The following is a 66,928-nucleotide window of genomic DNA, read 5'->3' on the forward strand; positions in this document are numbered from 1 at the left end:
TATGTTTTAAAAGGTGGGATGGAATAACTTGGAGACTACTAATTCATCAGTCTGACCCTAATAGTATATGAGTCTTTGGAAAACACTTTGAAGGATTTTATTTAATTAAAAATAAACAAACACAACAACAACAAAAAAACAAACAAAACTGCACACTACCAAAATAGCTTTTGCCATGCTTGTACACCACCTCAAGAGAGAAAATAGAAAAGGAAAAAAAAGAAAACCAGAACAAGACTCTGCACCTATTTGTAGGCAAATGAGCATATGCAAGGCAGACATGGAGCCATCACATTTTCTGTAATATTCCATGTGCAGCTGTGAATGCTTGCATTAATGCCAGTTAATCTTCAGAGCTATGAAGTGAGGGAAGGGAGTGTTGGCCACGGTACTGGAGTTATGTACTACTCTTCAAACACTGTAACTGAATCCCTCACATCCTCCTGGACTCTACCATAACTGCGCAGATGGAGCCTCACTAAGCTGCTTGCTCAAACACAAATGCATAATAAAGCAATAAACATTAAGGGTTTGACATGATATCAAAGCAGAGGAACAGGAATAGTTTTACTTAAAGTGCTTTTCGTTTAAATCTTCTAAAATTCTAGGAAATTCTAGCTTCTAGGAGAGTGAAGAGTTCATCACTTAAACCAAGACTAGCAGCTTGCAATTAAACCTAAGTAGATCTGGTTTACATTAAAAAACAATAAAATGAAAGGCAAAGCAAAGACCCTTTGCAACAGCACAGTTTGATTCTGCTTTTATGTGATGCATCAACTTCAAGCAGCTCTGTAGTTTTCTGGGGTTTTGCATCCTTGCAATTAGGCCAGGACTTCTCTCTTACACCCTGCACCAAGTGGATGCCTTTCACCTTGCTTTGGGTTTGGGTTTGGGTTTTGTTTTGTTTGTTGTTTTGTTTGTTTGTTTGTTTGTTTGTTTTGAAAGGCCTGACACTTTTCTCTTTCATTCCTACTGCAACTGAAATTAGGGTTTCCCCCCCCCCTTTTCAGCTGTCAAAGCTTTAGAGAACAAATAAAATGAGGAGGAAAAATTCTCCTTGCTCAGCTTTTTGAGAATTTTGTGCTCTTTTTTCCTTTTTTTTTCTTTTTCTTTTTTTTTTTTAATTCCTTGAAATCTTAGTATCAGTAGAAGATGTGCCATTGAGAGCATCTCTTTTTTCCCGAAACCATAGCAGAAACCATCTATCCCTTTGGGATAAACAAGCTGAGAGAGGACCTTCTTATGTTCTCTTTGCCATGACTGAAATGGAATTGCTTGAACCACCAGATTATAACTTCATTTTAAAGAGGTTTTCTTAATAAATGGAAAGTAGGAGTGAGACTATATAGAAAGACAGATGGGACAGAAAAGTTAGAGATCCACAAGAAGAATAAATTTCAAAAGACTTTTCTACTTCTTTGTGGGTATCATACTCTAATTCTGACATATATTTCCTCCTCATAAAGTAATTCTGACTGCAAACTTCTTCATATCAGCTCTTTTGAGTTTAAGAACATTTTCACATAATTTTTGACTTGTGCATTCCAGCCCCTTAAGTGTGGCTCTACTGTTTTGCCAGGGTCCATTCCTGTTTCATTTTATTAAATACCCCTAGGACAGTATTAGTTGCAACACAGTTAGGCAAGGAAGAGAATATGAAATGGAGTCTTAATTCTGAATTCCCTGACCAATCTTCTTGTTCAAATAGAAATAAAGAGCATGGAAGAAATCCAAACATGAAAATGAGAACACAGTTTTCTGTGCTTATTCAAAGGATAATGATGTCCTAAGGGAACCAATAAAAGAAAATGAAATTGTACAAAGGACACCTCCAGTGCATCTAGCAAATCTTGTAGGCAAACACAACAACAAAAATGAGTAGTGAGAAACTATTTGCAAGGATGCTAAATAAAGCAAGCCAGGAACTATGCAAGCCTTTGAAATGCATATACTGTAAGTTGAGTTCTAAGTCTCCAAAATAATTATTCATAATCCAGGTTGAAATTCAATGAAGATATTTACTCAGTGTTTAACTCTTCCTTTATGCAACCTGAGTTTATATAAATTACCAGGGAAAGAGAAAACATAGCAAACCTCTTAGCATAGTACGCACCATGTACAGTTTCTGCTGAAAACAATGTTTGCGTTTGCCCAAAAGATGCATGGATGTTTAAGGAAGATAGTCCATGTGCTATTGTGTCCCATTTGCATAGATGGTTACTTCTTTTAAAGGTTGCTGATTTTTATGTAAGAGGAGCAGCAAAACCAAAGCATAAGTTCAGACCAACATGGCAGCATGCTGCACCACTTCACAAATACACCAACTACATATGTGCAAGAGTATTCCAAAATCAGCCTATTCTATGTAGCAAACATAACAGTGTATTTTTCAAATACTACTGATCAGATGTTTGTCAAATTATTGTCACAGTTATCTGTTTCTATTGAAACTAAGCATAACAAAAATAGTCTAAATGGGCTTTGCATAAGTTTGGAAAGAGCTGGGCAGGGAAGTCACTGAGTGAACTGAAATGATGTTTGATGAATGTCAGGAATGGATCTTCAGATGTACTATAAAATGCACGTATTAAACAAAACTAGAGAACACACATACTAGCACAATACTTAACACGCATAAACCAACTTCTATTCACTAATGATCAGAACACACCTATTTCCAGAGAAAAATTCCTATATTCTTACACAGTGCTTTGCACTTTGCAAAGTTGAATTGCTTTATGAGACCTGCATACTTCAGCTGTACTTAATTTTTAGGTAATCCAAAATTAATCTCAAAGAGTATCCATACACAAAGTATTGGCATTCCAAGAGGCCGACTCTTAATCTGTCAAAGGATGTATCTTAAAACTCACAGCAAAAGCCTGGTTTTAGAATATCTTAAGGTCTGGTCATGCAATCCAGTTTATCAATACCAATAAAGCTTGGCAAACAGAGGCTGTGGTTGAAGTTCATGTTAATATAGCACAAGGTACCAGGGAAGCCTTTCTGTCTCACTAAAAGTTTTTTTAAAGGTTTAACAAGAAAAATGTTAATGACTCTGCACTGGACCCACATTTACCCTGGAAGAGTTTCCTGCACACTGTCACAGTTATTAAAAATGCATGCAAATACAGAATACACAACAAAAAGTCCTTTTTCAGTACTACAATAAGCATGACATTTACATTTCAGGAACTGCTGAATGATGACAATGGTAACTACAGAATTATTTACTGCAATCAAACTCTGTGCCGCTAAAATAACCCTTACTCTAAAAAATGCAACACTGAAGTAAAGTACAGGACAGGTTGAAGGAAAAAGCCCTCAGTACTTACTATTATTACATCATATTTTATAGCTTAAAGAGTAGCTCTACCCAAGTCTTAAAACATTTAATACTTAGATTTCCACCTTCTACTCTTCCCTTGAGGTGTGCTTTATCACATGGGCGCACAACTGAGTAGGGATGGTTTGACTGACCTCTCCCTTCCCTTAAAAGTCCAAGATGAATTGCCACTTACTATAAATGATCAAAGTTTTATGGACTAATGACAGTTTAAAATACTTCTTTTCCACTTTTACTGCAATCCTGTCATTAAGACTAACAATCTAAAGTAGCTAAGAGAATGAGTAAGCAAGATGATTTACACAGATGATAGTGCAATGGTAAGAAGTGGGGAAAGATTCTTCAAATTTTTTGTAGCTGAACCATTAAAAAGATTTACACCAAGGTCTTTAAGTGAAAAGAGAGCATTGCCAAAGAGGTCTGGCAAGCTCTTCTATCAATAAAATATTCTGCCCCATAAATTTAGCCAAACCCTCAGCTTAAAACCTGATTAAAAGCTAGAAAGAACTTGCTTTGTTACCAGAGGTAGGCCACCAACCCAGTATCCAAAGAAACTAATTGCAAAAATCAGAACATACGAACATACAAACACTTTTATAAAATCTTCACCACTATTGCATGTCCTATACTTTTCCCTGAGGCCACATACAAAAACCGAGGAAATATTTAGCGTAAGAAAGCACAGGTTCTAATACAGGACAAAGTTGTGTTGAAATTATTTAGGGCTGGGCACAGTATTAAAACTTTCTGTACCTGGCTCATCTGTACCTTATGGCAAGACTGACAAAACTCCTGCCATACAGAAGACTCATAAAATATGTATATAACCTTATAAGGTTTTTGTTTTAACTTCTGTCAGAATATTATTTGATTAGAGGTTAATTCAGAACAAGCTTGTATTTTTTTCATATCCCACTTCCTACCATTTTTTTCATTAGAAATAGCCTCAGGAGGCAATAATCAGATCTGGATTCATGTGTAGGGCAGGTTCAGAGTCAAGGCTTGATTTATGACTGTACCAGAACATATCTTTGTAATTTGAAAGCAGCAGTATTTGATACACTTCATAGCAAAATCTCCAGACTAAAAACAAAAAGAAAACTCAAGGTTTTCTTTTGCTTGATATATCAGAGCATTGTTTGGTGCTAAAAATGGGCTTAAGGTTGTAAAACACTAGTGTTTTGACAGTCCTTGCTTCAAGATCAGGTGTTCATGACATTTTCATCAACTTGAACTGCAGCCCATCTAGATCTAGAAAACAGGTGCCATCCAATTTTGGATTTCACCCAAATTCAAAGGAGTAGGCATACTCATATGCTCTTATCCTTTCCCTGAAAGCCTCAATAAAGTAACAAACTTTAACCAGGGTACCCCAACAGTCAAATTCTAGTAGGAAGAAAAGGAAGGAGTCAAAGTGGTGAACAAGGAAAAGAGCCTGTTGTTTGCCACAGCAGTTTACACATCTCTCTGTCTGAGGCCAACAGGTTGCCACCATTTAGAAAGACGTCCCTAAGATGAATTCTTTAACCTCCAAAGAGAAATACATAGAAAGAAATCCACAGGGATAGTAGCCAGGTTAGCTTGCTGACCACTGCCTATGTCCTGTGCAATTGTTCTCCGCAAGCTGATTCAGGACACAGCCTTGGGTAACTGCTCCATAGAATCATAGAATCAACTAGGTTGGAAAAGACCTTCAAGATCATTTAGTCAAACCTTTACCCCAAGGACTGCCATGTCCGCCACTAAACCATATCACTAAGGGCCTCATCCACATGTTTTCTGAGCACTTCCAGGGATGATGATTTCACCACTTCCTTAGGCAGCCTGTTCCAATATCTGACCACCCTTTTGGTGAAGAAATTCTTTCTAATATCTAATGTAAACCTGCCCTGGCGCAGCTTGAGGCCATTTCCTCTCGTCCTATCACTTGTTACTTGGGAGACCAGTAACTCCCTTGCTCCATCCTCCTTTCAGGTAGTTGTAGAGAGAAATAACATCCCCCCTTGAGACTTCACCAGACCAAACAACCCATGTCCTTGGAAAGAAGCAGATTCTACTCCTGTTTCTGCTCATCTTCTCCTCAGCTGAACTTTGTTTCCAACCAGTTTCCAAGTCTCCAGCTTTTGCCCAGGTACTGGACTACAGACTGGACAGCATCAACACCCAGGTGTAAATTTGTCTCACAGAGTCCCATTATCAGCATGGGAAAATAATATAAAAAAAATTAAGAGACACAACACTGCATCAAGGGAAAAATCAGCCTACAAGTCTTACTGTCAGTCTTTTACCTCTCCATCCAAGAATAAACTCTACCCAAACTCAAGTATGATTTATTGCTCTCTAAAATACACTTGGTGTCCCTGGTGGTATTTCTGAATGAGATAGGAAAACTAAAGATTACTCATGAAAGCGCTTGACAATTTTTTTTTCTCTTTTTTGGCCAGAATTCTAAGTTTTAGCAAATAAGCTTGCTATTTCAAATAGTACGAGAATTCATCCCCAGCACCACATGCGTTCACTCAAAAACATGCATTCACACATGCATAAGGAAGACTCTAAAGAATGCTATATCCTATAAACAGGAAACAGGAAAGAATGTGAACTTCATGATGGCAAAGTTTTAACTGAACACAGAGATTTTAAAGTGGTTTAGGAACTTGTTTCACATTTGTCAAAAATGCCATTTAGCAACCATCAACAAGGTGGACGAATCTGGAAAAGCTATAAAATGGGAGAAGATTACTTAGGGAACAAGAGGATGTTTGGGAAGACATGATGGGAAACAAGTGGAGGCACAGGCTGTACACAATCAGATAGATAAGCTCCCAGCACTGGAAACAACGACTCACATGAGATGCTTTGGACTGCAGATGCCATTTCACTCCATAAGAGTCAATACTTGTTTCAAAAAGCTAAGAGACTCTAGATGTTTCTGCAGTTTGGAGAGGGATACCTCTTCTGCAAATGCAAATACATCAACTAACTAATATCAGATGGTAAGCTTGGTCATAAATAGAATGATTTTACTCTCTGATCAACAACCAGACATCTGACCAAGTTGTCATGATTTTTATGTATGTTCCTTTTTCATGGGAATGAAGGAAAAATTGCATATATTTCTTCATTCATATATAAAACATTAAAGAAATTTTAGCAAGCAACTTTCACAAAAATACAGTACCCTTTTCTCCTCTTCCCATGCCCTCCCACACACCCAGCATGTTGTATAGCAGTCTGGGAAACAAAAACAGATCATGCATTGAAAACCAGTTTTCAGAACAATTCATTAAAAGCACTGAAGAACCCTTGTTGCTTATATATTCTCCCCAGATGCTGTGTTGACTGTACATATACAAGCCCTTACCCTTTACAGACCTGGTCCCAAGAGATTGCATGAGAGAGTTAAAAGTAGTGACGCTTGAATATTAATTCAAGTATGTTAAGTGAGATGGGTTCAGAAGGGATTACAAATACCATTTTTGCTACTGAATCTCTTTCACACAAAGTACTGTTTACTGCACACGTTCGTACAATATTCCCCTTTGGCTGCACAATCATTAGCTTTCAGATTTGTAGAACCATTTCAATCCCAAGTATCTTACTTGAGGGAAATGCTGCATAGTTCTTTTGTTTTCAGCATGTTGGGAAAGAGATGAAACTTAATCACAAATAAATGGTTTATTTTCTCCCACGTTCTCCCTCTAATGTGAAATACCATTTTAATATACTGAATATTGATGACTTGCACACTATTGCAATCTATAGCGCTTGTTTCATTTACTGTCATTGCAGTTTTTTGATTTTGAACAGTACCTTTTTTCTCAACTCTGTCCTTCAATTACAGGGTTGTCTTCTGCTGCTTATCAATTTAAAGAAAAAGTTATGAAATAAATTTGATATCATTTGCTATTTTTGTTCTAGAGTACCTATTGTGCCTTTTGCCAGCAGATGGCAGCATGTGGCTGCTTAGCTGGTACCGGCTCTGTGAAAATACCTACAGGGGAAACAAACTTTCAAACAGAAACAATCGGGTCTTTGTAAACCCTTATTCCTATTCTCTCACAGCAAACTACTGTAGTCATGTCTCTTAGAAGTCCTTCAGGGACTGAATCAAAGAGTGAAGTTTTCCTTGATTCTTTGTTTTGTTTCTTGCTGTGGGTTTTTTGTAGTTTGTTTTTTGTTGGCGGAACAGTTTGGTTTGGTGAGGGCTTGCTGTTGGGGTTTGGTTTGGGTTTCTTTTCAAACTAACGATTTGCAGAAATTAAAAGATTTCTGGAAAGCAGAGATAAGCTGGATGAAGTCGCTTAGTACAGATACTCAGAAAGGTTTGTGAATTTGGAATTCCAGCCCTGCATCTGGAGTTCAGGTATCATTTCTAGCAACAAAACCAGCTATTTCTGCCTCTTCAAAATTCTTCACCACACAAAATATTTTCCCATTATCAAAAAACACACACACATACCTAACAATTTCTCCCTTTCCTACCTGTATAAAAGGCAGTAGCAATGTATCTGTGAGTATACACTTAAATTTAAAATGATGAATTCCAAAACTTTACTACTCTCTTAAGTGGTTTCCATACAGTAATTTTAACAGGAAAAAAAATCCACCAAATATGTAGCAGATAGGTTTCAGTCATTCTAATTTCTAAATTCCGAAAACTTTGCATTTTCAAAAACACAATGGAGTTTAGATAATGAGCTTTGTTATTTGTACTTGCAATCTGTGGTTTGCTCCTGAGAATAAGCAATTACATTAGATTATGTGGGTAACATAACAACAGTGTATTTTTCTCTCCCTTGTATGCAAGGTTTATTTCAATTCATGTGATGTGATTCTTTTAGGTTAGGAAGTTCAGGGTATACTTAAAGCAGAGTTTTCACAGTGTATAGGCAGCCTTCTCTCCCCTACCCCTATTAACAGAGCCTGGATATATCCTTTTCACTTTCTGACAATATAGCAGTTTAAAAGTACATTTGACTGATAATTTTATAGAAGTGCAAAGAATCAACAACCAGCTCATGCATCCCCTGTGTCATGTTGATGCTACAGCCAGAATGACTTGGCCATTTCAAAATAAATGTTAAGGAAACAAGAATCTATTTGGGATTGTTAGTGCTTTTTTCCTACCTGAAATGTTCTTGTTAGCCTGCTGTCCCTCAGAAGCAGCTAAAATTCCACTTTTTACAAATTGCAAGTAGTAGCTGCTTCAGCACTGTAGTGAAAGAAAACCATTCTGTCAAACAATATAGTGCTTTTATGCTACAACATATCACACACAATTGATCTTAATAAAGCAAGGCCTCAGGAGGGCCTTCTAATATGTGAAAGCATATAGATTGCTTTAAAGCAGCAAGCCTATTTGGTTTGAGCTTGTACGGGTAGTTTGCATGGCTCCCATGCCAGAGGTCTGATAGCTGGATTGTGCAGCATTGATGGAAACACTGGCTGTGAAGCCTATGCTCCTGGTGGGTTCATGTGCTAGAACCACAGGGCCCTCTAAGCTTCCGAGGTCTGGGCACCCAGATTAGGGTGCTGCTCCAGGACTCTTAGTGCCTGTCAGAAGGAGCATGTGCTTCCCCGAGCTTCTTCTTGCAGCTCCTTGGGTTTTCTTAGTCTCTAAAAGTCGATCAATCAAGGGGCAGAAGTTGAAACCAGATGCTTATACATGGGGACCATCACCACACAATTATTGCAAAAGACTATGTCAAAAAGTCCAAAATTCAATATGCCTTTGAAATTCAGTGTGCTTTGAGTTGAAGTGAAAAGGAAGATGAAAAACTCCATTGTACTGCAAGGTATATTAATGAAGTAAAATGATGATAGGATTTAAAGACCCCCAAGGTAATGACAGTTTAAATAGTAACAATTATAGTGATTAACAGCAGTAAAAGGTCTGCATAAACTTAATACTATAAACACAGGCAAGCAGATTTCCACTTCTCCAGCCTCAAACTCTGCCCTAATATATCCTACTTGCAACTATTGTTTCTCAGGTCCTGAGCACACATTTATATTCAGCATGACAACTGATGAAACAATTCTGTATCTCTTTGATAAATACTCTTCTCACCCATTTCTTTTTATGACCTCTCTATTCTTTATTATCTTAGCATTAATCTATATTTCCCCATGACTTCTCTTTCCAAGTGTTTCCTCCTTATATCTTCAGGATCTAATAAATTTGATGTATCATAAGGGGGGGGGGGGGAATCTTCTCTGAAGTAGCATTTAACAAAGATAAGACTAAAAGAGGGGCACCAGGACCTATATTTAAATACTGTGGATAGGGCATGAGCAGGCATGCCAGAATTCACCAGCTGTCCCTAAAGGTACAAGCCAGCTTTCAGTCCCCTCACATTATAGACCACTTTAACATCTGTTGTAACATATCCCAACACAAAAAGATTGTAAGATGTGCTCCACTAGAACTGGAGTTCTAATTTACCTGCTTCCAGAAACATGCTGTTCTGTAGAGTTAAAAATGTAAAGATTACATTCAGTGTTATAGAAAGCTAACACAGCAGAAGTTTAATAGTAGTATAGTATTTTTTAAAGCAGAGCAGATGAGCTTGCACAACAGAAGATTCTTCACAGATATATATTTATAGGAAGATTATGTATATGTAAAAATATGTAACAATATACATATTTTTTTAATACAGATAAACTATGTTACCATTAAAAATAAGTGGAATTTGGCTTAGGTTTGAGTCATGCATGGGAAGTAGTTCTGAACATAAAAACATGCAAGAAATTAAGCCTCGATTTAGCAGAGCCAAGAGATAATTGTGCTGTTTTCAGCTAACAGAACTGCAATTAAGTTGCAGCTAATAATATCTGATCTAGATAGTTCAAGATGTTTAGGTTAATTGGCAGCTAAATGCAGTTAGAAAACAACAGATCAAAATTTATGAGAAGCCACATTCTCACTCCCTGCCCCCACTATTAGGAAGTAAAAATAGGGTCTGCAAATCAGAAAGAGAATTAATTTCTAGGTAAGTGTGTGAATACAAAGAATACGGATACTTAATTTTGGCTATGCTCATCTGGATGTGCAACTTGTAGTGTTAGCCTTTGGCTTTTCCAAGCTACCACATGTACCATTTTTCTTGATTGACTCAGTGTCTGAGAAGGATTTAGTCTTGTCTTGGATACCCATCTGGAACAAAATGCTCTCTGGCAGCTTGCTGTGCCTGTATCTCCTAGTCTGTCTTCAGACCTCCAGCAAAAGCAGTTTTATATCGTAAAAAAGTTCTCAGAAATTCTTCTCAGGCAAGCTGGTATTTTGTTAGGGCTTTTTTCACCCAAGAGAGGTTATGGGACTGCTCACTTAGCTCCACTGTCTTTATAATTTGCCTAGGTTAACAACATATACTACGTACCACATCTTCAGCAAGCTTCCACAGCTGTGCCAAATACCATCAGTGGAAGACTATGGCAATAAAGTAGGCTTTGGTTAATCAGTCCAACCAGATTCCACAGTGAGTGCTGTTCTGATGAAGTCTCTGTTACAAACACAGAAGCCTCAGGCCATTAACTTTGGTAAATTGTTGGAAATTGGGTTTATGTGGCAGGCTGATGGAGGTTTCTACATACTTCACGCATTATGTACTACATAACCAACATTTTCATAGACAGAAGTTTAGAGCTGCTCCACATTAAGAAAAAATAATTCACTCTTCTCTGTTTAATCCTTCATAATTTTACCGTTAACTAAAATGTCTCTGATTTTCATTCAGTCTTCCATGTTGTATTTTCTAGACAGCCCTTGTCTGTATGTAAATTCCTGTACCTATGAAACTATTTCACTTAACTGTTTATCAAATAACTTCTGACACTGCCAGGAAAGTTCCAAATAAAGTATCTGTCCCTTTTGTTCTTTCTTTGCATGCACCAATGTGTTGGGAATGAAGCAAAGTCACAAAAATCAGAGCTAGATTGCAAAGAGGCAGACAGAAACCAGCTATGATGTGTGAGTGAAGCTCTGACTGATGAAACTATAGCTGAACTTCAAAGACTTTAGTACAAAAGGTCTGAAGAATTTCTTAATAACGTGGGCACATCCTGAAAGAGAAGCAGGAATTAGAAAGGAGAAAGAAAGATGTGGGCACACGATCAGCTAAGGATAAGCCATGATCAGGCAAACCGAAGGCATGATCTGATGTGGTTTCCTCTGCAAATTCTTGGGTATGCAACGCTCCCACCCTGGGTCACTTTAGGCAACTTCTAACATGCAAAGATTCTGGAAGCAGGGTACACACCACGTAAAAGTACAAACCAACTCGTTATTGTCCAATACACAAAAATAATAGATAGGAATAATAAGCTACCAATCCAATGGTCGAGAGGCTTAGTGCTCCAGAGATGACATCAACCAACATTCGCCCGCCAGGCAAATCATGTGAGGAGGCTTTTCTTTATTCACCCTTGGGACAGGCCAGTCCTCAGTGCTGCAGAGTTGCCATCTTCAGTCTCCTTGTTTTCTCCTTAGGATTCCACGTTTATCTTTTGAATCCCTGAGCTGCCAACTATGCCCTTCTCACTAAACTTAACTCTGCAGTTTCACCTTCCTGGTTTTGCATTACTTTATTCTATGTAGGCTTTTACAGCTCTTTCTACCAGGTTTCTACCAGGTTTTTAGCAGGTTTCTCCAAAGTCTAAGCTGGGGTTACACAAGCACACTGTGTGCAAGCTGGGTCTTGGATCTCAGACAGCTGAACTGCTGGGAGGAGAGTTACAGGTCTGACAGGCTGTTCTGCAAAAAAACTTGACATTATCTTATGAAGAGCCATCTCTTTTTATTGTCAGATCATGTTGCTGTGAGGCAGCAGAGAGCAACAACACACACTTAACAAAGAACCTCTTTGCATCTCATTCAACTCTGACACAGTGGTGATAGCAGCAGAGGATTCATTGTTTAGGAGCACTGATCACACAAAAGCAGACAGAAGTACATAACAGACCTCTTCATTTGTGCTAAAAAGTTAAGCAGCAATAAGCCCACTTATGCCTGCAGATGGTTCAGTGCCTATAATGTTTGGTTTGGGTTTTAATGCAGAAGTATCAAAAGCTGTTAGTGGCAATGCTGAATGACCTCCTCCCTACAGTCAGTGATTTTCTTTTGATACTGAACACATACCACAGAGTGACTGATCATATTTTGAGTCTCATTAGGCAGTCACAAACGGAAGGAAAAAAGGCACTAGCTAGCAATCTCTGCCCTGATGAGCAATTGCAGGATAAACCATTGTCAGTCCTCATGGATAAGAACCTGCACTCTCTGGGAATGCATCAGCGTAGGAAAGACTGCTACATATAACCAGCCTATGCAACATGTGCCAGATGTGACACTGCAGGAAAAACATAGGAAGAAACAAAAAGGCATAACAAATATAACAGCCTTACATGTGGCACTCTGTCTTGTGAGATGAAAAAATTTACATATCTTAACCACATAATCACATGGTAACTGCTTTATTAAGTTGAATAGCTAAACCACTGTTTTCTTCCTTTTCTCAGTTGGCAGGCCCATTAAAATGTTCAAATATTCCAACACGTAACCAACTTACAATTGGCATGTTTTTCTTAGTTATTCTTCTTGATCCCTGAAAAGAAATACATTAACCTCAGGACAATGGGTCAGAAGCTGCTGAACTAGAGCATTTGCCATAGGCACGAGTCCACGCTTGGACAATTCCCACTCACACACAGGGCTGCTAACAGAAACTTGTAATAAAAGTAGTTAAGCAGCTTCAAATCCCCTCCAACTGCTGTGGAGAGAAGGAAAAATGGCAAATACAGCAAACATAAGCCTCCTCACTTATAACTCACTTTCCAATGTCTTTCCACTCCTCACAGTTGCCAAACACATTGCATTAAGCACCAGTATCAATAAATTTAATCTTGCATATTGGCTGTTCGAGAAAATAAGCTATGGTGTATGTTTCTAGAAAACTGTTACAAATGCTGTAAGCATGTGGAAATTACAATCACTAAACAAAAATTTCTGGTAATTTAAAAGCTCTCTGTAGTAACTTTGAAGGAGTCTATATATGTCAAATACCACCTGCCTAAACTTATGTCCTTTGTTGCTTTGAAATGACTGGAAGCAGCACTAATGGGTTTGACTCCTAAATCCTAAAATGAACGTTGAGCTGTAGTCCTTTCAGTAGCAAGCAGGCTACTGAAGATTTCTACTCACTACATTTATTCAGAGTCTGGCTACAACATGCCTTACGTGATCTGAGAATAAAGAGGGAACTACATGACTGCACAAAATCCCTAGGTATCTTTTATGAAATATTTAATCCTACAAAGCATATTTCCCTTGATTCATTACTTTATTGATTATATTTGCTGATTGAAAAGTTACAGTAGTAGTACTTGCCTCCACTAATCATCAGATCAAAGAAGGCTGTTAGGGGTTTTAATTTTGGTAATGCTTTTGAAGAATGTCATCTGACTTGAGAAATCCAGCTTTTCTCATCCATCTGGGCATTTTCTTTCCTTCCTTCCTCCTGATTCCACTCTCAGAAAAATTAATCTGTCAAATCTTTATTGCTCTAATTCTGCAACTTCTAAAGATGGCAAAAGCTTTCATAGGTCTTTTCAACTTAGTCTTACAATCATAAAAAAATTGTCAGAATTCTCCAAGCAAGAAAAATGAGACTGATAGCTTTGTCAAAGACCTGGTGGATAAAAATGAATGTAACAAGACATATATATGCCTCTTTCTGCTGTGAGTGAAAGAGAACCTCTTCTGAGTCACCAGCAGGAACACTCCATTCCTCATCTTCCGGTCACACTCGGTTTACAGCTTTGTCTCCCTGTGAGAAGGATGATGTCTCCTATTCAGTCCAGCAGCATCCAATGAGATGATATTGACGATATCAGAAGATGCAATTTTAGACCTCTGTAAGCATTGTAGACTAATTGCTTCCAGACTTTCTAGAACAGGGGAGTCTTAGTCTGTTCCAGATCTCCCACAGGTACTGTAACATTTACTACTACATTTCAATTTTCATGCAGTTATCTACACCCTGAGCTGGATGGCAGAGTAAAATTGGAGGCCAACACAATGCAACACACTGCAATGTGACGTTATATAGGAAATGTTAATAGGTCATTCATAAATCATTGCTGCTGTCCTTATATAAGTCAGCTGGTCTCAATATACGATTTTTAGACAGCTTGCCCTTACTGAGACAGGTTTTTCAGAACAAAGTTAAATAGCATTGATGGGAATATATGGCAAACTCAATCGTAAACCCATGGCTGTGTCCCTGGACTTCTAGTCCAACAGTTTCTCCCAGTGAGGCCAGTTTTTTCCACACATTTGTCTGAATTTCAAGCATCTGGTCTCCAGAGGTCACAGTTTTTTTCAAACAAAATCCCACAAATGAAAAACAAAAAGCAACAAAATAAACTAAATAAACTACCTTGTTTCAGTGAGATTCCTTAGGCCCTCTGATTTATTCTAATGCTGAACAAACTGAGCAACTTTGCAGCAGGTTTTGCCAGTTCTCCTAAATAACTGTGCTGGAAATCAAAGTCTGCCTTTCTTTCTCTTTTTATCCGTAGAGAGAAGTTGTTTCTCCAGAGCATCAAAACATAACTTCATCCAAAGTTCCTCAGTGGTTCTGGTCTGGATCCTAAACAAAAATAAGAGGTTTGGGTCTATTTTCCCTGTTTCTGAACTACCCTTCTCAAGGTAATTCACTCCTCTGAATGAGCAGGCTGATATATCCAAGGGCTATAATGCCTGAAAAAGAAGTAGATATTTAAAACAACACAGGAAAGAAACTATAAGAAAAACTAAAAAAAGAGGGATGCTGTTTTCAGTGCTGAGAAAAGGTGTTGAAATACACAATTACCTTCAGAGTGAAAAAAAAAATGTGATTTTAGATGTTTAGGATGTTAAATGGAGGGGGTTTTACCTTATTTAAGTCACAAAATTTTATATTGAATGTCAAAGGAAAACTTTTCATTTATGAAGCAGGATGAAGATACATTTAGGAGCTTGAACTCACAGGGGAATGAGTAACTACAGGCTGCAATGGTCTACACCACTGTATCACACTTAACAACAGCAGGGCTCACAAGCTGCAATTCTTTGATCTCATAGTATAGGAAATCAGTGGAAGAAATTGTGCTTACTCTCCACCTCAGCTGTCTAATGACAAGCTTATAGAAGAGGGAAGCACAAACTCTTTCCAAGTGGCATGACATGAGGAAAGCTTGAAAAATTCCCTGCTTCCCTCAGATATAAAAATGGTTTGTGGATATTTGCTTTGGCATTGTAGAAGATGATAAAAGAAACAAAGGATGTGTGTTAATTTTCAAAACCAACTGATTGGGTACTTAGCCAAAGAGCTTGCATTATTTGTCAATCTGCTAGAATTGTTCTGATAATGTAATGCATGTTCTGGCTGTTTTATGAAGAACTTTATCTCATGAGGTACCAAAGGCCACTGGGACATGTGCTACAGCCTAGCCTCGGTAGATTCAGAATAAATTAAAAAAAAAAAAAAAGGAAGAAAAAAAAAGAGTAATACAATCTGACAATTGCTGATAATCAATGTGAAAACAGACACAGAGCTCAATGTCTTAATCAGTGAGTCAAGTCACTGCCTAGGTGGGGAACGTTATAAATAAAGAGATACCCATTTGGCCAATTTGGTCAGAAAAATTCTCTTTTTAAAAAACACATGGGACCTCTTTAAGGAAGACAAAAATATGTTTATCTCTATCTTTGAAAAAGTTCACTTGGGCATGTTATCTCTTTCAGCTATGTATATCCCTGACTTGCCAAAACTCTAAAAAACATGAAAAGTATTATTTTTGTGTTCTCATTTAGAACTAGCCATAATTCACCTTGATACTTAGTAATTGTGAATGTTCTATATAGATATTTTCTTATCACTCCTCATGCAAAAGTTGACAGTAAAAAAATTGCACCTTCTTATAAAAGAGATTATGACTTAGAAATGAAAGTGAAGTGGATTTGGAAGCGCTCACTGAACATTTTTTTCCCCCAATACTAAGTGAATGCAATAACAAATTCTAATCTCTCCAGTCACAGTCATCATTTTAGCACAACTGTGACATTTTTTTGTATATATTATTATGTTGGATTTTTTTTTTTTAGCAGAATTACACAGGAAATATTTTTGTCATAATGCAGATTTGCTTCTTTTGTCTTCTGGATCAAACAGTATCCACATGGTACAGGTGTGCTGATATGGTTTATTCATATTCTAGGGGAGAAACAGGAAAAAAATTAAAATCCCTCAAAAAACTCTTCAAATAGAAAACAATTTTAGAACTTAGAACCTTACAGCTAAAGTAAACAGAGTAGCCACTGCATAAATGAATCTCACACAAGGGTCCATTCTAAATGATAAACTATTCCTTTGCAAGAAATTAACTGATAAAATACTACATCCATCTATGAGGAGGAAAATGTATTAAAAATTCTGAAGGTGAGAAAAAAGAACACCTGAGAGTATTAATTCAGGGACACTCTGCCCTTAAATGCTATGATTGCTTTATGTAAATATTTAGCATTGCAATAACTCTAGCTAGTATGACTTCTAAACCAAATTTTATTTCATAGCTCTTGTTATCCAGTTACAGATAACTCATTCTCCTTCAAAGCAGAATTTTCCTCATTACTTTTTTTCCCATTATATCTTCCAAAATCTTTTCCATGTTCTTGTTTTGACATGTCTAGCCATAGTTTTTAAATTTTGGAAATTTAACTATTCTAGTAAATGATAATACATCTAGATTTTAAAATAAAAAACATTAAGGATTTAAGCAGGTTTACCTTTCTACCACGTGTAGAGCACTACCATAAATCAGAATTAATCTATGCCTAGAGTATCCCCAACACTTTGACATAGAAACATAAAAATATTGTGAGGAATACAGCATATTAAGTAGGTAACTTGCTTCATCTGATGCAGTTACTCATATGGGTCCAGTTTAAGAAAATTTCTCTACTGAAGATGTTTATAGATGACTAAAGTCAATGAAGTTGGGCAGATGCTGAAATGCTTTCTTGAAAAGGACTTCAATACAGGCTGCAGCACTTCACTGAATGGGAAGTACTCATCATCAAAAAAACCCATTTGATTCACAAAACAAAATAAATAAATAATTGCATAATTAAAGCAAAAACACACCACACAACATACATTATTTGTGACTATTACAGCTGGAATCGTGCAAATTTTTCCTCCCATGATAAAATATTATTGGGAATAAATGCAATCATAAAAAAACCTCAACAAACAAACACTGCTGTTAAGTTTGGTCTAGTCTTTGTAAAAGCAGGAACATTAGACACCAAATTACTTTCTAGGTCCTGTTGTATCAATTTCTTCAGTATTATGCCTGGCATTAGACTTTGATAATTGCTGATTTGCCAATGTCACTTTTTATTTATTAATTCATACTCATAAAAATATTTAAAAGGTATTGGTTACCACTACTGCATACCTCTCATTTGTAATTAGTGACCTGCTCTCACCAATCCTCTTTCAGGGTCACCAGCATGTTTACTAAAAATTTTGCTTTATCAAAAGGTTGTATTTGTCCATAGAATTAGATCTGGATGTTCCTTTGTATCTACTCACAGATCTGGTACACTGTTATATTTCACTTGCTTGGATTTTTAAACTTCTGAATATATTTGAATTCTAGGAACTCAAAAGGAGCTAGTAAGTACTGGTGACTAATCTCTCTTTCAAATAGTTTTCAAGATCAAAAATCCAATTAAAGGTGGCATGGTTTAGTGTGAGGCGTCCCTGCCCATGACGGGGGGGGGGGGTTGGAACTAGATGATCTTAAAGTCCTTTCCAACCCTAACTATTCTATGATTCTGTAATACAGTGGTCCCTCATAGACTTCTAAAACCAAGGTTTAAATCTAAATTTTTAACAAACTGCTTTAAGGATCTGAACTAAAGTTTGTCAGTGCTACAGCACAGATTCACTACCGGAGTTAAAGCAGCAGTAGTAAACAGCAATACCAGACTATTATTCTCTGTTTAGACTAGTCACTACGGAGAAACCCAGAACACTAGCTGCACTGAGGAAAAGACTTTGTGTGTAACTCTAATTAACCGATTTGATAGAAAATTCCAGTGGGAAGGCAATCTCTGTTTGAGACAGGAAATGGGATCAATTTATTTGTTTTTTGTTTGGGCTCGTTTTGGTGTGTTTATTTAATACAGAAAGGTACAGATTATTTCTAGGATAATGAATATTTCATTACCTGCCTTTCATTAGGTTGCTAATTTTCTAGGCAAATTGAGTCATCTAGCAGGCCTTCAATCAAAACATGACTGGATGTCATGTGGGAAGAAATTACATAGGCTGAAGAAGGTGATTAGGAAAAGGTTGTGAAGAGGGTAATGTATGGTTTAACAGGTTGCACTTAGGGTCTGGAAGGAAATAACTAATACAGTTCACCAAAGACTGATCTTGGGACCACTACTATTCAATAAATTAATTCACAATTCCTGCATAAATTTAGGACCTTGCTATTGAAATGTGCTACTGACACACACACAGTAGGCAGTCGGTAGTGTGAAGGATCTGGATAACATGTTGGAACAACCAGAACAATAAAGAGAAAATAAAATTGTTACATATTCTTGAAAAGGGAAATACAATAACAACATGTTCCAGAGAACATATTTCCAACAGAGATATATTAGGCATTCATGATGTTCCACAAGACTACTAACATCTAAATTTGGACATGTACCCACATTCAAAAAAGATTAATTCTAATGGGAATAGATAAAAGAAAAGCTTTACTAGACTAACACAGGAAATGCAGAGCTATTGCCTAAGACACACTGCCTCCTGGTTCACATAATTAATAAAATGTGAGACGGAATCTGTACCTTCTAAATTTTGGGGGCTACACGTTGTCAGAAGGAGGAAGAGGAGCTCACCAAGATAAAGCAGTGACTATAAAAGAACAAGAGTGTATAAAACCACCTATCAAATGCAGTAAATCTGGAAACTAGAAGTTTAGAAGGTTTTCAAATGCCAAGAGTGAATTTTTGGAACGGCTTCCTTATGCAGCGTGGGATTCCCCCCACTCCTGACTAGCTAATTTAAAGACAGATCCTGAAGAGTTTCCAAAAAGAACCAACACTTCACTGCCTGCACTCTAGAGAGATAGACTGAGTGACACCAGCTGCTCTTCCCAGTCCACCACTTCTAATATTTGGAAACACAGTGAAGAGTCCTAGGACTAAGACAAGCAGAAGTTGATGTCAGTGTTTTAAGTTAACTCAGAGGAATGGGATTTAAAAATTAAACTGAGGTTGGCTGACAGATGGGTTTGATGCTAACTACAGGTTTTACTTTTTGTGCTTCTGAATTCCTTGATAAAGGAATAAAAATTACTATTAACTTTATGCACAAGCATCAGAGATCATTATTAATCAGATATTTTTCATTGTCTTGCAGCAGTAGAGATGATTTAGTAGGACCCCGAGTTCTTAGTTTAGTTTTTCCACAGCTGGCTCATGAATCCATTTCTAGAGAGATTAGTATTACTTCCTGCCATATACAACTGTTATTTCCTGAAATGAACCAACTATTTGCTACTATGTCCTAAAATTAGACCAGAAAAATTTTCCTTCCCCATTTAAATGACGTCTGAAGATCATGCTAACGTGCCAAAGCAGGGAAACACAAAGCTCAGGCCTTACATTCTGTTCTTAACCAACCCTACGATCACTCTTCTGGGAAGTAATACAAATAACAATAATAACTTACTGTGCACAGTGCTTTTCATCTTCAAAGTGCTTAACAAATATTTCCTGATAGTTTCTCTGGAAAAAGTATGGTTTAAGGCCAGCTTCTTATAGCTTGTGTGAAAAAGTTAATGTCATTTAAATGGAGTCTGTTGGTATTTAATAGGATAGTACAGTATTTTAGTTTAAACACCATTGTTCCATTAAAAGCTAGTTATAGAAATTCGACCTTCCTTAAATTTATAGAGCACAGCTTTCCATTTGAAAAAAGATTTATCTAAATACTTCATCCGAATTTAGTCTTCCTAATTCTAACTAATTGCATAACAGTCTTTTCACCCAGCTGTATAATGCAATTCGTCATGAGGAAATAAAATCTTCACTCTGCACTTGCAGGCAGTACCGCCTGTGAGCAGTAGATAGCACTCAAGATGTTTCCATTTACTATGAGGACCCGAGCGAGACCAGACCACTATTGCAGTACGAGCCTGGCACAAGGTAAACTCACACCTACATGGCTCATCCCTGCACAGGGTGCTCAATACAACAGCTTTGGTCAGCTCAATAGAGTGCTTCCTTACAGTTAGACCAATAACTGGGTAATTCACACATGCAAATATATAATTTCTGTACCATAGAAAATATACTTTTTAAATGTTTTTTATACTAAGCATATGTGTAGCAGCATTTAACTATTTTCCATCCAGGATGTGAAGACATCTTTTAGATTTAAATTCTACCAGGAAAATCCTAACACATCTTATGCTGATCTTTTATATTAAAAATAAAATCAAATGGTAGCATAACAGGTTGAAGAACACTAAAATAAACACTTTAAAAAGAACTTTTTATAAACTTTTGACTCAGTGATTAACACTGTTTCCGCTTTTGTCTGAATCTTTGAATCTGCTGCAAATGAACCCATTTTAGAGTTGTTGAGTTTATCTGTATTTTCCTTTGCTATAGAGCAAACGTCTTTTCTGAACCCAAATGAGAGATCACAGTCTGTGGCTCGATCACATCCAAATGATGTGTTTTTCAGGACACCTAACAGCAGAGCTAGGAAAGGAACGGGTGGGGTGTAACAGCTAAATAAACACAGTCACTACCTGGTAAAATCATGGCTGCTCACCAGCGCAGTGAAAGGTCTTGCAAAACTGTCTCCCCTGGCAAGGATTTTAGCGGTTGAAAATACAAAGGTAGTTAAAACGTAACCTGAACACAGGCCTAGTAAGATGAGACAGGGAAACCAAGAATTAAGAGGAAACTAATCTGCAAATGAGATGCATGGTTGGAAACTGATGCCACTAAGTTCACTTCAGTGGCAGAGAGCTTGTGTATCACATTCCACGTGCATTGCTGACCAACAACCACCCACACTGCCAGACTGGATGCAGGTATATCTGTTACGGTGCTACCGAGCCAGCTCCAGGCACGTGTGCCAAAACATGGCTGCTTTCCGTCAGGTCCTGGCCTCCTGCTCTCAGAACTGTATCTCCCCTTTCAAGGCTACTGCATTACAAGGTGGTCTCTCCTGCAGCTTGACAGCACAGGAATGAAATTTTCAGGCTGCTTAGGCCCATCTCAAAAGCAGGTCGACGATGTGTTAATTAATTTATGTTATTAAATGGATATAACCCCAGAGTGACTTCTTTGAAGCCAGATCCTCCAGCCCTCGGGCTCCCAGCACACTTGGATGCTATTTACCAGGCACAGCATGCCCCTTGTCTCCAGCAGCACCGCTCCAACCCACTGCCCAGCACAGCTCAAGCCCCACACGAAGAGCCCACCTGAACTTGACACTGTACCTGGGACCGCTCAAGGGCACAGACATGTGGTGCCCCTGGGCAGGCCGAGGGGCGCATCCAGACCCCACGCCCCCGTCCCACTATGCGTCCTCCCTCATAGCTGGGGAGAAGAAACCCGTTGAATTTCCCCACAAGGACCACAGCGTGTGGGTGCCGGGGGTGGGCGGGCACATCGACCCTTGGGAAACAGAACGGTGATAGCAGTTTTCCGATAAAGCACAACTGGGAAAGGGAGACGTTAAGTCAAATTCTTCACCCGTCTCTCCTTTCGTACCAGAGCATGAGGCTGGCGGCTGGGCCAGCCAGCGACGGCTCCCTGAGGAGGGGGTAGCAGCGGGGGTGTTTCCCCCCCCCGATAAACCTGGGCTCTAGCCCCGCAGGCCTCCATTGCTCTCTGGGCCGGCGGTGGCTACAGGCGGAGGAGGGGCCGCCACGCCTTTAAACTTTCCGTGAGGGGCGCCCCGCCCGGGGCAATTCGGTTTTCTCAGCGCCCGGTGGGGATGCTTCCTTCGTTCTGTATTCCTCGCTGTGGTTCGTCTCAACTTCGGTTTGGCTGGGTGGCTGCTTCTCCCCAGCAGCACCATGGCAGGCAGCAGGGCGGCGGGCTCGGACCCCTCGTATTCCGTCGCGCAGCCGGTCCGCGCTAGGGTGTGAGGGGTTTCCCCTCCGCCCCGCAGGGGGTGCCGCGGCCGCCTGGCTGGGCAGCGCCGCCACCGCCGCCCCCCGCCTCCTTTTTTCGTCCTCCTGCCCGCTATGGCCGCCCGCGGAGCTGAGCGGCGCCGCGCGGAGCGGCGTGCCAGTGCCGGGGTCTCGCCGCTGCTTGCCAGCGCCCCGTGAGGGGGGACAAGCGGGGCGGCGTGTCCCTGCGCTCAGCCCGGCCCCCCCGCTCTCCGCAGCGGAGATGTGCGAGACCCGTGAGAAGGGAGTCGCTTCTTAGACCGGCAGCCAGGATGGTGCAGCTGCGGCCCCTGCCCCTCGTCGTCGTCCAGGGCGTCCTCCAGCTCGTAAGTGTCCTTCCCCGCGGTCCCTCTCCGGTCCCCGCCGCAGGACTTCGGGGGAAATGGCTCCTTTCCCGCTGGTGCGAGCGGCAGACGCGGTCTACTCTGACGGCAAAGGCAAAGCTAGCTCCGGGCAGCGCGCACCGCGCCCGCGGGCAGCCTCCCATCAGCACGACAGCTATTATTATCTCTTTCTTTTAATATGTGTATATATACATATATGTATTAAGTGCGTCCGTGCTTTTCCACGCGTTTGCCGCTCGGCGGGGTTGTTTGGGATGGTGGGGCACGCAGGTAGAGAGCGGCTCCGGGAGCCGGGATGCGCTGGGAGCCACCGTGGGGCTGGGCACGGCGGGCGGGCGGGTGCCGAGTACCGCCCGGAACTGCCAGCTCCGGAAAAGTTTTCTGCTGGGCTCAGGTGTCTCTCTTCGTGGGGATGACATAACGGGCTGTGCAGGTCGAGTCACCCGCGCTTCGGAAGCTCCCCTGTTATTTTCGGCTTGCTGCAGCGCGGGCATGGGGGGCTGCTAATTTTTACCCTGGACTGTAGCACGCACCTGTATTGTGCTACATGTTCCTTTGCGTGCAGCGGGGGATTTGGGACTGACGTTGGGGGTGAAATGTAAAGTTGGCTCCCGGACCCGTATATGGGAGGGAAGGACAACGAGGTGCGCGGCTGGAGTCGGGAACGCGGAGGCCAGCTTCTCCCTGAGCCAGAAACTGCTGGGTTGTGGAGTGTCAGTGGTAGAAAAATGGTCCTAGTGCTCGTGGTAACGCGGTGGGAGAGGTTTAAAAAGAGGAAAACTTGTATTTGCAAGCAGGTTCGGCAATCTTCACTTTAAGGAGTGTTTTTAAAATGTTAATTCGAAGTTATTTGGGGGCGGAGGAAGTTTTGATTTCAGTCCCCTCCGATTCGTGGTGCGAAAGTTGTGCCTCTCTTTCCCGGCTGAAAGTATCTGAAAGTTTGTCTCTGTAGTCAGTAGGGAGTGTGTAATAAACCTTGAAGGGATTAAACAGCCTCCTTAAGAACTGGAGTCTAATATTACAGTGTGAGTTGATTGATTAGTTTTTGAGGAAGCTTATGTCAAATTCTAATCCGGTTTCGGATTGTGCTTGTCGTGTAATGTTTTTTGCTCCAGCGGTTTATCACAGCAATGAAGTAGCGAGCTGCAGTCCTGCGATAAGGCACCCATTGCTTTCACACTCCTATCCTTTTGGACAATAAAAGGCTGTTTACACTCTCCACATTCTTGCAGCCCAGTTTCCAGCTAAGCAACGCGCAGGGGTGAGAGATGGGGAAGGAAAGCAGCAAATGGATTACGAAGTTGTTGAGCAAAAGGAACTAAATAAACCCTCTTTTCCTCGCACCTACAGCCTCTCTCACACTCTCCTTTTTACTTATTTTAAACAGATATCAAAGGGATTGATTGAATCCATCAACAGGAATCGGGTTTGTTACATGATGTTTTATTGATGATGTTGGGAAGTTGCTTGCTGTGGTTTTTGCACACCTTGAGTGAAGGCAGACCAAAGAAGCAAAATTGCTGTCTTGAATTAAAATAATCATGCATAGTCAGTCCAGTTTTTCAGGTGGATGCGGCACTCGGGTCACTCGGGTATTCCTATTTTCTGTGTTCCTTGTATACAAACTGGTAAAGTTTTAGAGCCAATCAGTTTTATGGCTTATATAAATTATTTGAAATTATAAATTAAAGCAATGTGAGAATGAGTGGAATTTTGGAAGTGTTTTAGGTATACTTTTTAGTAATAGATTAGTATTAAAAACTTGAGTAAATGCATTTTGGCATACTATTATCAGGATACCTGGTTAACATCTGGTTAAAGTTACAGCTTATTAGAAATTGAGTTGAGAAATACTTGATCCTGGTGGTAACACATTGAATACAAGTCTCTGTGCTAGTCATTGTTCTCTGGCCAGTATTTGGAAGGGCTGGTGACTTCCTGGTATCTAATTAGCAGTTTTAGCAGGCAGGCATTGGTGGTACTAAATCTCAATTAATTTTTTGTTTTGGTTTGTTTTGCTTGTTTAGTTGTTTTGCATTTTTTTGGTTTAACTGAAGATTGAAGTTGTTAAGACAACACTAAAGGCTCAGTGTTTCAGCCAAGAAAGAAAACAAGCATGGGTTTCAGTGTTGCAGTACAGAAATCAAGCCCTTCCTGATAGCGCAGTCTTAAGTTTTTATGAAACTGGAGATTTTGGAATGCAAAATGGTTTGGCACTGTATTTTAGTGAAGGTGGAAGTACTTGTGTTTTGTTTTTCATGTGGGATTTTTTGTTTGTTTTGTTTGGATTTTTTTTACTAGATTTAACTTCAAATGTGTGCTTGGCTTTCAAATACCGAAGTGTGCTGTCTGCTTTCCTGTTTCTTAAAGATGCATAAATACAGGATAAAACCCGTGTGAAACTTAACAAATTTGAGGAGATGCTGAGAGTTGTGACAGACAATATCGCTAAATTTCAGAATGCAGTGTAAGTTAGATGGTTGTTTATGTGCTGTATCTAATACTGACCAATCAGAAGTTCATGTTTAGTACTTAACAGAGTGTGGATGTATTTCTCTAGCATGTTCCTGGATTATTATTTTGATTAACAGGTGGTGTACCAGTATACATGCAGCATAAACGCATACACATTTCTTACGCTACTCTGCATATTTGTGTATATGAAACAATAAGAAAAACTTGCTGTTGAGTCAGGTTAAGGTGCTAACTTGCTTCTGTAAAAATGCATTAATGTTCAAAGTCGTGTTTACATTATATTGTCAATATAGATGGAAACAACAATCTATAATGCATAGGCAGTACTAGTCTGGGCTGTTAGCGATAAGAAGTCCAAAAATTGTTGTATTGTGTCATCACTAGTAAGTACTGCTGCTTTACTATTATTTTTAGGTAAGCTTTTTCAATTGTCACATAATGCTGAATATCTTGTTACTTGGCTCTTTATAAATAATGGAATTCAGCATGTTGGGAATTGAAGAGACTGAATTATTAGGATTATATGGTTTATAATATGCCTGCTAATGTTTAAGTTAGCTTTATGTGCCTTAAAGGGAGGGGGGCTTCTGCAACTTCTGTGGGAATATTACTTGCCCTTTTAAAGAAATCTTGGTTTAAAAAAACAAAACAAAACAAACAAAACAAACCGAGCCCCAAAACCAAAAACCAAAATGCCCAAACAAAACAAAAACAACCAAAACCCGTAACAGAAAAAGGCCTCCGCTGTCAGTATCCATTATTTTCTTATCATGCTATTAATTTGCACCTTTTAAAAGGTCACATTTCATAACAGTTTTTAAAATAGTTCGCTTGGGATCTTCAAAATGTATGGAATTTCTCCCTCAAAGAAAGAAGGGGGCTGGGGGGAAAGATCTGTTTATAGGTTTTCAGTCAAGAAGCAGAATTTGCTTTTGCCAGATACAGTTACTATAGCCCTGCTTTCCCTTTGTCTTGGCAAGGTACAGTTACAAATGCACACAGATGGGACCTGTGGTTCTGTAGGATAACCAGGCACCTTAACTGTTAGTTTATTCTTGCATTTTTGCAATCTGAAATTGAGGTGCATTTTCTTGCGCCTACAGTTGTATCAGCATTCCCACCAAGACACTCTTTTCAAATGTTATCAGGCAGAGCTGTCACCATATTAGAAAACCAGGAATCAGTTCTTTTACAAACCCTTAAAAACAGATTTTTTTTGGTTTTGTTTTTTTTTTTTTTTCCACAGTAGTGTTTCTATAGATGACAAATAATCGGGGGGGGGGGGACGGACACGGGACACAACACAGACTAAAACCCAAACTGTGTCCTTTTAAGATTTTTCTCCACCAAGACTGAGGTATAGCATATGACATGAGTGAAATTCAATGACAGATTTGTTTGTTGTGGACTTTTCAAGAGCTGAAATTTTTAACACAAAATAATTTGTCACACGAGGCAAAATTTTTAGAGGGTTTTTGTTTTGGATTTTTTTTAACAGAATTTGAGGTTCTTAACTTGAGCTGAAAAGAATATTCATAACTTGCTAAAGTATATGACATTGCTTCATAAGCAGAAATAGCTTGAAAACTGAGATAAAGCTGCATTTCCATATAAAACATGTATACCATGCGAGGCATAGAAACACAGAGGTATATTTCTCCTGGCTACTTTGTCTCCACAGCCTTGTAAACGTGGTCTGTGTAACATGCCATTGCAGTGAGAATCAGAAATAGGCACCATACAAAACTCTCAACTCTTGTTTTGGAAAGGTAAATGCTTCCCTCTAGTCATCTTGAAGCATGCAGATGAAATTCCATCCCCCTTAATTCCAGGGGGAACTTTGACATGAAATATATTTGGCCCAAGATTTCATTTGGTTTATTTTGGTATTTTTCTAGGTGCTGTAGGCATTGTAAACCCACATCTTGTTCTAGAATAATAAAGTAATACAAGTAACCCAAGGAGTGCAGGCAGTTTGAAGTTGACAGCTCAACAGACACTGGTTTCAGCAGTTCAAGAATTTATTATCCTGAATAAGGAGTTATGTCTTAAGGTGGATGAAGCTAGGTTTAGTTTACATAGGGGGCTCACATGCAACTTGGCTTGTCCTTACATCATATCTTTTGACCTAATTCTGTGGAATAATTGACTAATACTTTTCAGTTTATTTGTAGCTTGACTGGGGGCATAGAATGGTTATAGACCCCATTTAAAATTTGTACAGCAAGTCTTTTTGACTGATGTCCAGTAGACCACAAAGTACCCCAGGCTTCCTTAGCACAGGGCGCATAAAATTCAAGTCTCACTTTTTCCATCTGTAACATGGAAGGTATTTTTCGCCCATTGTAAAGTACATTGGAAGCTACATGTCAGAGATGAGCTGTAGGCACTTCTTTTTTACTGGTAGTGCAGTGTAAATGATGGGGAAGTGAAACGGAAAGATTGGTGGAGCCCAAAACTAGATTGGGGTGCACTGATTGGTCCCAGTTTTCTGTTTTGCATTTTGAGCCTTGGTTTCTGCAAGAAGGGGGTTTGGGTATGTGAGTTGAAAGGGGGCAGCAGAAACCACTCACTGGTCTGGACGTTCAGGGCATCAGAGAGGTGCTCAGGGCTCTGCTCAAGGTGCCCCAGATTACTCCTATGCTGTTAAAAGTCAACACTTCAAAGCCAAAAATATATGAGGAGAAGCAAGAGCTACTCGGCATGGCATGGGAAATAAGCAATGAGCAGTAACCCTCACCAGTAGTAGCTGGCAGTAACCAGCGCTTAGCCTATGATTAGTGGGTGAGGTGTTAAGCTGTGTTTGGCTCAAGTATGGAATAAAACGTGGTAATTCTTGATAAATAGCTGCAGTAAGGAAAGATCAGTGCTAGTCTATGCTTAATGGTCTTAAGACAAAATCTATCATTCCATAGGTTTAGGTTCCATCCTCTGGGTTAAATCTTCATCAGAAAGACCAGAACTGTTCTGATGCTTAAGGAAGCTTTGCATCTTTCACCACATATTTGTCAACATATCAAAACCAAATGCAAGGAAAAGGGAAGAATTTTTGCCTTTATCACAAAATTGCTGTGATAAGTGGCTATTTAAAAGCATGTGTACTTCAAGAGACAGTGCATTGACTCTGGTTATCTGCCTTCTAGTCCTGATTTTTGCCCACCTCTACCTACTTCACTGTACCCATTGTAAAACGGAAATACTGGCCTTGAAATTTTTGCTAGATCAAATCTTGCAGAACTGGATCACATCTAGCAGAACTGGAAAAAAGAGAGGCAGTTCACTTTCACATAACTCTTATAAATTCATCTTGAACTTGATTTCCAATCATCTTACTCTGAGGCAGCTTTGGCCTTTCGCTTCAAATCTTAAGTATGCTTGCGCATGTTTCCTTGACTCCATTCATTGTTACCATTCTCTTTTCATTCCCTCAATTTCCCACCATGTTTGTGGTTGTAGTTTATGCTGTTTGTTTAGTTAGTTAAAGAAATAGAGGTAAAGAAAATGATGGGTGAACCTGCTGGGTAGGTTCTATTTTCATCAGAGCATCACTCATCCGTGAGAATCATGTTTCACACCCTTAGAGTCCCTTTCCCCCAGTATAGTACTTTCAGACTTGCGGGTTTACTCTGATACTCTTATCTATAGTCATCCTGTTTATCGGCTGTTTCCTTATTTATACTTCACATGCTATTACTCTACTGTTGTAGCACTGAAAATGTGCTAACATATGTGCAGGGTCATGAAACACCATTGTGCCTGCACGTGTCGTCGTACACTGAGGATACTCCTTGAGTAAAATGAACTGATGGAGGACCCTCAACATAAGGCTGCAGTCCAGGAGACCGTGTGTTGCAGCGGGACTCCTCCCAGCACGGAGCATGGACTGGAGCAGGTGTTCACCTGCTTCCAAGCTCTGCATACCAGGCACCTGGGAGAATGGAAAAGCTGTGTGTCCTGTGCAGAAATATGAGAGATGTCAGCACTCTGCCAGATGAGCAAGAGCAAGAGATGAGTCGGAGGGTGGATGAGTTTCTGGATGAATCTCGCACAAAACCTATGAGGTCTGTAGGTCAAGACTTTGAAAACAGTGTTCATTTGTTTCCTGTAGGGTATTTCCTTGTGGGTTGGTGTCCTGTGTCAGCTCTAAGCTCTGTCTCAGTTAACAAAGAGGTTCAAGGAAACAAATTAAGCGTGAAGAGGAAATAAAGGTCTGTGAAGATGGGCCCACAGTTAAGACTAAGTAGTTTTGTCCTTGCAACAGGGATTTCATTGCTGGTATGATGCTCTACTCTCTCTGGAATGGCAGCGCTACTGTAAATACAGAATTTGAACAACTTGGCTGTAATTTCAGGTAGAATTAAAGCGCTGTAAGAGCTGTAGTTCTTGAGACAGGTTTTCTCATTGTTCCAAATGATTAGTAGTAATAGGAGCTATTATTAGCAGGAAAGTGAAAATGAAAGAATAGGGAGAAATAAAAATCTAAGAATCTAATATTTCTAAAATCAGTTTTTATGTGCACTGGGACCACTTATGATTATTGTGTCATTACCATGCAGAGTTGAGGCTACTTCAGATGTCCTAATTCTGATTTTCCAGATCCAGCATGTTTGGTTTATGTTTATGGTAAGTTGAGAATTCCTGACTTTGTACTTCTTTTTGGTAATGACCAGGTATTTCTAATACCCAGTGTAATGCACAACCTTAATTTCATCTTGCTGTACCCATTATCTTGGAAAATAAAGCACTTTGCATAAAAATGCTTCTATATTCTGTTATTATGTAGATTTAAGGGGTTTTTATGGTTCTGATGGAGAAGGAGCTGCTGGTGCTTGAGGCTTACCTGAGGAAAAAGAAGAACTTGAAGCTTGTTGTGGGAATCAGAGGTGAATATGAGAGGAGGGGTAGGTGGTGGAAATAAAACAGCCCAGTGTGCAGGTGGAATGAGCCTGAGCAGCTACTGCAGGAGAGGGACAGACAGACCAACAGTGATGGGGAATATTTCTACAGTTACACCAGGCTGTGCATTTGAGAGGCTGTGGTGGATTCTTTCTGCTGTAGAGAATTTCCTTGTAGAAAATCCATCTTCCTTCCTCTCATCTCATTGGAGACAATTTGAAAGTGGGATTTTTTTCAACAAGTTCCTTTGAGGAAGAAAGCATAAAATGCCTTCTTGAATATCTTTACAATATATTTTAAGATATTTTCAGGACAAAGTGTAATAAGATATTTATTTCATATACTGCAGGGTGGAGGTTGCATTGTGAGGCTGTGGTCTACATGGGCAGGTAGAAACTCCAGTGTATTCCCTTTGTTCATGGAGTTCAATCCAGTCTAGAAGTCAAACAAGGTAGCACAGGTCCATGCCACTAAATCTTTTTAAGATTGGCAAGATTTAAACCTAAATATATCTAAACAGCCTCCAGATTTAAATGCAGGAGAAGCTGTACAACTGCTCATTGTAGGCGATGTAGATATGTATTCACATGTGCCAGGAACTGTGTATTGCATGTGCAAAACTAAACGTATTTCAACAGATTTTGGTGTTTAATTTCGGAATAATTACAGAACCCTCCTCTTGTACTTTATTCTGTTGTGGATTCTTAAAATGTGCTTTTAGTTTGGATCCTACTTGGTTTAAAACCAAATTAAAATCTCTCTAAGATATTCAGAACTAATAAAGAAGTTGGAAAGCAATATCTTGAGTTAAAGGTGAAACTTCAGTCTTCTAAATTATTTTTTTATTTTTTTTTAAGATTAAAGCACTGTTGCTGCTTAAAAGAGCTACTAAATTTGGTATTAATTGGTCAGTGACTGGGACGTTTTCAGAGTGACATAATGTGGAGCAAGGGAGGAGTGAAGCCCAGTCCTTCAGTTTCTTGAGCAGCAATGTGCAGGGGAGAAGCCTAAAGCCCGTGTTGTTTTCCACTCATTAAACTAACAAAATGGTAATCAGCTTTGTGGAAAGATATGTAGTAGATAATGTCACTTCTGTTGCTGTGGCACCACTGAAGAGTTGTCAGGTGTGTTAGCCTAGACCTCTTTAAATTAGATGATTGAAACGTTTCTAAGTGACAATCACTTCCTTTTAAAACAGATTAAATTTTGACCATTGCTAATTTCAATTCTGTCACCAAGGCAAGGAAAAGACTTGTGTCAAACTTCTTACTGGGTTGGGACAAATCCTGCGATGCAGCTGCAGTTGTATGCCAGGTTCTCCTCTATCCCTCTGCTGAGCCAGTCATTGACTTAGTCTTTCAGTACTGGAAACATCAATTTTTTTAGTTAATTTTGAAACAAACTGCACTGTCTTCTGTGCTGAACGGCAAATCCACACATCATCTTTGCTTTCCCCTGGCTTGAGTTCCTCTCTGCTGTAAGGAAGTTTCTGGCCCTCCAGGGAGCTTTTCTAAGCTGCAGTCTGCCATGATCTGCCTGCTTACCACGTCTTTGTCTCTATCCCTCCCTGGCCCATCCTCCTGAAGTTTCTTCCAAGCAAAAGATCCTCAGTTCCTCTGGGAAAAGCAGCAGTTTACTTGCTTGCTTCTCCTCCTGGAGATGCTTGCATAATCCAAAGTACAGTAGCCAGGAGCAGGTAAAAAGATTTTCTTTCTAGTGCCCAGATTTATTTGGGGTTTTTGGTTGGTTGGTTTGATTCATTTTTTTGTTTGTTTTGTTTATAATTTAAAACAAAATGCACTGTGTTTGTCCAGGAAACAAATTAAATCTGGGATAAGTAATTCTAGAATCTATTAGTAATCGTAAGTTCACCCCTTGCTGAGGGGTACCTGTCCAAGCTCTCTAGTAGCAGGTCATTTCAAAGGGTTTATCAGCTTTGAGTCCTAGGTTATATGACATACTTCTAGAGCATTTCTATTTAAAGTTGTCCAGTTTCAACTCATTTGTAACACAGCAAAATCTAGTGAATAGCCATTATTATAGCAAAAGGCTAGATCATGATGTGGGGACTGTCACTGTTTTTATTTTTAAGAAGCAAGTTTTACAGAACTGCAGATTCTATAGGCAGTGCACTAGTTCTCCACAAACTATGTATTTCCCTTCTGACATCCTCTCCCTATCAAGGTCTTGCTGTGGTAGTGAGCTCAGGTGTGTAAAATTTAGATCAAGACCAAGAAATACAAAAAGCCATGCTTCTACCACATTAGCATTCTTGGGTCACAGATGGGTTTTTTGTTTTCATGTTTTCCTCCCTCCCCCTAGAGCCCCAAATCCCATATTTCTTTTTATGCAGCAGTTCTGGTGAAACCACAGCTGATGTTTTTCCTTAAAGTTCTAAAAAAGTGGGGGAGCCATTCTCATCCAGCTCACTCTTCAAGCCTCCTCTTACTTTTCATCTCAGTAAAAGTCTGTATCCAGTCCTGGCACCTAACTGAAGCTAGCATAAAATAATACTAAGGTAGTTGAGTGTCTGACAGGAGAATAAATTCATTGCTGAGTTAGGATCTATTTGATTTAAAGTAAATGAAATGCCTGTAAATGTAAGAATGAAAAAAACTTGACATACCTCATACTTGGATCCATTTTATGGTATTCACCCCAAAATCCTTTTATTCAGATATGCATGATCTATGTATTATCAGCAGTGGACAGCCTAGCGCTGCTGTGACTAGGGAATTCAAACTTCTCATTTTGTTTAACAGAACCTTTTTATGGCTGTTGGATAGGATCTGTTACTCTGCTAGCTTGGATTGAAGGTTCACTGTCGCTGTTTTTTATACTTAATGTTGAACACTGGGGGAAAGGAATGGATTTAAAATCGTTAACTTTGTGATGACTTTCTGCAGAGATTTGCCTTCGGGTGAGTTTGCAGTATTTCAGTGAACAGCAAAGCTATATTTTTGGTGGGATAACAGGATTAATATGTTGAAAAATACAAATTTAATAGGTGGTGTATCTTTCTTGTGGTTTGATGAATTGCACTATCTTGTCCAGTTCAGATTAGCTACTAGATACAGTTTGTAATTGATGTCTGTAAAGCTAGTAACAGTGAAGGAGATTAAACTGTATGTTCTATTTAGATATTAAAACTGTAGTCCTCCTAACACAAACCAGTAGTCACTTAAGTGACTTGTCTATACCAGTGGTACTAATCTCCTGTGCATTGAGGGAATATAGAGGTAAACTCGTCTGTGAGAAGGTATTAGGAAAACCTGCTCTACTATGAATATGTGCCCTATGCCCCAATTTCTGTCTTACCCACTGCAGTTATTTAATAGAAATCTAGGATAGAGATCACCAGATCTATCATATCCAATTGAACTGCACAGAATGTTTGAACAGTTACTTGAGTAGTACTGACATACAATTGACTGGCAACATCGTCACAGGAAGCCTAATTTTCTTAGGAAAAGGGCTTAAATAATATTTGAAACAGAAATGAGTCTGAAAGCTAAAAAATGCCTGCATCCCAGTCAGAAGTTCACCAGGACCTCCTGGGGTAATCCCATTTCAGGGTTTTGGAGATTGTTTTATCGAAATGTAGAGGCTGTAAAAGAGATCTGAATCTTTACTTACTGTGTAATTCATTTAGTTCAGGCTCCTCTTCAAAATATTCAACTGGAAAAGTTGTAGTAATCACTATTAGTGGGGCAAGAAAACCTACACAGATGTCTTTCGGGGTTTGGCTTGGTTTATTTTTTGTGGCTGTGTTTGGTTTTTGTTCTTTTGGTTTTGTTTGTTTGTTTTTTTTTTTTTATTGTGTTTGGGGTTTTTGTTTCTAATTTCTTCAGTTTGAGATTAACAACTAAATAGGATTTTTCCTGTGTTTCTGGAAAATTCAAAATCATTAAAATTTTAGCACAGAAGTGATTTATATCACAGCTTTGAATTAAACACCTGCAGCTTGCATATGGTGCCTGAGAATGATGTTAAGCAAAGCTCCCCACACAGACGAAGGGAAGATACCTAGCAAGGTCCTGAGAAAAAAGGAGCAGTAGCTTAAAATGCGACCTTTTTAGAAACTTCAGAGCCTTCCTCTGGTTTACAAGATGCCTTCTTTCACTTAGACTCATGGGCTTTCTAAGGAAGCAGGTTAGCCTAAGGTAGAACAGCTTTTAATCGGCAGTAATAATATCTCCATTCTCTCTGTGCAAATAAGTCAGCACTTATCCCCTAATTAGGGTAGGAGAAGGGAGGGCTAGGGTGCATCTCTCAAGATGCTATCGTATTTATCAGGATAGATAGTGTTGGACAGGAGGGTGCTCAGTCCCTATCCCCAAAGGGACTGAAAGCTGCTTGGATCAACCTTTTTGGAGGAAGAGAGAGATTAAGTACAAAATTGGTTTGGGTTTTGGTGTGATTTTGTTTTGTTGGGTTTTGTTTGGTTGTTTTTTTTTGGGGGGGGAGGGGGGTGGGGGTTTTGGTTGGTTGGTTTGTTTTTTTTTGTTTTGTTTTGTGTTTTTTTTTTTTTTTTTTCCTGGGGGGTGCTTGGTTTGTTTGTTTGTTTGTTCATTTGTTGACAGGAGGTGGGATAGGTATGTTCAAATTTAGTGAAAGCAGGAAACTGACACTCTTGTGCACCTACCAGAAGATGTACTTGCTCCTGTAAGGAGACATGAGACTAAAAAAAAACCCCTAAACTAAACTAAAAAGTGGTGGAGGCGTCATTGCAAGCATTTATTCCTCTTCCTGTGACCTTAGTCAAAGGTGTGTGAAAACCACATCCTAGATTGGATCCTTCAACAAAAATTATTGAAGGAATGTCTAGATTTCTGTCCCAAGAGAGCCATACATGGATTAGGATCTCATGTGCTCAGAGAGGCATGCTCCGAAACAAACTAAAGGCAGTTTGCCTTCTTACAATGTAAGGGCTATTCGGGTCATGTGTCTTACAGTATGGTTTTAGGGGTTATAGACTTAACACCTAAGCATCTGTTATGAACCTGTGGAAAAATTATACTTTGTGTCTCAAGCTTTCCCTGTTCTTTTGTTATTTTTTTTTGGCAGATGGACACCAGGAAAAGCTACCCTATCTTCCTGTGATGTAGTATTGCTCATACTGAGCACTTCCTAGTATTCTTCCTTAGGTTCCCATGAGAATCCCTAGGAAGTTTCACAGCTGACAGTATTATATTGTTTAGTAAGTTTTTCCTAATATTATACACAAAGTTTTCCTACTTCCTTCCTGTTATGCATAGCTATCTTATTTTCTATCACTCTTGAAGTGCTTTGCTTTAGGCTGTTATTTGCCTGTTCCTGGGGACCTTTTGCTCAAAGAACTACAATGTCAGCATTGTGAGTCAAGGCATGTTTTGCTTCTTTTTCTACTGGTCATGCATGTTTGGAGTAACTTGCATCCGCTGCCATTCCTGACACCCGCTTCCCCTCCATCCCCCCCATTGGTTTTCACAGACCATCTTAATGAAAAGATACTCACAGTGGAGACCCATATAATTAGGGTTAAAACATACCAGCGAAGCATAGAGGCCTCTTGCAGAATTTGGCAATTTTGCACATGAAGAAAATGAACTAGATTCAGTAAACACATACTATATTCTGAATAATTATCTTGGGAGTATTTTTTCTACTTAAAACTGCAATGCTTTCACTACCGGATCTTTTTATACATCTCTGGGCAGCTTATCTAGGCAGCTTGTTTTTTTTAATGGACATCAGCAGTCAGCCCTTGAGGATGGGACTATGTGCATGCTTGTGTGTGTTCTGAAGGTGTCAACTACATGACTGTATTAGTGCTATGCATAAGTTAATGAGTACACCACCAAAAAGATGAGTACAGTTGAAAGGTTTTGATCAGCTCAAAAGCTCAGACAGAACATTCTTATATGTAGCTAGAAACATTACCAATCTCTCTGACATACTATTTCCGTTACAAGCTCTTTAGGAGTACCTTCTGCTTTGCGTACAGAGCTGAACACACATCAGTTCTCTGAGTAAATACTGTAGTGGCTGTAGAGAAAACTAACAGCAGGAATTACACATAAACAGATTTCATACCAAAATATTTTGCTCAGTTTCTAATTTCTGATTAAAGAAAAAATTCCCAAGTGACATGTTTCTTTTCAAACAATGATGACCTCTGTAGCCGTGTGTAAGAAAAGCTGCTATTGAAAAATGCTATTCCGTGTTCTGTTGCTATAAACCTGATGCTGCTTCAGATTTCTTATTCCTGAAAGAAATGTGTTTAGAGTAGCGTGTAAAATAGTGCTTTTACCTGCAACCACCACCTTCTTCTCATTCAAGTCATCATCTTTAAGAGATAAATTTTCCCTTAAGAGCTAGACAAGGTGCTGATTTTTCATGCAGTAGCCAGAAATAAGAACAATAAACATAGGAGAAATTCATCAATTTGGTTAGAAACATCAGGGTGCATGTCTGTCTGAAGTACAGACAAATCAGTTCAGAGAAGGCACCAAATATAGAATTATTGACCCTGGAGGATAAGATACAGAAGAACCTTCCTAGGCTGTACTTTGTCCATTTTTAGTAGTGTTTGCAAGGTGAGTAGTTTAACAGTCTCCTCATGAGCAAAATTTAGCAGTAGATGCATCAGAGCTTTTCCTAATTTTTTTTTTCCTTTTTATAAATCACACTGCTGTAAAAGTATATTAATGTTCTATTAATTTACTGAATGTTCTGTAAGACAGTATAAATAAGTACAGCTGATTGATGTAACTCCTAAAAAGAGAGACACATTTATGTACTCCTGATCTAGTGGTTCATTTTCTGATTGCGGTCTCAATTGCGGTGACACACCATAGAGTTGAGCCCTCCTGATGGTCTGTCACGTTCCTGGAAGCAATGGGGAGTCTTCAGTACTACATCCATGTGTAAGGTGAAAGATTCAGTTGGTAAATCACAATTAATCTTTATTTCTATTTTTTTCTTTAATCTTCATAAATACAAATACAATTCTTAAAAGTTAAATTTGAGATAAATTCTTCTTTTGCATGATGCTAACCATATGTCTGCACTGGAATATCTTTAAGTCTATCAGGCAAAAAAAAACCCCAAACCTGTTTTCTTAATGTTTTTGAGCCATTTATTCAGGAAGTGTGCTGTTTTCCAGATAACTCAAATAGGAATCAGTCTGTGTCTAGCTATATTACCAAGCAAAGAAGAACATCTCATCCTATGGCACAATCAATGGGAAGTTAGCAGGTGAAAGCTGTCCTTTAAGTCTGCTACACAACACAAATATGACTTTTGTTTCAAGGAATATGTACATTAGAAACAAGGAAAAAATATTGCCAAATTCATTTATATGCTTCCATTCAAAGTCTGTAATTCAGATAACTTTGAGTCATCATGTTAAATAAAGCTGTTAGGAAATATTATTTCAAGCGGATCATATAGAGCATTTTAGCATAAGCATTTCTCTGAAGGGAAGACAGTGTACTGGAACAGTAAGAGAAGGGTGGTGATAGTGCCTTTTTGGGTACCCATGCTTGTTTAACCTGGTGAAGGAAGTCCACCCTCAGTGATGTTGCATAAATATGGGCCTTGAGGGGCAAAAGTACACTACTAATACTGACAGGAAAACACTAACTTAAATACTCAGCACCTCTCAGCGTCTGCTGAAGAGAAGGTTAGATTTTCATTAATATGGAAATTCTGCATGTTTAATAACACCCCTCCTTTGGGGTCTTCAAACCCAACAGCAACATCTTTCAACAATGTATTTTGAAAGTAACTTTATAATAGAATTTGAAGCAAATGAGATTGTTGTAATCATCTTCTTTGGGAAGATTAGTTCTCAGGCATTTTATTTTGTTTATACTGTTTTCCAGCAAACTACATCAGAATTTTTCAGTAATGATAGTGATTATGAAAATTTAAGCTTAGAAAATCCCCCTGTGAATTCAGGGTAGAATCTTACAGAAGAATGGGACTCCATTTGTTACTGACCTCCAGTTGGAGTACAGCATGTGAATTGCTACCCCTGAGCCTGAGTCCAGCTGCTTTTTCACCCAAACAGTAGTCCGCTCATCAACGCAGTTAGTGTCCCAGCTTGGAGACAGAAATGCTTGGGAGACTGTGTCAAAAACCTTGGTGAAGTAGATGACATTCCTCTGCTCTCTCCTCCTCTGCAGATCTAGCCTTTTAATAAACACTTGCTTATCAGTTTTGTCAAGCATGGTAAATTTAGTAAATCCATGGTAAATCTATGCTGGCTATTCCCAGTCACATGCCCAGATATGACTTGAGGAAGGATTTGCTCCATGATTTCCCCAGGGTCTGCCGTGATTTTGAGCAGCTGGTAACCTTCTGGTTGTTCTTAGCCTTTTTTGAGAATAGTCACTGTATTTGGGTTTTTTCTCCCCTGGTCTCTAGAACTTTTCAAACTTGATAGTGAACAGCCTCATAATAACATCAGCCAGCTCTTTCAGCACACTTGAATGATATCGATCCATCCTTGTGGACAACATATGGTTCAGATTGTTCAGGGGATCACTGACATGAGTTCTCTTCTGTGACTGATAATAAGAATCATGCAGGGAATAGAGTCAAAACTTCAGTGGTCCTGAATTAGTTGCAATTAGTTGTTGTGCAAGGGTCAAATGCATGTCTTGGAGTTCAGTGTTACCTCACTGAGATAAGCACCACTGGTTTTGTTTAGTGATGGATGCTAAATGATCATTAGACCAAAATAATCATCTGCAAAGGAAGAGTTGTCATTCACAGTTTTTTCCTCTAAATTAACTCTAGAAGAACATGATGGTTCACTTCAAGTCTCTTAAAGAGATTTAACTTTACTTACAAGGGTAGGTCTTGAGTTTGGTCTTCCGTTATTGGAACAGAGAATGGCCTTGTAGAGGCAGAAAGAAATGTTCCCTGTGAGTGACGATGCTCCTGGGGGAAGCACTAGTGTCCACTCTCATGCTGACTCTGGAACACCAGTCCTGTATGAAATGATTCATTCTCCCATCTTTCTTTATTCCTATATAGTTTGAACAGAGTATACTTTTTCCAGAAGTCTACATCATCAGCACATAAGATTCAGCAAAAATTTCAAGAACAGCGTTAGTGTGTGTTAGCCTCATTTTTGGAGTAAAACCTCATGACCAGCTTGCTTAAAATACTGATTATTATATTCTTTGATATGTTGTATTTTATCAATACCCACAGATACAGAAATAATATATCCGTAAGGCAGATGCAGGAAGATGATTTGTAATTCTTTGTAAATCTCCTTTTCCTGAATTCAGTCAGTGTTTTGTGGTTTGCAAGCGTAGAGGTAAAACTGCCAGCCTATGCTTTGAGTCAGATTGCCACTTTTTACTCCTGCAAAAACAATTTGCATTTTTAATCATTTGTTAGTTTGTGTCCTACATATTAAGGGCTTGTAGATAAATTATTAAATTGCAAAAATCTAGATAGACAGATGAACCTCAAAGCAATTATAACACCTGCAAATTTATCAAGTGCAGTGATATTTTTCAGCTAGGGAAAGAAATTACTGTTAACCATTGTCAAGCACTTGCAGTTTTCTGCCATACGGGAACTTCATTCTCCCCTCAGATTGTTAGCTGATGTAGTGACAAGCTGCAGAGCGATGACAGATTTAGCTAAGGATTTAGAGTCTGAACACCTGTGCAGTGTCATGCATTTAAAAATAGACTGTGACAGCAAAACTCATCAACCCTCTAATGTCCAAATGGAAACCACAGGGGTTTTTCTTTCAGCTTTTATGCAGAGAAGTAGCTTTCAGCCATCACTGTCCAAGTAAAAATACAAAGCAAAAGCTGTTTTGTTGAGTTCCAAAATAAACGGGAACAAATTGGGGTGGTAGGTGCAGGTGCACCAGACGTACTCAGTAGCCACTATTGCTTTCTTCTCAGTCATGTTCTAAATGGCCTGCTTCTTTGAGGGGCGCAGATTGTGAAACTTTAGTGGCCATTTCTTCAGGAAGCACTTTATGATGGGTTGGAAGAGGACTGTCGAGTAAAGGTACTTTGCATACCTTAACTTCTGTGTGACTCATTCAGCCCTCCAACGAAGCTATCAAAAAACAGCTGAAACATTATTTTGTTTTGTATAATCTTCTTTATGGGAGAAGAAAAGCATAAACCAAGGGCAAAAAGATAAAAACAGTCTTGCTTGATTACTGGGTTTGATGTATGCATTATACTCTCCTGTGGAAGAGCCTATGTCATTGACAGTATTTGAAGGGAACATCTCTACTTCCCATCTCCTTTAATAGTATCCTTGAAACATTAAGACTAAATCAGTTAATCTTGTTTTTTTTTTTTTACAGAGGAAACTAGGTTTCCCTGTCTGTCCGAGACCAAATCTGCTGCAGTCCCTGCAGGCTGCTGGCATGGCTCTGCTTTCCTCCAAGGTTGAGCGCAATTACTGGGCAGCACTGTGGGCTGCAGTGAGCCCAGTTCATCCCCCTTTTCCCGTTACAAGTGGTAACCTTCCAGTGTGTGTTCTTTCCTCAGCAAAACCTTTGTTTTCAAAGGTTTTACTTCTTGTTGAGTGCAGTAATTTTGAGAGGGGGTTTTGGCCCCTTCTGTTGCAATCCTATTAACTGTGTTAAAAAGGACGTTTAGTCAGTGGTTTGAGACAACAGTTCGATGTGATTGTGTTATGGGGAAGTAAGGAAGGTTCATACTTAGCTTTTATATGCTCATTTATGTATGAGAAAGAAATCTGCTTTAAACTCAGATAAGAATTAGCAATGCAGATGATAAAAGCTATCACACATGAATGAGTTGCTTCTTAAACTCAATGAAATAAATTAGACTGCCTGTTTAAGAGCATCTGGCACCCTTAGAACCTAGTTCATATAATGATATCTCTGTTTATTAAAAAGAATTATGTAACAATATGGTTGATTTATTTCAAGATGATTGGCTTAGCAACTTAATTGGACTATGCAGTGTGCCAGAGAAAGGGAAAAAAATCTTTAATTAGCTCACTCATTTGTGGATGACTGGAAGCACTACACATCATGCTTTGCTGTTGTAAAGATGTGCAGCAGTTGAATCCTGCAAGGAACCTATGCTTTTCAACTTCCACAGAAACAGTCTTCACACCTATGGGGCCATCAGCACCAAGCTGATGTTTAGGCAGTGGGCCCCAGTGGAAGCCCACAGAAACCAGCAAGGAGTTTCCTTTGAATCCAAAGAGCACTCAGTGATTCCTTGCAGGTAAAGGGGCCTTCCTGGAGAAACAGCAAGACAAAAATGTGGCTTGATGATTAAAGCTCATTTTCCCTCACTGTGGTCTCCCTTTTCCCTTGCTGAAACTCCCACCTTCCAACTCCCAAATGCTATTAACATACCAGAAAATTAGCATGCTGTATCCAAGTTTTATAGTCATCCTGGTGCAAAGCTTTATTTCTTCTATTTCCAGGATGACTACTTATATATATGGAAAGCATGCTCTTGCAACATTGACTGCTTTACGAGGTTACCACCTCTCAGCTGAGACACAACAGTATTTTTTTTTATATTACTAGGATTTTTATTGGTGAACTTATTAGTAATACGAAAGTAATGGACTTATTTATTGAAATGTGTTCAAATTACTTAACATACAAACAGTATTTTCAGAATAGTATTTGACAGTGGTTCAAATAACTTTTAAGATCTTTCCAATTTATTTTGGTTCCAGATGCAGCTTGATGTGTTAGCCAAGAGTCTTGCAGGCAAATTACACTTAAGTGGAGTTAATCACATCAGCACAAATTGTTTCTGTACTGTAGTTTTACACTAGTTTAAATGAAGTTAGAGGTTTAGATGTTGGTTTCTCTTGTGCTGTTTACTTAAGATGTTCTGAGTCCTAGATAATTTATTTTTCCATTCCTGTAATGGAATGGCAACTGCCCACATCTCTCCCACTCCTCAAAGCGCACAGAAAACAAGATAAAAAAATCAGAGTAAGGATTTTACTTAAAGCATAAAAGAAGAAATAGGGCTGAAATTCCATACTTATTGCACCCTGTTGTACCTAGATACTGCTGCACATCTGGTATGTGAGATAATGCACTGTTTAGAGACTATATTACGAACACAAAAAATAGGAAATGAGTTTCAAGTCTTAACACTACGTTCCTTCACTACTGGGAGCAAGTAAGGTCCTTCACTCCTTTTGTAGGTTGTGTGATTTGATTCCCTCTGTCTGTTTGCTGTGTAAAGCATATTGACGTGGAGGAAACCAGAAAAAGAATGGTTCTGTAAGAACACCCCTGAGAAGGGGGTGTGTTTTTATAAAATCTGAGTCTGTATACCAAGGTTCAATTGTAATATTAGCCACAGCAAACAGTAGGAGATACTTGGTTTGAGCTACAGGTAGAGCAATAAAAGCCCCATGTATCTTGTCCATTCATTTATCATGTAATAAAAATAATTAAAACTAAAGGCAGTTGTTAGCTATTCTTGAGCTGCATTGGTGTATCTTCTGTCAGGACTACCTGGTGTTATAATTTTGTCATGATCACACATTTCAGTTATTTACATGAGTCTAGCCTGTAGCTATGGGACAGGAGAAGCTGAATCTGCAGCCAACGTGCTTTCCAGTTACTTTGTGCTGAAACTCGTGGATGGCTGCATAGGTCTAATTTCTGGTAGGGAATGTTTTCCTCATACAGTCATGCAAGATGCTTATTACAAAAAATGGTGTGAGTATAGTATCCTTAGCTCTGGACTTAACATACAGGAAATCAAAGGTCTCTAAAAGTAGAACATCAGACTATATCTGGCCTTTAAGTGTTTACATTCTTCCAAATTGAATGTTTTCTCTTAATTTTGTGTGTGCATACCTGAATGCCTGTTCACCAACGGGGGGAAGAAGAGGGTTTCTGTGATAAGCCAGGACACACAGAGGAGACTGGCTGTCCTTAATGCAAAGCCTGGTATTAGTGACGTGCTCCGAGTGTACAGCACCAGGTGGGATGGCAGCGAGGAGGAATACAGCAAGCAGGGAATCTTTGGTGTTCAGCCAAGCCCCTGTTCCCAAATCCAGATCTGAGCAGAAGCAGCTCTCATACCTTGAGAATAGAGGAATAGTGGTGGGAACATCACAGTCTGGCTACGAGGCCAAGAAAGAAGCATCCCAGAGCAGAGAGAAGAGCAAACCAGCAGTGTAGCAACTTTGCCTTCTCCCTCCAGTCTGTGCTACGTTTATTCTAAATAGTGACCATGAAGATGAAAGCAGAAAAAGCAGCTAAGTGAAGCATGCTGTTGGCACCCTGGAGAAAGCATCTCTTCCTGAGTATTGAGCAAAATGAAGCGCACTTCAAAATTAGACATTTTGATCCATATTCAGCTGTCGAAATTTTTTCTGAAATTCAGCTGAGCCCTAAGCAAAGTTGAACATGAGCCAGATACATCTGATCTACACTAATGAGGTGTTGCCCTTTGCTGGCTGGACAGAGATCTGCCAAGATATTTCTGGAGCATGATTTGGAAATAGCAACTCTGTTTGGTGAAGTAGTGTATTTGAGATTCTTGTTCTCTGAATGTAGGTGCTAACAATTCTTGTTTCTCACTGTGAGTCCAGCCATCCTGCTTTCCTCTGTACACAGCTTGTGGATGGAAGAAACTGCTATACCTCAAACAGGAGCTGGAAGGTTCCCTGCTTCAACCCCAGTACAGAAGAACAGATGAACCTGATTTATTTACAAATTTCTGAACCAAAATCCATAGCAAACTACTGTGCATATACTCTGGCTAATTTGGTGGTCATGCTTTGTCTGGATTAAGTTTGTACTGGTGGGTGATCCATACAGGGATCTGGCATGGGGCTGTGCTGCCTTAATCCTTATCTCTGCAGCATTGTGGCCAGGTAGGACAGACAAGCCCTTCCTGAAATGGTCCTTCACAAGCAACTGGCACTTTCATAGGTATCATTAGTTGAAAGGTTATTTGATGTAACACAGTTTATTGGCCTCAGAGATGGATAGTATCACATTCTTATTACAGATCCATTCATGCACATACATACTTACAGACTTCAGAAAATCTCTGAAATTCATCACATAGGGCAACACATTCAATTTTAATACAAGGGGTTATTTCCTGTTTCTGTAGAACCACCTTTTGTATCTACAGGAGGCAGTTCATTTACAACAGATCTAATTTTTTTGTCTGTTATATTCTTATTACTGACTTTGGCCTACGCAGCAGATACATTTTTGGTTTGCTTCCTTCTTTGATCTACACATTCTGTATGAAATTAGAAACAAGAAGGAATGAATGGCTTCTTAAGCCTGACTTCACCTACACATCACCAGTTCTTGAACCTTCTGCTTATCAGCTCCACATCTCATATCCTTTGCTTTAACAGCCCATTCTTCCGAACCCCAGTTTGTTGGATTTAGAGATTTTTCATGCCACTTGTTAACATTCAGTCCCAAACCCATTCATAAATCGTGGTTAGGTTTCTTACGCAAACTCAGAATTTGGCTATTTAATGGAAAAGACCTTGTTTTGTACTTAAACCTTTTCAGATAGTACATGAACTATGCAGTGACCTGTAAGTCTTACTTGCAATTATGATTCTTCTGAACTGATTTGTTCATTTAAAAAGTGGTGAGAACTGATTACCATAGAGTGGCTTTTTTCAGAGTAAATATTAAATTAGCAAACTCCATTTTGGAAGCAAATTCATTATGTGATAGGGAGGGCAAGACTATGGTCAACTGAAAAAGTCCCCAAAGAAATTCGAATCCTGAGGTGCAAAAGGAGCACTTTGGTTTTGTTATCATGCATGGTCAGGTCCAGGAGTAGGGAAGAGAATCAAAGGCAGAGAGGAATGGGGATAATGTAGACGTTATCTAAACTTTAGGAGGAAAAAAATATGTGTACTCTGAGAAAGACAAGTCAATAGAGCTGAGCTGAGCTTTCTCATTGAATACTTACATAAACTGACCTCATCGTGTTCAGGCCTTCCCAGGTTTTGCAGCCAGAGGTTTGGGATCCAGTTGGCTATTACAGCACATGTATCCCCTGATATTTGCATTCCAGTTTGCATTATTCATGCTAGCAAAGAAAATATTCATACAGTTATGCTTTCATACTGCCTTTCCTCTAAAACACTTTTAGTAAACATCCAAAGAGATATTTTGTTTCTAGGATTGTACATTTTCTAGGGTATACATTTTGGACATGTGTGCCTTAAAAGCTGTATGCAAGAGTCCCATTTCCCCTGCCCCCAGTTCACCCGTGGGTGATTTGTGTGCTTTTGATGCTTGTTTCACTAGCTGCAAGTACCCTGCTAGTACAGTTCTTTCATACAACCTGAAAATGTTATTCTTTATATGCCAATTGAAATGCATCAAATGCATGGTGGGATAAGACCAAATTAATACTTGGGGTTATGTGCACAGTAATTCACAGTGAAAGAAAGATTGAAAGATATAAAGATGTGTTGAATGTATTCCCTTTTTTGTTTGATACAGATAAGGCATATGCGGAGCAAATAGGTTTGAAAGTATATTTTATGCTCGAATGACAGCAATTTGTATTAACTCCTATTGTGCTAGAATGTAACATTTTCATCTGATGTAATTCTGTCTTTCTTCAGATCCTCTTTCTGTTCTTACAGTGCATGTGCAAAGATCTTAGATATTAAATATCTCAGTAAATTATGGAAAGTGAACAAGACAGGCACGTGTTGTGACATTCTTCCAGTCAAATTAGGTATCAAACTCATCTCTTCTCCTTTTTTTAAACCCAAGTCATGGATTTATTATATCAGGACAGATGACTTGCCAGCTTATAATTAAGACCTGTTAAAACTTATGCAGTGACTGGATTTCAAATTTTTACCTTGTCATTTTTAGAGTGTGTCAAACCTATAATTTCATTTTGGAAGTAATATTTATCTATACCTACCACTGGTCTAGAATATGACTAATTCTGATTTATTTGTCTGTTTTAAAAATCAATCAAAAAAAAACAAGGTTTTCTATTTAAGAACAATGCTAAGGAAAATGCTTCTGTTTTAGAAAGCTTTTAATTTAGAAAATATTTGACCAACTAATCTCAAACTGTTCCCCAAATCTTCAAAGCACAAACAAATTCAGGCTGAAAAGAATTCTGTTTTTCTTCTTCTCAGGGACATAAAAGATGTCTGAATAAATTAAAAGGGATTAAAATTGGGTTTCAATAGGACCTTACAGTATGAAGTCACTGTTACTATACCATTATGCAGTGCACAATGGCTGCAGGCATGGCTGGCTGCTGCTAGGCAAAGGCTAATATTGTTTCACCTTAAAACTTAATAAGAAGGCAGCTTCAGTCAATGATTTTCTCTTCTTTAAGAGAGTAATTCATTTAGGAAAGCAGCATGCGTGCATGTGTGTAGGCTGCAATAAAAAGTCTCGAAGTGCCCCAGTGTGCAACCTCATGCTAAGTGGTTTGAAAAGAAAAGAGATTTTAATTTAATTTAGGGAACTGCAGTGGTCTGCTACACATACTGCGGGGAGGAGGGACACTGTTGAGCCAGCACGCCACTGCTCCTCTGGCAGGGGCGAGAGCAGGCAGCTTCCAGCCCCCACACCTGGCTGAGTGGTGGGGAGGAAGACACACCGCAACCCTGCCTTCCTCCCGAATCAGTGCAACGGCATTACCTCAGCCAGAGCAGGTGGGGAAAGGCAGCGAGAAGGGGCTGCCCGCTACCCCTAGCAAGGGATGACTGTTCTGCACAGTCCTGGGAAGGTGCTCACCCCAGCGCTAGCCAGGCTTTTCCCAGAGGGCCTCCGCTACGCTGAAGAGATGCAGGTGGAGGAGCTTCTCCCCAGTGTGTGATCCTCACATCTCCCTGCCGCTCTTCTGAAGCAGCCTCATCCACAGCATTTGTACCCCTGCCCTCACCCCGCAGCGCATAGCATTTCTTGTGGAGTGGGAGGTCGCCTTTTCCTGTGTATCAGTTGCAGTCTGGAATGCTCTTGTAATTCCCATGTATTTCTATCACAAAGCTTTTAAGCAGAAATATTTTTCTTGGGGACATGCTACGAACATGGCTTGGGGCTGACTTTCTCCTTTCTGGTGCACTAACAAAAGTGCACGTGGGATGTAGGATTTCCAAGAAAGAACATCATGCTTGAAATAAATGATGGAATGTGTTTTCAGGGAGAAAGGTTTGAAGTTGAGATTATTAGTCAGTGCCCCTTATCCCTGCTGATGGACTCTTGGATACATCCACACATGTTCTTCAAATACCAGGAGGGTTCAAGAGGCATCATGAAGAGTCCCTGAATAACCCCAGTTAACAGAATCTTTAGCAGAAGGGTATTGCCGAGGGACTTGGGGTGGCCACAGGTTTCCCAGGATGTCAGCACAGAAAGCACTTGTGGCAGCTCTTTTCAACCAGGAGCTTTGCACGCTGAACTCCGTGGTATTCCTAAATGGTTAAACTGCAGTTAGCCAGGGACATGGCAGCTCAGCTTGGCCCTGCACAGCACTGCAGTCACACAGCGTGTCCTGCCATCACTCCCATGGGTCCCTGTCTGAGCCAGGTACATGCCAGGAAAAAAGCTGCATTTTTTTATTCTTTAAAGTGAGCATTTCCTCCTGACCCAGCAGAATCCTGCATCATCTGACAAGATGCATTTAACAGAGAGATGAGATAAAATCCAGAAACTTGGAATTTGTTCAGCTTGTTCTCCTCTTGCTACAGTCTTCCCCGATTAAAGGCAGAAGGTATCTTCCAGGAATGGGCTCTTCATCTCTGTCACGTTAGTGACAGGTTGTTAGGGGATTCAGCCTGCAGTCAAGCAACACAAAGATCTTATGCCTTATTTAAATAATGGTGTTCATTGCCTATTAAAATGTAACTTCTTGCTTTAAAGTAGGATTAATTAGAATGTACGAGAATGCAATTCAGTTACATTTTATGCTTCAAGCCAGTGCGTACTTTTCATAACTTATTCCCAGGAGTAATATGAAGGGCAGCACAGTATTCTCAGTTCTGCCATTCAAAGCACAAAGGACTGTAAACCCCATTCTTTTCAGAAACTTGGCTCAAGTGTCACCATTGCTAGATTTTTCATAACATATTACTTTGGTCATTACTGTTTTGCAAGATAATTGTTTCAGTGATCTAACTTTTGACAGTATCCAAAGTGTTTGAAAGTAGTTTGCTGAAGCACCTTTGTCTTTTAAAGGCCATTTGGGGCTTGTTATTTTAATCCTTGAGCAGTCTGATCTATCACTTCAAACATCTGTCAGCTGTGCTTTGTCTTGGAATTGATAACGATGGTGTTACTGATTTTTCAACAGCAGCTGTTAGAGGTTCATTAGTTAGACTCTCAAAGGGAGTAGATAACTGTAATATTTTTCTTTGTTAATCATCTCTTACGCATTGTAATAATACAGAGCTTGAAATCTGCTAGAAATTCAGTTTCTCTCTAACTTGCCAGAAGCATCCTTTTATTCCTTTAATCTGGCTCGATTATTAAAACTCTCTTCTTCATAATGCAGTAAAAAATTGAATAATGGCACATGAGTAGGAAGATAGAAAAATCAGCTTTTGCTGTGTCGTATTTAGCGCGGAGGGAGGTCACTAAGGGTCTTGGAGTTCACATCCAAAAATGAATCAGCTCCATAGAGGAGATTAAGAGCTGTTCAGTAATTGATTTTTAATTTAAAATTTATAAGGCATTCAAAACCTTGATGACAACTTCAGTAAAACCAGGTTCATTTCTAACAGATACAGCAGTTATCTGTTAATGTTTTTTCCCTACCACATTAAAATAGTCTTAATGGTTAAATATGATTCTTAAAACATTAACCCCCCCCGAAAATTCTTGCAAACTGGCTTGTAGCAGCATGACTCCTGATAGGAGCTTCAAGGGACCTGAGCATCTGTGAACTCTCCTGCAAACTGAGAGCATATCAGTGCTACTGCTGGTTCAACCGACAGTACTCACCAACAGATAATTACAGTTTGAAATTAGTATTTTAATGAACTGATCTCAGCAAATGTAAAGTGAAATCTCCCAGGCATTAAAGAAATAAGCAGGAGAGAAAATTATTAACTGTAAAGTTCAACAGACGGGTGGTCAGCAGGTGCTGCCTTGGCAAAGGAGTTAAGCGTTCCCATTTCAATTTTTGGTAAGAGGAGGCTTGTTCAGGTCTTGGTCCTGCAAGCTGTCGCTGTTCCGAGGGATGTGGTTTAGTGGGACTCGGTAGCGTCATGTTTACAGTTGGACTTGATCTTAAAAGGTCTTTTCCAAACAAAATGATTCTATGGGCAGTGTCTGCAAGTGGCACAGTGACTTCATTGGAGATTGAAAACATCTGGGACATCTCACAAGCTTTTCAGGTGAACAGGAATGTCTTCTAAAAATAAGTGCCAGATCTTCATCCTAAAAGCAGAAGTCTCAGTCCTAGAAGAGAATATGTGTGTCCATATAGCACCAGTGAAGCTCAGTGCAAAACAGATTGCAAGAGTGCAGCCTGAATTTCAAGGGAAGGGAGAGGGTTGTGTAGGGAGGAGAACCAAATAGCTAGAGGTACCTGCTTGAAGACCTCTGCCAAAAGCCATTTCAACCCCACCACAGCCTTGAGATGCACTTGGACAGCCAGAAGACACAGGCCACCAGAGAATCACAGAATGGTTTTGGGTTGGAAGGGACATTAAAAAACATCTAGTTCCAACCACCTGCCATGAGCAGGGACAACTTTCACTAGACCAGGTTGCTCAAAGCTCCGTCCACCCTGGCCTTGGACACTGCCAGGGATGGGGCATCCACAGCTTCTCTGGGGAACCTGTGCCAGTGCTTCATCACCCTCACAGGGAAGAACTTCTTTCTAATATCTAATCTAAATCTCTCCTCCTTCAGTTTAAAGCTATTCCCCCCTTGTCCTCATCTTACTTTCCTTTGTGCAAAGGCCCTCTCCAGATTTCTTGTAGGCCCCTTTAGGTACTGTAAGCTTCTCAAAGGTCTCCCCAGAGCATTCTCTTCTCCAGGCTGAACAGCCCCAGCTCTCTCAGCCTGTCTCCGTAGGAGAGGTGCTTCAGCCCTCAGAGCATCTTCATGGCCTCCTCTGGACTTGCTCCATCAGGAACCCACATGGTCAGCTTAGGTTTTATCTTCTCCCTTCCAGTTACCAAGGTTCGAAACTACTCTTGAAATCAATGCACATTGATTTTTTGAAGTCAGAGTTCAGCTTTTAGCCATCTGTCAGCAGAAGTCCTTCAGAAGTCCCGCCTAGCTAGGTTATTTTAGTACTGTCGTAGACTCAACAATCTTTTTATTTTATTTGCTGAAGGACAGTTGATCTCTTAACACAGTTCAGGACATCATGTAGCCAGTCAGGTGGATCACCAGTCACTCCTTGGCAGCATTTCCTTGTCCTGTCCTGTTATAAACCAAAAATTCTTCTTGAACATTTAATGTATCTATATTTGTTTATTTATTTTATATATATATAAGCTTTCTGTATCTATCATAACTGAATTTGATGTTTTTTGTACAAGACATTTTGTTTTCAGGTCATTCACAGAATGGTTTACATTTATGTTACTTCTCCACCCTTCAAGAAGAGCTGGGATCTTCATACATAGCAAAGAGGAAAACTACATAGTAGTTTCAGACAAAATTGTAAGAGTCATTCCTCTACAGATGTACAAATGGGTTCCCTGTTTTTTATCTCAAAGATCTTATTTCAGAGTTAGGGGGCAAAACCCAAACAAGTAGAAAGAGGTTAAGTCTTCAAGAATGGCTGTGGTGTACGTTTTTTGGCAAGAAGCGTTTCTCAGAACGCATTTTCTGTTCTCAGCAAAAAGGTAGATCAGTTCAATGCATGGATAAAATTTAAAAGCTAGCTGTGTTCTAAACAATTTATCCAGCTGAGGCTGGAGGGAACACCTCAGGTATAACTTAAAACTACTTATTAGGGTTGTGTGAAAAGGCAGCACATATATACTTTCGTTCGTGAAAAAGGAAATCTTTGCAGGCTTTACTTTTAATTTTTACTCCTTCTTCCTCCCCAGTTTTGTTTCTTTGCTGAAGTGCTGTATTTGTAAAATACTATTTTGCTTTCTCACACAAATTGGAGGATTTTAAAGTGATTTTTATCTTTCTGTAAAATACAGTACTGAGTTTGAAATACCTGTTTTGTTTAAAACTGTGCAATGAAATCACATCCTGAGTTGAAACTTCTCCCAAAATACCCCTTCATTTTCGATTTCTATTTTTGTCTGTGGGTTATTTGGATGTTATCATCTCACATGCTCATTAAAGTAAAGATTTCTACCTGTTGCCTTCCCTAGCCCTTAGTTGTGTACAGGTGTAGACAGAGATCGTTCTCTGTCAGATCTTTTGAGGAAAAATGGCGAAGCACCTTTCAGCAGTATGCCAGGAGCCACACTTCATTAGCTTCCTGCACTCCTACCGTGAGAGCAGAAGAGCAACTTGCCACATTATAGGGACGAAAACCAGTCGCACATTGGCTTTCATGTTTCCAGTTTATGTTTTCTGACTTACCTTCTGTGACAGTCTGAAACTCCTGAAAGGCAAAAAGCTAAAAAGTGAGAGAAAGCTTCAGGCATACTCTTATTGTTGTGTCTCTTTCAGGTATTTAAGCGTGTACTTGTGTTTAGCAGTATTGGTTGACTTTCAGACAAGTATTAATATTCACAATTAAAAGATTGACACAGTTGCAGCCTGCCATTCCTCATTTTTTTTCTGTCACTTTCCTGTCACGCCACTCGGACCCTTTCCCCTTGATGCTGAAGAGCAGTGGCTATGGAGGAAGCCTTATCACTAGTCACTGATAGCAGGATGTGGTAGAGCACAGATCACTTCCCTTCTGTTGGCGGGGATGCTAGTACAGCATCCCTCTGCAATTTCTCTGTAGGATTCATTTACAAGCAGAAAATTTAATGGGCTGCAAGGTTCAATCATGAGGTTTTTTTCTGCTGAAGCAGCTTGTCATTTTAGTTTTAACTGTAAGAGACAGGACAAAATTGTTAAAGCAATCCAGTTTTATTAGCTATTGAACAGGGGATTTCTGTCCACCTTTCCCGAACGAAAGACAGTGGCAATAGCTGTATGAGCCTTTAAAACTTCCCAAATTGCAGCATCCCTGACATGACTGGGAGATTTTCAGAAGTCTGTGCTCTGCTGTCGTCCAGCTATGCCGATCTGTGCCTATGGCAGTCCACTCCCTGCTCTGCTGTTTCCCCCAGGTAAAGGGTATCTATCTTTGCTGAAATCAGGGTGCTGATCTCCATAGTCCCTCTTTATAATCCATTCTAAAATGAGAGAGGAATCAAGCAGGTGAACTCTGAATTTATGATTTACTTAATTTTATCTTTGCACCAGTGTTTCAAAGAGTCTGTCATCGCCCACAGGAGGGAGGAAGCCGGTCACAACAACTTGCTGGTGTTTATTTATTTACAGTTTAGCAAGGGAGGGGTTGTACAAGTCTAGAAAAGTGGTTTGGGTTCCTGGAGAGCAAGGGCATCCTCAGTTACAACATTCAGCCTCCTCTGAACATTCACATCCCACCGTCAGCATGGGTAAATGGTGACAGCGATTTCTGTGGAGTCTCTTCATTTACATGAAGAAATAATTAATTCCCGGCTTTTGACAAATGCGTAATGAAACTGGGGTTGCTTAACCAATAAAGCTGACAGCAGGACTTTCAGTAATATTCAGGTCCTGCTTCTGCCGGTGTGCTTCTTGCACCCCTGCTTTCTCCCATGGTGCAAACCGCAGACACCACTTCCAGAGCCACATGGAGCACAGAGACCCCGCTCTCAACCACCAGCTGTCTTCTGTCATTTCTTTTGTTTCTGAAAACTGACAAAAGGAAATCCCTGCTCACTCAATTCCTTCCCACCAGCTCAGTGCTTGGTGGATTAAATGCCACATGATGGCTCATGGGCTCCCCATGGGTCAGACCGGCTGCCATGTAGGTAATGCGCATCGACAGGACTGGGGGAGCACCATTGGCAGGTGCTCACGTACACTTCTTAACTTAGAAAACCAGTTTCTAATAAGCAGCTTCTATCAACTCCTCTGCACTTAGGTAATTTAAAATACACCTTCTGAGAAGAAACACAAACTGCAGTCTGTGGCAGGATGTTACATGCTGAGTACAAAGCAGAGTACACACTCAGTTTTCACTTAATGCAGCTTTCTGTTGGCAACATGAACTAGCCCTTCACACTGGCACAGGGGTAGTTGTATGGGAGCTGTAGCTGATTGTGAAGTCAGGAGGAGGAGAAAGCAGTGCAAATTCCAGAAGCTGTCTGGAAATGAAAGAGTTGTGATTTGCAAAGCAAAATCTTGTTTCCTGGGGCAAGCTGACCTGTGCAGCTTTGTTTTCTGAAGGGGAATCCAAAATCTTCCCAGCAGAATAGTTGGGAGAAGGGATTAAAAATCAAAAATTCACAAGCAGAAACCTGAGCGTGTGTTTAGGCAGCTGAAGATCGAGGCATCCTTAAGGATGTTTCTGCATGGCAGCTTAAGTTGTTAATTCACAGCTTTCATTCCTAGCAAAAGCTGTGATGATAAATGCAAGCTAATCCACCTGACAATTATGAAAGCACATGGGTTTATACCATCCTGAAAAATAAGTCTGTGACTAGATGGAACAGACATGGCTCTTCTCTACAGTCTTGTTGAAAAAAGATGCTTAATTCCCGAATTCCTTGAAGCATTCCTGACAGCGACCACATCTGCTGCCATAAAACCGATCATGGCCTCTGCCTTTGGGAAAAACGTAGTTAATAATCAGTAAAGTTCAAGCTCAGCTTGTTGTGATGAATTATTAGAACCCATCAGCATTTTCTTGAAAAAAATAAAAAGGCTATAATGGAACATAATTTTGTGGTTTTCCATTTAATTGATGACGGGCTGAGTTTTTATTAATCTTTCTGGGCTCCACTGTAAGATGCTGAAAAAGCTAATATGAGATCATTGTATCTATCTATCTGGTTAATGTGTGTGCTTTGCAAAACTGGTAAGGCCTGTCAAGACATAAATTATTTCAAATATGATAAATGTGTTGAAATCGTTGAATTTTCAACCGGATAAAGCAGAACTATTTCTCTTCACTCCCCACCCCCTTCAAACTGAGGTTTTGTGCAGCCACTCAATGATGCTGCATTATGGCGGCCAGGGAGGTTCTGAGATGACACGAGGAAGCCTGCAAAGTGCCCTGTGCTGCTGCAGCAGTGACACGAGTATAAACCATGAGCTACAGCCTAAGGGATGGAAGTAGCTGAGTGAGGGGATCGCTGGAAGCCTCCCTCATTTTGGATTTATCATCACTGGTGGTGGGAGGAAGTTACTGAGTACCACCTCCTTCCTACCACCCTTTCCTCTCCGTCAGTGGGATAAAACACTCACCAGTGAGTGGCCAAGAGGTGCTTCAGAGCTGTTTATCCCAACAGACCTATTTATTTTAGCTAATTACCAAGAGTTTTTAAATGATTCCTGGCAGGGTGAAGCTATAGGAATGATTGTGGTGATTGGTGAATAACCTGGGTAAAAATCTCAAAGCATCAAAATGATGAACTCCTGCACACCTGCTTTGCCCAGCAAGTTCCAGACAACCCCAAATTTATCTGGGCAAGTAGAAAAAACTGCAGCATTTACTGGTTCCAGTGTCACAGCAACACGGGCTCATTTCTCAGAAACAGTTGACAGGGAATGTTATTTAACCCTGTGCTGCTCTGCCATGGTCAGGATCATTCATGGAGAGAGAGTTCTTGAAAAGCATCTTTCAGAGAAGTGCACAGGGAAAAACAAGTGACTTGAAGTTTAAAACTCCATGAATATAAAGCACATCATGCTTTGGTTTGAGCTGCTCTTGTGGTTAACATAGCAAAAAGAAACACTAAGCCATGCAGTGTATTCTGTGCATCTTGGCTGGTCCAAGATTATGTTTCTTACTGGAAGATATCTGCAGTCTAATGGAAATTTTAGAGTATCCAGGTGACATTTTACAGCCTGTGTAATACAGAAAAATATTAGGTGTTTGCTTCTGTTTGGAAATTGATGGTTTGGAGGGAATGGGAAATGCAGGTGCAGCAGAGAACTGCAGCAATAGCCATCTATTTAAATGTATATGCTAACTTCCCTAAGCTAGTATTTTTTCAAATACCCTACAAGCAGTATTTTCCACTATAGGGAAGCATTATAGTGAAATGGGAAGATGCTGAGGAAGTAATTTTTTCCAGCATGTGCTGCATTCTTTCAATACAGATTTTTTTATTGCCTAGAAATTGCTAACCAGTGTGAATAAACAGCTGAACAAAAGAGCATTGGCCCATCCTTGCTAACAGCAAAAACCTGCTGTCAAGCGAAGGAAGGGCCTTTGTGATGTATAGAGGAAAATTAAGCATTAAGAGTTTGGTTCTCTTATAGTGCAGAAAGCTTTATTCAAAAAAAACCCAAGTTCCTGCACATGCACAAAAAAGATTTTACATTAAAATAGCATAAGTATTATTCACATTTCTGAACAATGCCCCCTCATTCCTGCTCCTGCGCTGGCCACTGAGCAGAGCCAGGAGGGCCTTTGTTAAACACCTTAGTATTGAACATTTGCAAAACACAACAAATGTGCCACCCTGCCCAGTCCCCTTCCCTGCAGCCCATGGAGCTGACAACTCTGTCAGCCTCTGAAGCTCCTGCCGATACTGAAATCAGTGAAACAAGAAGTTGGATGAAGACAGTTAATTCTGAGCGAGATTGGAGAATCCTGCAGTCTACAAACTGTTTCAAGGAGGAGGAAGAAAAAGATGACTCAGGTCAAGTGTCAGGTACATCTCTCAGCTGTAGTTAGTGATTGCTGCCTAGGTGTTAAAGGCAAATAATTGAATATATTAATGATTTAATGTTCCCGTATTATGAAAGCTGTTTCATTGCCACATGAAATAGTCCCCGTTGCTGTAGCTCTGTTTCATTATCTTATGATTACATCTCATTCAGTGTAACACATAAATAATTAAAAGTAGTAGTTTACTGTGATGCAACTCTGCAATTCCACCATCATGGTTTTGAAATAATTGTGCCCTAACACATTATCAATGTGACAAACCCACCTGGTTTTAGCATACATTAGTATTTCCCACCCTTCAGCCATCCCAAACCTTACACCTACATATTTCTTCTTTTTGTATCAGAGCCTTCTGAAAAAAGCAGTTCAAAAAGCAATACTCTGCTATCTCATTTGGACTGAAGGCCCCCTGAAGAGACATACATTGAGTATTACCAGCAGCACATGACTCTTTGCCCTCTAGGTCACTTTGTAAAAGGAGAGAGAAGAAATACCAAAGAGCCATTGCATGGATTTCAGTAAACATTGCAGAAGTAGCCCAGAAGGACGTGTGCGTGTCCCTGTGCCCTTGCCAGAGAACAGTCAGAACTGGGTGTGGACACCAGCAAAGTTAGAAGCTCCTGTGAACCAAGTGGTTTCTTTTCTAGGTATTCCTACTTAAAATTTCCAATGGCAGTTCCCTCCAACTCAGTTGCTAACAGCAGCACCAACCACCCGTGCCCACAGTTTTGGGTGGTCATTAGCATTTTAAGTAGCAGATGCTTTAGCCATGCAAACACAGAGAAAAGTGTCTGGTATTTCAGCACTGCCAGGCCCCTGGTCCCAGCTGCAATCTAGAAACACAGCAGCAAAGCCTCTTCCGTGCTTCTAAAGGCCTCAGGTCAGTTTTGAGGTGGAGGATGGGCAAACATGTGCATCAGTTCTTGTATCATCTGAACAGGGTCACTTCTCTGTGGCAGGGGAGTTATTTTGCTGGCAGTGGTGATGGCCAGCTGTTCTCAGCATCACCCCACTGATTCTGAGATTGGGAGCAGGCTTAAAAGTGGCTGAAGACCCACGCATAAACATGACGTTGCTTCACCAGGAGCTTTCCATCACAGCAGAAATGATGCTTCCCCCAGCATCGTTATGACAGCGCTATTTGTGCTGGTACAGATAAGCATCTGTCACTGTTTCCATTAGAATCTCCTATTTTCCTGGGTTCATAGCTCAGCCATAAAAAATGTAGCATAGAGGCAGAAAGTTGACATACAGGGTCTCAGGCTGAGAGTGATCGCTGTTGTCTGTTCTTCCCCCCTTCCTAATCTGAAGAAGAAAATACTGTACTTCTGCAGAAACATGCCTGACCACTGCATTTCGACCCAGCTGTAGATTTATTTAGCAATAGTAATGGTGATGGCATTCAAGTTGTGAACGTTGCTGCAATGGCCACCTTTCAACATCCAATCTTAATTACTGGGTTAGGGATGATGAAAAAGGACAACATGGCAAGTGGGTTTGGGCACTAGAGTAGAGCCTATTGCTAGAGAATAGGCCCCAGTGAGGAATAAGCCCTTCAGAGCTTCTGATCTTTGCCAGATGTTGAAACTAAAAATTAAAGATCATAGAAACAGAATATTCTAGAAGCTGAATACTGCTAGGAGCTGAAGGCATAAAAGACCCCTTTGGATGAGTAGCACAGGGAAAAGCAAGCCCAGCATTGCAGTTTCCCCAGTGAGACAGGTAGCACATCCCACCCAGCATCAGCACTCAACATTTTGATTGCTTTAGGCAAGCTTCGACCCTGTAATCCTGCTGTGGTTGCCTGCTGGATAGTGAAAGCTTCATCCTGTGTGGCAGCGATACTGGAAGCCCTCTATCCAGATCCTGGCACTGCAAGATGGATGATGAAGTGAGAGCAGCATTTGGCCAGGAGGAAGAGGCAGCAGCAATTTCTCACTGAGGATGAGAGCAGTGCCTTCTTTCCATTTTAAGTGCCTTTTCATTCTCTTCACACATTTTGTAAGAATAATTGCAGCTGAAAAAGTTTTTCTCTATACATTAGGATGGTAGCGTAAGGCAGTCCTGAAGAGTGCAAATCCTGAAAAGCCATTATCCGAAACTTACAGTCAACCCTTAAAGGAATTAAACAGGAAAAGTTATACGGTCATCTCTAGCCTGCTGAAATAAGGATTCTGCTTCTGACCTCCTGAGCATTCTGCATTTTCAACAGGACTCCCCCATCATGCAGGAAGAACATACACAAGCAGTGTCTCTCTACCTTAAATTGGAAGTCTGCTGCTTACTTTCAATGTTTCACTCTGAAATCTGACGCTGTTCTGTTGCTAACAGAAGTAATTACTTGCTTTCCAATTATAGACAATTTTGTATCAGACTTAGCTTGGTCTCGTCACATTTCTGAATAGTGAGATATGTGATATGGCTGGGATTGCTCAGAGCTTCTTGAAGGCTGGGCCTGGCTAAATGCAGGCAGCTTAGCAACTGAAGCCAGGACACCAAAAATATGATTACCTTTGATGTCAGTCTCAAATTAAAGTACAAATGGGCATGTTAAGTTGGGAAAAATGGAAGAGGCAACACCAGGAAAGACAAAAGTACTATAAAAAGTTTAGTACACAAATGCAATACCAGAAGCAACTGAGCAAGGCAGGATTTTAAGCTTAAACCAGTTGACAGGTTAAGAGAAGAGAAAAAGAAAAGGGGAATGGGAAATGCTGCTGGATCTGTTTCACTCCCATCTCTCAGCAGAGGTGCCACTTTGCTTTCAGATTTTCCTGCTTCTGTGGGTATCTTTCTATTTAACAAATGTGCAAACAGAGGATGTCTGCTCCTGCACATCACAGCCTGCAACCTGTCCAGAGATTTATCCATTTGTGCCAGTGGACAGCTCCTGCTGAGCTTTTTGCATCTTCTGTCAGCTATTTTGAGTAAAATTCTTGAGCTTTCATGGGGCAGAAGATGGTGCTGGACTAGTTCAGATGCTGCTGGTGTAAAAATAAGTATTAATGGCTCCTCTAGTGTCTTGATAGTTTTATACAACTCTTTCTTTCTGCTTTGAAACAGGTATTTTGTGACACTAATCGAGTCGTACAAGCCACAGACGTGCTGGACTGGGAAGACAAGGATGCTGCAGAGACACTCGTTGACAACGTGGTCCATTCCAGGATCATCAATCCTTTACGTCTGTTTGTTAAGCCATCTCCAGTACTGAAACATGGCCAGGTGTCCTACTCGGACAGTATAGAAAACTTCTGGGATTGGTTGTCCAATATCACAGAGGTTCAGGAATCCCTCACACGAACTAAACGCAGACCTATAGTAAAAACTGGGAAATTCAAGAAAATGTTCGGATGGGGCGACTTCCACTCTAACATCAAAACTGTTAAGCTGAACCTCCTCATCACAGGGAAGATTGTCGATCACGGCAATGGGACCTTCAGTGTTTATTTCCGACATAACTCCACAGGTTTAGGAAATGTTTCTGTAAGCCTGGTGCCACCTTCTAAGGTGGTTGAGTTTGAATCATCTCCACAGTCAACACTGGAGACCAAGGAATCCAAGTCCTTCAACTGCCGAATCGAGTATGAAAAAACAGACCGCGCTAAAAAAACTGCCTTGTGCAATTTTGATCCTTCAAAGATCTGCTACCAAGAGCAGACTCAAAGCCATGTCTCCTGGTTGTGTTCCAAACCCTTTAAAGTTATCTGCATCTACATTGCTTTCTACAGCGTAGATTACAAACTGGTGCAAAAGGTCTGTCCTGATTATAATTACCATAGTGAGACTCCGTACTTGTCTTCTGGCTGATGCGGTTGTGGGTAACTAGAGATACAGCATCACTCAAAAACACGCATTTCCATTAACCTTTTGGACAAGAACATGTTTTCCTAACAGGTTAAAAAATCCTTAAAAACTGTAGTGGTGTTTGTGCTGTATCGTAGATAATCATACTGTTTAGGTAACAATCATTTTCCTTTGAGACTCTTGCATTTTGGCTCTCCTCATTAATAAGGGAACTACCAGGCAGACCCATGACAAAATTCAAACAGAATTCTGTCTGTCGTGAACATTGATCTTGAAAACCAGTTTTGTAAACTAGACTTGATGGCAGAGATGTCTTTTACTTGCATTGGATCCTGTTTCTCACTGGGGACATCAGATGATGACATAAAGAAGAAATGATGAAGCAGACTCTCACATGCTTATATACAAAATCCAAATAAACAGATCTCCCACTAAGTTAATAAAGAATGTTACACAGGGCTCAAGGAATCAAGTCCAAATACTAGGAGAAAATGCTATTTCTGGGACAAAAAAAGGAAAGGAATCTGCATTTTTATGAGTTGCAGTAGTTGTACGTATTAATTGAAGAGCGGGTAGTTCTTCCTTCAGCCTTCTTACCTGTGGATATGCAATGATGTAATTAGACATTGATGAGCTTTAGTTTATCAGACCCACCAGGTGTGCAGGTTTGGTGTGCATCACCTCTGGTGATTCTTCTCCACTGTTCCAATTCGTTTCGAAATCTTCTCCACGATTTCGTTTCGATTTCGATTCTTCTCCACTGTTTACATTTACACCAGTACAAGTGTTGCAGTGATAGAGAATACACTTACCTTGGAAAAAGAGAATCTCTGTTTAAGTCTGAAAATTATGGCAGGGACTGGTTTCCATGTACAGGAAGCAATTATTTTGCTGTCTAGCCCTCTTAGCACTGTGTTGCAGCAAGGATAATACATCACAGCTTAAGGGCAATATCCAAACAGCGACAAGCTTTCTGCTTAATAGCATCCAGTTGTCTTCCTTAGCGTTGCATTGCAATTAAATCAAAATATAAGCAATGACAAGTAAACAGAAAAAACAACAGTCTGTGCACCTTCACCTCCTAAAGCACATATCAGACAATTACTATCAGTATAAAAATATTCAGTATTACATACAGCTGAAGGATTATTAAAATACTTCATTTAAGTGGTGCACACCCAGAAATGCCTGTGACAGCGTGGGAGGACTCACTTGTGAGATTAACTCTGATTTCCTTGGTAAAGACTCATACAAAATAAATAATTAATTAATTACTATTAAAAATAGATGAGTAACTGGCTAATCTGTTTTTCTCTTTAGGTGACAAATCTAAATGTGTGGTTTAGTTTGATCAATAATCTAAATGTTTTCCTTCATCTTATTTTATACAGAGTCTGTCTTGGTCTAAATGCTGGTTTTTAGTTTGTCTGTTACTATCAATTCCTACAAGATAGTCTACTTTGTATTCTGTATAGTGTGCCCTCGTCCTGGCTGTATATAAGCTCGGATTTATTGCAATGAGTTCAGTGGTTGGTGCTTTTGTAATTTAGCTGTAAGCCATGGTTTTATTGCCATCTGTTTTTACTCAGAACTGTAGGCAATTAAAAGAAAACCCTACATGCTGTTTATTGTAGAGAATGTGGAAATTATGTATGTATATACTCTTAAATATGTGTACATATACAGAATACATGTGTACATGTATTTGTATGTAAATAAAGAGAGTTTGCTAAATCTGGCACTTGCTCGTGGCATACTTGATTTTTAATGTTTTTTCTTAAATGTTGTGTGTATATACATATGCACACACGTATATATATATTAAAGACAAAGTAAAACTAAGGCACTGTAACATTTTTCCCCATTTGTTTTTCTAGGAGATTAAGTATGCGCTAAGTGCACTGTGCTACAAGCCTAGGCAGAGTAGGTTCAATAGCATTTCATATTTGACAAATTAAGTGTATGTTTTGACAAAGTCACGAACTGTTTAGTAATTGTGCAGGGTGCATTAGAAGTGAAGGGGTTAGTCTAAATTAGGAAACGCTGGGAGAGGCAGCGGCACGCTGCTGATTCAGCCCTTGCTCCAAGTTATCATCCTCCGGCACAGACATCCCTTCACTGAAGCACAGCCACATCCCAGGTTGAGCTTTCCAGACCTCAGGAAGACAGACCAGGGCCTTGAGCAAACACACACCACTCTGTAAACACCCAGAGAGCCTGGGCTACCTGGGGATCCACATGGAAAGGCTTCTAGGGATCAAGGGCCAAGTATTTTAACAGGTTTAACACTGAGCTTCTTGAACAGGAAAACAACATGCATCCGCCTGGCAGCTTTTGACTTAAAACAATTCTCAGGCTCTTCAAGTGAGGCTCAGGCTGGTGCCACACCACTGGGGCAGTGTTGGGTATGGGCAGCAGCAGAGAAACAGAGCCCTCTACAGCAGGAGATGGTGAACCTGGACCCATCTTCCAGCAGAGCACTGGGAAGAGCTGTCATCTAAGTCCCACCAAGGAGTTTCCTGCTCCCAAACCTCCTGACAGAGGAGCCACCACCACCAAATGTGCTTGGGTCCCTCCGCACCCAGCAAACCCGGAACAGTTCAGCAAAAGCTGAGGTTTGCTGAGGCTGCAAAGGCAATGGCGCACAGGAAGGAGGGGCTGCCTTTGGAGACTTAGTGGGTGCTTTAGCATAGTCCGAATGTTTTCCCAGGGAGAACTTAACCTCGGCAGCAGCATCTGACCAGTTTTCCAGCACTTGGAGCGGGGGCAATGGGAGAAGCCTGCACCTTGCTCCAAGCCCCAGCACAAGGCAGGGGCTAGCAGCTACAGCAGGAGGGGTTTGGTACCAAGGCTTGCTCCTTCTCCTCACCACCACACTTTTTTCCTATCACAATACCTTAAGCTTAAGAAACCCCCAACCTGGAATGCTTTTTTCTGATCAATTTTAAGAAAAACACCGCAAAAACCCCACAATCTTGACTGCAGTCAAAATCACATTAAAGAAGTTACTTGCATGTAAGCAAAATACAATGTAATGAATAGAAGGGCAGACTTCATAAGGTCAAATTTTACACTGCCCATGTAAACAGAATTAAATTTGAATTAATTTCACACAGAATAGGCCATTAGAATAAAACAACAACCAAAACCAATCAACAAAACAGACCCCCCCACCATTTTCCTGTGGAACAGGTGACTCATTTTAGACAAGTTTCAGGGATTCTTCCTCACACGACTCTTACTCAAAGGATTTTAAAGTAAAAATCTGGAAGATTAAATAACATTTTCTGGAAGTGTCCCAAGTGGACAATAATGACTTATAACCACAGCAACTTAATCTGAAAGTTTTTAATATACATGTTTCAGTTTAATATACGTCTTCAATTTAATCCAAATCTCAACAGTATAGTTGTGCATGCATGCATAGCAAATGCAATATGCATTTAAACTCCTTACTAAATACACTTCCTATTGCTTTTCCCATCCCATGGATATACATATAAAAAGTCCCAATAAAAAGCTAATTCACATAAGCATTGGCACTCATGCTTGAGGCAGCACACTGCACAGTGCTGTAGGAACCACATGCACATGAGTGCTAGCTTTTTTAGTCATTTCAACTGGAGCAGGGAACTAACTTAGTTTGAGGGCGTTCTTTCCTTTTTCCCCTCAAGAATTTCATGCCTTGGATCGGGAGCCTCTTCATCTCATTGTAACCCTTGCCTGTGGTTGGATCCTGCTGCAAGCTCCTTGGCCTCTCCCATCATTGCAGTGCTGCGATGTTGCGCTGGGAGCCAGGGCACTTCCCTGGCCTTGCTGCCTGTGGCAATTCCCAGGCTCTTACATCAAGCAGCTGCTACGGCAGTAAGCAAGGCAGGAAAAAGGCAAAAAGCCGAGCATTGTTTGCTGTGAGCTCCCTAGGGTCGCTACATTTTCTTTTTAGGGAGGATTTACAAGGCAGTGCTAAAAGACCAAACCCCTGAATAATCCCGATACCACTGGTAAAACTCTCATAGCAGCTAGGTGAAGGTGTTCAGTGCACATCAGCATCCTGTGCTGCTTTCTGTTAATTCAAGGACATGAGAATTTGCTATTTGTTTTATGCTCTGCTGACTAGCGTAACCTGGATAATGTTTTATTTATAGTATAATAATGATCCATCATTTCCACTGTCCCTATTCAAATATGCACAGTTGAAAAGACAAAAACAAGTCACAATATACAAAGTAGCTCAATGAAACACATGGTAATCAAGTAGATTTTTAGCTGTTGGGTGTCTTGTTGAAAATTGAGGTTTGCCAGTCCCATCTCTTTTGCCAACACCTCTTGCACGCATCCGTCAGAAGCGGCCTCCTTCTTTGTTTGAAAACTAAGAAATAAAGCGACATACTGGCAACTAGCACCAAACTGTACTGAGAGAAGTATTGTCTGTACTGTGTTAGACAAAACACTAGCAGTTAGTGTCATCCCCTCGACAGACTTCCAAAGAAATCACAGGTTTTATCACATCCCTGCTCGATTCAGGTCCCTGGAGTTAGTGAAGAGAAGTTAAACCACAACTCACCAGGCAGCTCCCCATTGCCTGTGTAGCCCTGCTTGCTGCATGCGAAGGAACACACCGGATCCACAAAAAAGGGATCCAAGGGACTGGTTTTGCAGAAGAGTTGAATTGTCATGAATTGCCCCGGCTTCAGTCAAACCACACCTCACCTGGGGTGGCTGCTGAGCAAGATCAGCAGATCTGCAGATCAGCAGATCTGGAATCGGAAGGGCTGAAAGATGACTGGAGACTGCTGGATGCTGCCGGCAGCACGGTACAGCAGCCTCTTTCTGCAGAGACCACTGTAACCATCCCCATCAGGCCACTCTCCAGCCCATAATACCTGTGAGCTTTCAGTCAGGAGCAAGCCTGCAGTTGCTGGTGCTCTCCAGCAAGAACCCCAGTCATCGAGACTAAATTCTGAAGGGAAAGAGTCACCAGAAAATGCTTTTCCAAGGACATAATTCAGTCTTTAACTCAGCTCAAATCCAGCACCAGCTTCACCCCAATTAAAAAGCCATAATGCTCATGGGAAAACAGGTTTTTTTCAGGGGGAAAAAAAAAAAAAAAGCTACCTACATAGACAGTGGTAGGACTCTAAAACAAGACTCCAAAAGAAGCACCAACAGCTTCCTATTCAACAGCAGTGAAACAGCCAGCCAGGTCTGACAGGTTTGCTTGCACTGCTCTCTTGTTTTTTTCAGGTCAGAACAGGGAAGAAAAAAATTCCATTAGTTCAGGGACTTTTGAATGTATTCTCTTCACTGTAGGAAGATGCACGTCTGTGATTCCTCACCCAGACAAGGGAAGCTGAATTATACTGAGGGAGAAGAGATGTTCAGTAATTCTCTGCTTATGTCAAGAGGCTCAACTACCTTTCCTAACCAGATTTAAAAAGGGAATGGCTTTAAACTGACAGTAGATTTTGATTAGATGTAAGGAAGAAATTCTTCCCTGTGAGGGTATGTGAGGCACAGGCTGCCCAGAGAAGTTGTGCCTGCCCCATCCCTGGTGGTATTTAAGGCCAGGTTGGACCAGGCCTTGAGCAACCTGGTCTAGGGAAAGGTGTCCTTGCCCACAGCAGGGGGGTTGGAACTGGATGAGCTTTAAGGTCCCTTCCAACCCAAACCGTTCTGCAGTTCTCTGGAATGACTAACATGGGAAACAGAGCTGGCACACAGGGAGACCATGGTCTCTTCTGGCAGGACTTGGGGCTCTCACTCAGGGCTGAGCCCTCAGAGCAGGGGACACAGCTGCAGCTGAGCATGGCCACAACAGAGAGGCAATTGTGCAAAAGTTGCATCTGAAACATGTTCTTAGACATCCCACCACTCACCTTGCCCCTCCAACTTTAACTCTTGTTGGGAAACGAGACAGTTTTATTACCAACTTGAGCGCAGACTGGCATCTCACACTTCCATCATTATCCTGCACATCTGCCCTGGCAGCTCTATGTTTTAGCCCTTTGGATGCAAACCCCATTTCTCTGTTCTCTTGCCTCATTTCCAGACAGTATGTGGCTCCTTCATTATTATGTAGTCAATTAAGCTTTGGCTACTTTATCTTAACAGCTCCAAATAAGCTGGTGATCTTCCTGAAAGGTGATACATTATAATTGGTTCCAAATTGGCAAGAAAAAGAATAGCGAAATATGAGACTTGGAGGTTACTTGAACTAGCCCTGAAGTTTAAAATGGCCCAAAAATCCACTTAGAGTTATCAGGGTGTTTGCTTAGCTCTCCTAGCATTGGTCAGGTTTATATCCTCTGTTAAAGCTAGTGTTACTTCCCAGGAAACAAGACTTGGGATCTTTTGCTCTAGAGATCCTAGGTACCAGTGATGCTGCAGCTTCCAAACACAGGTGATGAAATAGATGCGCTGTGCTCACTAGCACCAAGCCACATCAGGGGAGAGAGTGAAGAGTGCAGAAGCCTGACACAGACACATTCCAGGTGCCCAGACTCTATAGGTGTTCCTGATACACATCAACAATTTTTCAGAGTCACCAGTTCAGACAGGCAAGCTCAAAGCAAACAACTCCCTTCCTTCCAGCTGGGGCTTGGGGACATCATGGTAGTTTTCTTGCATTGCTGTGAACCTTGCTTTCATCCCTGCAATTAAAGCGATGAACACCTCAGCAGCCAGGAGAGCAGAGTCTCAATAAACACCCCAGGTATGAGGTTTTTACATGGTGGGTAGCAGTCAACCTGCCCTTCTGTCCCCATTCCAAGAAATCCTGATGAAAAGCCAATAGAACTTACACTCTTTCACCACCTTTTCTTTGAACGAGTCCCTGAAGCACACACAGCAGTGGCAGGTGATGCTTAGCAATCTTGCACCATTAATCTGGGATCTCAGCACAGATTTCTGATCAGGTAAACCAAAGGATTAAAAATATAGTAAGTTACCATATTGAAGATAAGTAT

General features: G+C 40.2%; 1 protein-coding gene across 1 annotated transcript; it reads left to right on the forward strand.

The window, feature by feature from the left end:
* The first annotated feature begins 22,589 nt into the window (after positions 1-22,589).
* On the forward strand, positions 22,590-60,660 carry NXPH2 (neurexophilin 2). Its single transcript, XM_057401817.1, has 2 exons — positions 22,590-22,941; positions 59,223-60,660. The coding sequence occupies exons 1-2, from the start codon at positions 22,888-22,890 to the stop codon at positions 59,964-59,966; spliced, it is 798 nt and encodes a 265-aa protein (XP_057257800.1). The 5' UTR covers positions 22,590-22,887; the 3' UTR covers positions 59,967-60,660.
* Positions 60,661-66,928: the final 6,268 nt, after the last annotated feature.

This window comes from Pezoporus wallicus, unplaced genomic scaffold (assembly GCF_028554395.1).
Source record: "Pezoporus wallicus isolate ANWC-B61680 ecotype Strahan unplaced genomic scaffold, APGP_CSIRO_Pwel_v1 contig_865, whole genome shotgun sequence".
Lineage (NCBI taxonomy): Eukaryota > Metazoa > Chordata > Aves > Psittaciformes > Psittacidae > Pezoporus > Pezoporus wallicus.

What these genes read in the sequence shown, in the direction of transcription:
- NXPH2 (XM_057401817.1), top strand. Translation starts at nt 22,888, where the DNA reads ATGGTGCAGCTGCGGCCCCTGCCCCTCGTCGTCGTCCAGGGCGTCCTC. An exon ending in TCCAGGGCGTCCTCCAGCTC is followed by an intron (nt 22,942 to 59,222) that starts GTAAGTGTCCTT and finishes GCTTTGAAACAG; the next exon opens with GTATTTTGTGACACTAATCG.